The sequence below is a fragment of the Chroicocephalus ridibundus genome, chromosome 3 (assembly GCF_963924245.1).
Source record: "Chroicocephalus ridibundus chromosome 3, bChrRid1.1, whole genome shotgun sequence".
Classification (NCBI taxonomy): domain Eukaryota; kingdom Metazoa; phylum Chordata; class Aves; order Charadriiformes; family Laridae; genus Chroicocephalus; species Chroicocephalus ridibundus.
The window spans coordinates 119,221,783-119,293,871 of NC_086286.1; the positions used below are offsets into that span (position 1 = coordinate 119,221,783).

General features: G+C 39.5%; 1 protein-coding gene across 1 annotated transcript; it reads left to right on the forward strand.

The window, feature by feature from the left end:
• The first annotated feature begins 5,349 nt into the window (after window positions 1-5,349).
• TDRD15 (tudor domain containing 15) lies at window positions 5,350-14,036 on the forward strand. The gene is made up of 2 exons (XM_063330923.1): window positions 5,350-5,423; window positions 7,999-14,036. The coding sequence occupies exons 1-2, from the start codon at window positions 5,396-5,398 to the stop codon at window positions 14,034-14,036; spliced, it is 6,066 nt and encodes a 2,021-aa protein (XP_063186993.1). The 5' UTR covers window positions 5,350-5,395.
• Window positions 14,037-72,089: the final 58,053 nt, after the last annotated feature.

Sequence of the window (72,089 nt, forward strand, 5' to 3'; positions counted from 1 at the left end):
TTTGGTAGGCTCCTATTAACAGAAATTCTACTTTCTGTTTTGTCCCACTTTTTTCACAAGTCTCAATTCATTCTTTCACCTGTAAAGTGGGCATATTTTCTGATGTGATAGGCATATCTTCTCTCTGCTCTGACACTTAGTGGCACTGAAATGTGCAATGTGTATTTGAGGAAGCAACAATAACTATTGTCTACCACTGAAAGCATTTCATAAATGCTGTTTCTACCCTCTGCTTTTTTATATGTAAGCTGCCGAGTTAATGACTAATTTCATATAAGTGATGATATCAACATAATTTAAAAAAATATAGTGGTGTGAAGATTGACATGTGATAGAGTAAAATATTTGAAATTAAATTTTGACTGCATATTGAGTAAATATGTACTGTAAATAGATTGAAAATATTTCAAGAGTTAGTTCAAGTTGCCTGAAAACAAAGTGGTTTCAGATGGTGCAATTAATGCGATGACCCTTGTAGGGAAACTCTACAGCACTTGCACCCTCATATTTCATTACAGGTCAGACTGCATTAATCGCTCCTGTACTCTTTCCTTCTACTTCCAGACACAAGCGCATTGCCAAATATCCAGATAAATTTGTGGTTGTTCCTGCCACCTAGTGGCTATCGCTCAAATTAACAGAAACACAAACTAAGAACACATTGAGGATCAACTTTGAAAGACAAAAATATGAAAAGGCACACAAGGTTTTTTTTTTTTTTTTTTGAGATGACTATTTTGAGTCCCGTTGATTTTCATGTTTTTTGCATATTACAAAAGCCAGCAAACCTTTGGGACTGACTTCAGAGGGGGAAAATAAAAAAAAAAAAATCTCGTAGTGTGAAAGGTTCTAAAGAGACATTACCTTTCAGGAAAACCTAATAGAATGATGTGATTATTTTTACACCCCCTACTTCTAATGTAAACATTATAATTTAAACAATAAATCTGGGCTTACCTATGCTTGAAAAAAAAAATAATCCATTTATTGTGAGATTTATCTTAGGTGGAGATGCTTTTGCTCTTCATTTTTAGAACTTTGAAATGTCCTATATTTCTGCTGTTGCCACTCACTCCTACTTCTGTGTTACATACATCTTCCCTTTCAAAGCTATTTGTTTAAAAGACAAGCACAAATGTTATTACAAGGAATGCTGCAGTGCCTTTTAGAAAAGCAATTTGATTATGTGCAATAAAAAAAGATGTTTCTGGCAATCAAAGACCACTGATGTATTTTCAGGTTTGCACAAGACACAAGCTGGAGAGGGGTGGAACTAAGCCACAGAGTGTAAGTTCCTCTGCCTGTACCCTTTAGCATGTCATGACCTAATCAAATTCCATAGGAGACAATTTCAAAGTACTTTTTTATGACAGACACTATGAAAAAGTGTAACAGTTATCTATTTTAGTAGCAGTTTATGATATTAATATTCAGAAACATTCTTAGCAATACTAAGGACAGATCCCAGAACAGTGGGAATTAAAAGCAAGATATGCATTGTTTAATTCTCCTCACCCCATGTGGAATCAAAGCAGTTAAGATCTCTATGCAATTCTTCAAGAAAGTCAGGTGCTGCAGAATGGGATTCATTCCGGTCAGCATATAGTGCATAGAACCAGCATCATAAGCATTCAGCTATTTAGTTACCCAGGAAGGAAACACTGAGAAGATTAAGCCTGAAAACATTCTCTGTTCCTCCACTGGGGAGTTACTCCCATCCTCTTGTAATCTGTACCTCTTGCTTTCCTTGGAGGTAGGCGATTACCCAATATTTTTCCCCCAAGGAATTCAGTAAGGCTTACTTGTTTTAAATCTCAGAAAAGAAGATGCTGATAATTCCTCTCCTCATTTTATACAGTATCCCACTGATTACAATGTTTCTCTTTTTTTTATTTTTTTTTCCTCACTGCTCAAATCAAAGCAAATACATATTTACTACCTGCCAAGAATATTTTAAGAAGGCTGCAGTGTACTGTTGGTGTTTAGACTGGGAGACCTCTGTCCACATTACCCAAAAGTCATCCTTTGGGTAATATGTTTCAGTATCCCTGCTAATTTTTACAACACAGGATAGCTTTATCTTATGTTTCTTCCCCTCAAAATCAATTTTTCTAAGTGTTGGAAGTTAGCTATAACTGTGATTAGTTATTCATTATCTGATTTCAACACAAGTGCTCACTCACACAGTGCTATGTTCTACTTCCTGGCAAACAGCTGGCAGTAGAGCTTCATTTATGATAGTCTGTTAAACTGTAATAGAAGAATACTTTTCCTTTCTTTATACTACACATGAATCTATAAGGAAAACTAGCATCCATTCCTTCACCTGAAGTCTCACATGGAAGTGCACTGGAAGTAGTCAAAACTCAGAAACAGCTCACCATCCCTTATAGAATAAAATCAGGTATAAACAGCTACTTCATTCCATGAGCACAGAAGGCTTTCTTAGTGAAAAGTTTTAAGTCTTCATTAGTGATTTTTAAGGCGTATAATAGAGTAATAGCAAAATTTTCCTGATGAGAAAACATTCCTGAGTGGACACAGAGAGACATATTTCAGAACACATAAAGTATCACCTTGTTCAGTAGTTGAATGTAGACAAAAAACAACTTGAGGCTCACTTTAGGAGTTTTGTCTTAGTCAAGTTTTTTAAGAGAGTAAAGCCTCACACATCAAAATTATTTTTTAATTGTATTTTATTTCTGTCAATGGAATATAAGTAAACTTAACTATGGTTTGTTAACCTTCCATACTGGAAAAAGCAGCAAAAATGTTTAATGGCTTCCTCACAGTAACAAGAAGGAAGGAAAACATAGCTTTTTGTGGGAATAACAGCAACACAAAATTTGTAAAGATCAATAAAGTGGAAAAGATGAAAACTCAAAGTTGGTTGTACTACTTGTACAGTAAACAAAGCTGGGAAAACCCCTTGAGATTTAGTACTAATCAGTGTGGAATGTGCAGTTTCACCAATATTTTAAAACATTTGCAATTCAAATGTAAACACTGAATAGGTTTTGCAAGTTTGCTAAAGTACACTACAGGGATGTTCTGGGACACCGCAACACTGCTATTTCTGCTTTTGGCTGTTAATGTGCTTCCTGAACACTTACAATGGCCTGTAGTAACTCTTCGTGTCTCAAATATTATTGGAGGAGATCACTTCTGAGATTTACCAGTGCTTTAAGCATACCTGACACTTTCCAATGTAGATATCACGCCTGGGAAAAAAAAAAAAACAACCCAAAACCCAACAAAACCAATATACAACTCTCGAGCAAACCAAAGACCTACCAAAACCCCCACACCATGCCAGAAGAGACATAATTCCTTCCCTGTCTGAAACGATATAAATTGCAAAGAAATTTTGTAACAAAGTCACAAACAGAAAAAAAATCTCTTCTTTCCTGACAGAAAAAGGTAAGAAAGCTTCAGCATCCAATCGGCCCTGACAGATTATCTGGTCATGCCTTTTGTGCCCCCGCCCACACCCCACAGTAGCACAACTTCAAACAAGAGGGACACGCTGTATTCCACCATGCGTAACTGCCCGTGGTTAAGGCACACTGCAGGGAAGTGGTACACATTTTCTAAACTCACTCATACTGCAAGAATCTGACTGCTCTAACCATAAGATTATTATATTACGGCTGCTATCACCGCTGTAATTTCAGTAGGAAAAAATGTAGATCTTGCTGCCTTTAAAAAAGCAGTGGTAGCACCCTGCCTTCAGAAGTGAGTTTTGTATTGTAGTCAGAACAACAACAAAAAAAAGTGTGGCATATACTAAGCTGCTAAACTACTTACCATCCCAGACTTGTTATCTTACAGACTCATTTACTTTTAAGGCTTGAGAAGCTTCCTGAAGTCTGTACCTTCCGTAAGAGGTACTCGGTGAGGGCGAGATGCTTTCTGTGGGAAGGCCTTATGCAGGAGCTGTCTGAAGAGAAGTATGTATGCCTAAGCCCTGAAGCATACTGCTGTTACCTGGGGGGTTGGGGGGGAAAAGCCAAAAAGCTGAGATGGGCATGTTGGCTGGGGGGCAGAAGTCCCAAATGGGAAGACTGGGATACAGAGGGAGTGCACAGGACATTACTGCATTACATTCTGGAAGAAAATAAACAATTTTTCAGTTCATAATGCATACATATTCTTATTTTCTGTTAAAGAAGCAAACAGACCAGGAAAAACCCTGTCTTCCTAAGTAACTGCCAGCAGTGGAATTAATGTTGGCCAACACAAGAATGCAAGAATAAAATAGACATTTTGCCCAGAAATCCAAAGCTAAAGATGTATCAGTGACAGAACTGTACCTTTGATCTGCGTAGCACTTACAAAAAAGCTTAAATGTGACAAACATGACTGATTGCCTACAAAATCAAATTAAGAATTCCTGTAAATTTTAGGGTTAATTCAAATAGCTATGATACCACTTTAAACATGTATTATTCAGACTTCAATCCAATAGCTGTATTTAGAGATCACTATCATGTCCAAGAATTGCAGCTTTTCTCTCTCCCAATTTTGCAAAGGGTAACTACAACACTGCAACCCTGCCCACTGGATAAAAAAGGTAAAAATTGAAGGCAAACTCTTAGAAATTATTATATGCGTATGAACTCATTCCAAACAACAAAATCACTTTAGATATTCCAGCATCTGTTGATATTTGTAGGACTATACCTCATACCAGGTTTCCTTATTGTGACCACCTCATTAAGCTTATGCTCTTGGTAAAAAAAACTCCAACGAAACCAAAACCCACACATCCCCTTCCCCCCCCCCCCCCAAAAAAAAAAACCAAAAACAAAACAATAAAAAAACCGAGACTTGTATACAAAAAACAAGCGGGGCAGCACACTGCACCCCGTTAAGATGTACTCCTCCTAGCCTAGAGAATTTCTTCCTGATGATGAGAGAGAATAAGAGCTCTCAAATCCTCTTTAGATAGCTCCAGAAGATTCAGTGACCCAGAGGCACCTTTTATAAAGCTCAGAGACCACCTCATAAATAACAGACAGCTGCAAAATGCAAACACGAAGGAAAAGAAAAAAAAAAACCAACAACCAACCAAACAAAAATAAACGCAACTCCAAAAGAAAAACGAATTAGACGAGGCCCCCCACACAACACCAGCGCCAATACTTCCCCCTCAGCGCCGGGCGGAGGCGGGACCTCTGCCATTTGGCCGTGCTGATTGGCTGGGCCCTGCTGCCGCGCTCCTGCCAATCAACTCGAAGCCCCTTCCTCCGCCCAAGAAGCGTCTCAGGCCGCGCTGGTGCTGCCGCGTGCGCTCCTTGTCCGGCAGCGTGTGGCAGGCGGGCTGTGCGGCGCCATTTTGTCAGCGTGGGTCGTTGAAATCGGTGTCGGGTAAAGTCATCGCCCTCTGGCGGTTATGGCTCTCACATGTCCCTTTCGCTCTTGTAAGTGGTAAGGAAACTGTTGCTGCTGTAGGGTGGTGGTCTTCGCTTTCGGGTCTCACCTGGCGGTGACAGCCTCTGGCTAGTGGTCTGCACGTTGTGGAGTCGGGCCTGTCTTTGTTCCTCCCAGGCCAGCGCTGCCTGGAGTATCAGACAGCCCCGGTCTGAGGGGCTGCTTTGGAGAGCAGCACAGATACCTTAAGCTGTCACTCGTGTCCTGCATTTGGTTGCATTTAAGAGGCCATTGATTATGCTGTAAACTTGTTTGTGTGGTAGTAGTGCATGATAGAGTATTGATAGTGATGGCTAAACATTGCAAACAAATGTGTGACCACTGTTGCTTAGAAAGTGGGTGGAAGATTATTTGTGTTGTTCTGAGGTATGTTCTTTGAGCTGCAGTGAAGAAAAAATGGTCTTACTGTGGTTTTAGGAAGGTGGATTCAGTTTTGTAATTTTGTCTTGTGAAATCTTAACATTGTAATGAAACTGGGTATGAGGAATTTTTCCAGGGTGTGTTTGTTGGGCAGGAGGAGGATTTAGAGTAGTACAAGAATTTATGTATATTGTTCTAATGATTTTTCTATCATCTTTCCTTGTGGAGAGATGCAGAGTGGTTAATAAGAGGGCTGAGGTTTCTAAAGATGTGTTCTGAGTGAATAAGTCCTAACTGGTGTATAGGTGAGTAAAAAGCAAAAGGTCATTTTGTAAACTGTAGAAATGTGACTGTATTGGTGTAATGCTACTATTTGGGCTGTGCCAATGGGCAAGCCAGTGTTGATGCAAAAAATGTTTTCATTTGCTATGTGTTTCTGCAACCAGAGGTTTGTTTCAATGGAGAGAAAAAAAAAAAAACCAAAACACAACCAAGAGGTGCCCAAAGCATCAGTGGTGCACTTTCAAAAGTTTGATTCTCTCGAATATTCAGGTGTTTCTTCCAGGCAGACGCAATCTTTTCCTGAAGGCTGATTTCTTTTATTGAAAACCCCCTGAATTTAGTTTTCTGTCTTATTACAGGGAAAAGTGGAGAACAGGGGGCTTGTTTAAGAAGGTATTTGTCAGATCTGGATTTGGTACTGCTTTTATGGGAGGCTTTCTTGGGTGGCTAGTGTTTTTTGTGTTTGTGTTTGGCTTTTTTTGAGAAGTCACGTATTGCTCTTCCTCCTGCCCGAGATGTTCTAGTAAGCTTTACAGTAGGAGTGCTCATTTACTTATTAATTTATTTTTTTTTCCTGGAACTAGAATGATAGGGATCAGTATTTACTCTGAAGACAGGTTGTATGATCACTAGCTACTTCACGTATGCTTGTGGTAAATACTACCATGGCAATTCTGTTGCAACTTTTTTGTAGGCTGAGGAAGATCTTGTTCTAATAACATTCACTTTCAGCTTCTCATAAAAATTCATAAATTGAGTATGTGCTTTGTCCAGTCTATCCTTGTGTGTTTATCCATTGTCTTTGACAGATGTTGTCTACCCTTAATTACTTTGTTAGAACAGCAGTTTATTCCACAAAATTGCTTGGTCAAATTATGGACGTGCACAGCCTTTTTAAACAACGTGAAATCACAGATCTGTTCACAAAGTTGAATGGAATCAGAAGTTGATTTTGGGGACGAAATTATAGGTGAAGGTCAGAGAAGTATACGAAAGGTTTGAGGATACTTAAACTGCCAGAAGAGGAGTGTTGAGACAGTACAAAACACACCTGGCACAGTCGTTAGTTGATGGGCAGTTCAAAAATGCTGGACATAGATGAGGTATTCTATATGTCCTTTCAATTATGAAAACTTAAAATAAGCTACAGTTACACCTGATAGTGTATAGACAGCTAGATTAAGTAAATGGTAAAGCACAGAGCTGTAAGATGTCATTGGTTTGAAGGAGTGATTTACACAGAAAAAGCAGGGTGAGTAGGGGAAGCATCCTTTGTTATTCACATATTAAAAAGAAAGAGAGAAACAGACTGGAAATACTTCTGCAGGTGAACTCGTTTTGTAACTGCAGGTCCAGTGCAATGAAACACTTTCCTGGATCTCCTTTGGAGAGATTGACTGGATTTACTAATTAAATTTACTAGATGTAAGTAACATTTGTGAGATGAGCAGAGATTGTCTAAATGACATGAATTGCTTTCCACTCTCTTGTTTTCTTTGAGAAGAAATACAGTTATCTTTGTGGTTGTCTGTCCTGTTTCGCATTCCTGCATGTCCATGTAAGTGTCATGTCCCCCCTCCCCCCCGGTTTTCTGATATAGTCTTTAATTCTCTGTGTTATTTTGGGAACAGCTTTCTGATTTCGAATTATTCTCAAGTGATAAAATTAGTTTATCCACAAGAGCAAGTCCAGAGGTACTTTTTTTTCCCAGATGTTACCTGAAAATGTCTTTACAAAGTGAGTTGTGTCAAGCGTATCCTAATTGCACAAAACATGACACTGTTAAATGTTTAGTATACTTTTTAACTAGAAGTGTGATAATATGCTACTAAAGTGTTTTGAAAACAAATTTCATGAAAGGAATTAGTTGACAAAGAAAAAATATGTGAAATTATGAGGCTGATTTACTCCTTTTCTTTGCAGACAGAATGGAATCTTTGACTCCCTCACCAAACATAGTGGATATGAATCTGAAGATAACTAGTATAGAATGCCATCCAGAATGTTTGGTTGTAGTGTTCCAGGGTCAATACAAGGCAGGATGTGAGCTTGACTATTACATACTACAAAATGAAATACAGCGTGTATTCAAAGTAAAAGGTAATGCTGACGTTGGTGGATCTTGTTTGGTGGAAGATACAGAAGGAAAATGGCATAGAGGAAGAGTTCTGGAAAAGAGGGAGAATATCTGTGAGGCTTTTCTTATAGACACTGGGCAAGTGCTGGTGGTTGAGGAAACGCATCTTGCTTCTGCTTGTGATGAACTGTTTCACCTGCCCCCAAAGGTGGTTTTGGGCGTTTTTGCAAGCATACTTCCTCTGGGAGAAAAATGGGGTCCAAAAGCCATTAACTATTTTTCATCTCTGGTAGGATTACAAGTTACAGGTCATGTGAAAGCTGTTACACCATACCAGCTGTTCATTGTAGAAGTACCGAAGATCATTAATGATGTCCTTGAACTGAAGTTAGGAAAATTTATTGATGGAGATTCATTTTGTCTTATTGTTGAAACATTAAGAGCGTTTCCCCAAGAAATGCTTTGTAAAAGAGTGCCGCAATTGTTGCAACAGAAGTATCCAGTCAAGGAGTTCCTTACTTTCCTTAATTCTGAGAAACCAACAGATTTTTGGCCAGTTCCAGATGATCTCTTTCCCCGTCTACCTGTTGGCAGTAAAGAAAATGTAAAAATAACTGTTGCAGTAAGCCCAAATAAATTTTACTGCCAGATACAGAAATGGCAGAAAGAGCTGGAAGATTTGACAGAAGCTATGCATTTGTACTATGAAGCTGTCACTACAGAAAATAATAAATCTTCTGATAGTTTAGGGCTACTCTGTGCTGCCAAAAGGCAAAATGGACAGTGGCATAGAGGAGTGATAAAACAGCTTCTCTCTGACCGTGTGGAAGTCTGGTTTATGGATTTTGGCAATATTGAAGCTGTGCCATCTAGTTGCGTTCAGAAACTTAGAGTTGAGTTCATGGCATTACCGATGATATCGTTTCCATGTGTGCTCTCTTGTTTTGGTAGTCAGGATGATGCAGTAATAAAAATTCAGCTGAAAGAACTTATATGGGCCTTGATAGGACAAACTTCTGTGTGTGTCCATGTTGATTTATTCAATGACATTAAACACTTATATTACGTTACGCTGCAAAATCAAAATCTTGGTATGAATGCTAAGCATCCAGAAAACCTGAATGAGGCAGATGCATCTTGTGTCTCTCTTTTGCAAAGAAAAGTCACAAGTATTTCTGTAAACTACAAACCATTTGATGAGAAATACAGTTCATTTAAGAATTGTACAGGAAATAAACACACAAAAACCTGCTTACCTGAATGGGATATTTCTTTGTCAAGCCACTACAAAAGAGTAGAAATGCAAATGAATTCTTTCCATACTGGTTTTGTGGTATATGTCATAAATCCATCTAACTTTTGGATTCAAACATGTGAGTACCAGAATGAATTTCAAGTCTTGATGAAAAACATTGCATATGCGTATAACCAATGTGGAGCTGATGAAATGGTCCTTAAAAACCCAGAACCTGGATTGCTCTGCTGTGCCCGGTATAGCGAAGACATGTGTTATTATCGGGGTATTGTCACTGAAGTGCTTCATGAAAATATTAATGTTTATTTTTTGGACTTTGGAAATACAGATACAGTACCCTGTTGCCATGTAAAAACATTGCTTCCTGAGTTTTCTGATTTACCAGCTTTAGCTATGTGTTGTGCACTTGCTTGTACATTTCCTGTTGATGATGTGTGGGTTAAAAAGGAAATTGATTTCTTCAAACACGTTGTGTTTAACAAACTACTCCTGCTTCAAGTCATTGGAAAGCAAAACAACAAGTATATTGTTAATGTGCAGTTTAGGAATGGTTTGCAGCAAGGAAATGTTGCCACGTGTATGGTTCAAGCTGGATATGCTGAATACTGGGAAAAGACACTAGATTCTGTTCTAAATTTAGCAGAAAAAAATCAAGCCCCAAGTCGCCACAAATCTAAAAGAAAAAAAGTAAATGCACAGAGTATCTGCAATATTCATAAAAATAAGGTATCTGGAAATGGAGAGGTATTTCAGAAGGAAAAATCGTTAAGTGTGCCCTCAGTGCTGAGAGAATCTGTTATGCTGTCCTGTTTTGGAAAAGGTGCTATCTCTAAAAGGTGTAAATCAGTGCATGAGAAAAAATTATTTTATAAAGAGTTTGTGTTTAAACCCGGAGCTGTTTTTGAAGTGGTGTGTTCTTACATTGTTTCCCCAGCAGATTTTTCATGTCAATTGCAAAGTAAACTCCCAGAGCTGAATAACTTAATGGAACAAATTCAGACTTACTATAAAGAGCATACCAGTCCTTACAAACCTGGACAGGTTGCCTGTGTTGTTAAACGTCCCAAAGACGGGAAGTGGTACAGAGCAACTGTTTTGGAGCAAGTATCCGCAAATGAAGTTGATGTGGTTTTTGTAGACTATGGTTATCGGGAAAGAGCTTTACTTAAAGATCTTCAAGCTGTTCTTCCAGACTTCCTAGCTCTGGAAAGTCAAGCATTTCGATGTGGACTTAAAAACGTACCCTTACAGGTTGCCTCACTTAATTGGTCTGAAGAAGTGCGTAGACACTTTGAAGACTTCATTTCTGCTTCTAGAGGACCACTGACTTGCATAATTTGTGCTCTTATTCTTGTAAGCCCCAACCGTTTATGCAATGTAGTTGACTTACAGACTCCATTTATTAGTGCAGAGGAATTCCTCAGAGAACGTGGTCTCACCCAGTCTGAAGATATGGGTCTGAGAAACCTTGCATCTTTGGGTTCTCTGTACAGTTTTTGCTACTCATCTTTTAATATAAAAATTGGAAGTGAGGAGGAGGTTTATATAACTCACATACATAGTCCTTCAAAATTCTATTGCCAGCTTAATCGAAACACTGGAACTATAGAGGCATTGATGAAGAAAGTTAGTGTCATAAGTAAAATGTCAAATAATGCAAAATATGATACCAGCAATACACGATTATGTATAGCCAGATATTTTGAAGATGGTCTCTTTTATAGAGCTTTGGCTTTTCCTGTGGAATCGACATCCTATCTATGTGCTGACTTTGTGGATTTTGGAAATAAGAATATAGTAGAAAGAGACCAGTTGATACCTATTCCAGACTCTGCCACTGACCTAATATTCACACCCATGCAAGCTGTTAAATGCTGTTTGTCAGATCTTAGGGAGTCAAAAATTCCAGCAAGAGTTACTAGATGGTTTGAGGAGACGTTCCTTGGTAAACTGCTAAAGGCTGTAATTGTATCCAGAGAAACAGAAGGACAGATTGTTGTGGAGTTATATGATGGACAACTCAAAGTCAGTCAGAAAATTAAAGAAAAAATATTGGAAGAATTGGCACCAAAAAATTATACAGAACAATTTGTTGGAAGTAATAGACAAGTGATATGTCACATGGAAGATGACAAAGGAATTAATAAAGTAACTGTTAAAAGTCCTGAAAATGTTAAGTCGAAAATGAAAATGAAAGTGAAATGCCAAGTATATGATAAGTATTATCAAGGAGATATTGGACAGAATTTTGAAGATGGAGAGCAAACTGCATGTAGCACACAAAAGTTGTGTAGTGTGTCCTTAAAACCGCTAACTTTACAGGACAGTCAAGAACCAGGTTTTAGAAATACTGTCAGTGCTGTTCTGGAGCACAGAAAGGAACCTCTGGCTGGAGACCCTGCTTCTGACTCACTCTCTCATCCTGCTTTAAATTCAAAGGAAATAACTGTAAATGCTCTCTCTGAATCTCATAATGAAAGACTAAATTATACAGGTCAGCAGGAAAGCAGTAACGAAAATATTCCTGAATTAATCAGTCTTCCTAAACGTGATATTCAGGTGAATTCTGAAGTAGCAGGGTATATTTCTCATACAAATAGTACATCAAGTTTCTATTTTCAGCTCGCAGAGGATGTAAACTTAGTAATGCAACTAGCAGAAGAATTAAACGAAAGCATGATGAATACAGGTCATGAAAACTGCTTAGATGAGCTCACGGTAGGGGCTCTCATTGTAGCAGAGCATGTCACAGATTGTTTTTACTATAGAGCAGTTATTAAAACTCTGAAATTGGGAAACTCGTTTGAGGTAGAGTTCATTGACTATGGTAATGCAGCAGTTGTAAGTCCTTCAAAAATCCGCAGGATTCAGAAAAAGTTCTTAACTTTGCCAAGGCTCAGTGTTCATTGTTTCCTTAGCAGAATAAACAGTGTTCCTGATAAAAGCTGGACTAATAAAAGTACTTCCTATTTTGTAAGCAAAATAAGTAACAAGCAAGTCATTTGCAAGTTCTTAAAGCAACATGGAGAGCAGTGGGAAGTAGATGTAATTTGTGATGGAAAGTCTATGTCTAAAGACCTTCTGCAGAAAAAAGACAGGACAACATCGCAAAACACACCAATGCGTAATTGGGAAAATAGGATGAAACAAATTCTTGTTACAAATGGTAATCCTCAAGATAGAAAGTCTAGAAATGGTTTAGGTGGTCAAAGCAAAGCTAAGATGGTTAGGATGCAAAATACTTCCAAAACAGCCATAAATGTCCTTCCTCTAGATCTAAATTCTGGACAGGTAGAAGGAGCAAAAGTAAGCCATGTTTCAGAGAGTGGAGAATTTCATGTACAGTTACTTAGAAATTTGCGAATATTAAATGAGTTAAATGTAATGCTTCTCAAAGAAGCACAAAGAAGTGATTTGCTTAGAGTGGATGACATTGAAGAAGGATTGGAATGCATGACAAAATCTGAAAGGACCTTGAAGTGGTATCGATCAAAAGTCATCAAGAAATTTGTCAGGGAGAAGTTAATGCTAGTTTTTTTCATGGATTATGGTGAGTATGAGATGGTGTCCTTAAATAACGCAAAGATGCTCAGTGACGAGATCAAAAGTATCCCTAAACAAGCTGTGTTTTGTAAATGTGTTTGGTTTAAAAAAATGAATACAATTCAGCTTGTCCATGTAATAAATGCAGTCCTGGATCGTGAAATAAGGATCATGTTTTTGAGATATTTGGAATCCTCTCATATCTGGGAAGTAGATGTTTCAATAGGGGAAATTCTGCTTCAGGAGTATTTGAATGAGCTCTTAAGTCATTGTCGGACTGTTGTTGGACCAGAAAGATCCATTAATACAGACTGTAAGGAGTTTGATAAATCACTCAAGATAAATTCAATCACATGGACGTTGCTGCAAAGTGGCAGGAGGTATCCTGGCTTTGCAACTGCAGTTACTGATCCTTCAAACTTCTGCATCCAGTTTGAAATCTCATTTGATTGCATGAAAAACTTGTCTTTGCTGCTCTCTGACCTTCCTGACAACTTGCCAGCTTTGCCAAAAGAACTTGTGGCTCCTGGTGTTGGCTGCTTGATCAAGTTTGGACTGGAAGCACAGTGGAACAGGGCAGAAGTTAGTGAAGTAACCGCTCAGTCTGTTGTTCTTACATTTATTGATTATGGCTTTCTGAAGATCATCCCTTACTCTGATATCCATAAACTTAAAGTTATTCCAGAAAGTCTGTGTTATTTACCACGTTTGGCACGCTCTTGCTCTTTGCATGATATAGTCCCTGCCAGGGGGGAATACTGGAGTGATGAAGCTAAACTTCTGTTTCAGAAGCTTCTAAGTAAACCAGGGCTGATATTTCATTTTAAACACTATGGCTCTGAAATGAAATTAGAGGTGGATGTTCTGTATGAGGAGAACAATCTAGCTCAGGCCTTAATTGCTGCTGGCCATGCAGTCTACTCTAGAAGTAGATGCTGCCTCATTCCAGTTGGCAGAATTAAATCAGAAAAAACAGATTTGCAGCCTGTGTGTCCAGCTTCTAGCTACTGTGCTTCTCTTTGTGAACTGTATTATAATTACGATGAAGACTCTTATTTTGCTGACAGAAGTAAAGCAAAAAAGTGAAACAAAAAATATCTGAAGCATAGGACTATGTGTCATAAAGTTTCAAATAAGGAAGTCTGTTAAAGTGGGTGCTGGAATACCATTGACAGGATCTGAGTTCATATAACACTAAAGGAAAAGAAAAACTGTAAAAGATGGACAATGCTGTGAAGAATTTGGGTTTCTTCGGTGTTGTGATAAGAAAAGTAAAATTGACTTAATACACTGTAAGTCTGCTACTAGAAGCACTGATTGAGATTTGTGATTCTGATGTTCCACAATCCAGAAGGATGGTGTGAAGATACTATCAAAATAATTATTTGAATGATAAGTAGAATGAAGTTAGGAGAGTACTTCTTCAATGCATTACAAAAAAATACAGATACCAGTCTTGGTATATTTTTTTCCTTCAAGATCTACTGTTATATTTATTTAGACAATCATGGTTTTGGCAAACTTTTCTGTCAGAATGCTTTTACGATTTATATGTATGTATATATATAAAACTTTATTTGCAGTAACATCTGGTTTACAGTGGAGTTGTCTCCTTCTTGTTTTGGATGCTCAGAAAACAGATGCCAAGCATCTTTTCTTTGTTTCTAATTCCAAATTTCCCCTGTGAGTGTCTTTTCTCTTGTTAGGAGAAAGTTTACTAACAATAAACCAAAAGCTTTGATCCCCATTTATGAGAGTTGTTTTCAGTAAGCTCTTAGTGTAAAGATGCCGTTGACCTGTCTCAAGGTTCTCTTGGTATTTTGAGTTGCATCACAATTGGGATTGTTGTCTCTGCTGAGTGCTTGTTCCCCTGATCTCTCCTCCATCCTCCCAAAGAAGTTTTCTCCATATGCTTAGTCTGTTTGTATCTTGAAGGGAAACAGTCAGAGCCTTTTCCTTTTTTCTTCGTTGTAGGAGGAGGAAGAAATTTCAGAACTGAAAAGTGATGATATGCTCTGTACGTCTTAGAACTTTATTTTTCAGTAACTATTCTGAAATTATAAGAAATTGTAACATGTTGCTCTGATTTTTTTTTTATATTTTTATTTTTTTTAAAAAACTTTTTCTTCCACCTACTTCCTCAGTTGTTTGGACAAAGATAAAGTATGATGAGGCTTGAAATGAGAGCGGTTTTCTTTGTATGCCCTGTGACTGTTTGGATTTAAATGAAAAAAGGAATACATCCCCAATGATAGGCGATATATCTAGTGCATCTCTATGTGCAAATAAGATCTAAGAACCTTCCAACCTACATGCCCCCCCCCCCCCCCCAGTGCCCTGGATATCATGACGTATTTAATTCCTGTGAAAACTTGAAAGCTTTATCTGGAAAAGGGAATTTAACTTTTTTTTTAAAGGATAGAGATGTGTCCAGGAAATTCAAACAAATAAGAGATAACTTTGTAAAGATCAGCTAGCATTGTCTTAACTCTGCTGGTGAATTATTCAAAAAGCACGCAAATGTTTTTCAGCATACAAGCGAAGGATGCCCATTAGTAACAAACCAGAAAGCTTGTACAATAAAATTTCTTAAGTAAATGTTAGCTAAAGTATCAGAAGTGTTACATTAATGTAGTGATTAAATAAAGGGGTTTTCTTGTAACCATTTGTGATTGTTAACTGTTTTTATTTTGCACCATTTTATTATATTATTGCAGAATTTGACGTTTTTCCTAGTTAAAAATTATAAGCTTACCTGCCATGTTTTTTGTCGATAGTTTGACATACTGCTTGCTCTTATGATAAAATGCAAAGGTTGTATTGTGCAACATTACTCACGTTGAGTGATAACTGTACATTTACTTCACTGCACTACGTTCATTGTAGTGCCAAGTAATACTTTATTTGCATGTAGAAGCACTGATGCTTAAGGGTTAATTAACTCTGATTCTGACTTCTGGTTATCATTCAGTTGGAACAGCAGGTGTTTGGATGTCTTCTCTTTAAAAAGATCATCTGGATACCCTAAATGCCGGTCCTGTTGGTGTAGTATTAATACACAACTTGCATATTTTAATTTAGACTTTTTTTTTTTATATTGTAAAGTAATGTAATGGAAAGTATATTGTGCTTTAACTTGTGTGTACTTGCAGAACACTGCTTACCTGATGTTGCAAAATGGAGCGTAGAAATGACGGATGATTAAGAAAAAATAACCTCTGTGTGTACTGGTTTTTGTTCTGCAGATTGCAAATGTTAGATTTATTTGCAAGAATGTGTAATTTATTTTGAACTCATAATGAATCTAGGTTGTGGTAGTAATTCCTTTTTTAAAGGTCTGATACCCAAAGTGCTTAACGTTAAAAGTAGATACTTAAAACTATTTTCAGGATTATGCTGCACCTCTTAATATAGAGAATGTCTTTTGTTGCCATTATTGATACGGATTTTCAGAAGTCCATTATAAGGTTATGTTATGATTTTTAGATGAAGTTGCTGGGATGACTGGATATGGATTTTATTCCCAGTCTTCTTTCTTTGGTGCGTACTTCCCCAGTCCCCAAGCTCAGCTGTAACAGCATTCTTCTTGTAATTTGGAGAGGCTGTATTTGTAATCTGGTTGATAGAAAGTGTTGTTTATTTAGGATCTGGAATTTTAGGTGTGTGTTCCTTCTTGTTTAGGGGCAAGCATAATTCTGAGCAAAACCACTACTTTGATTTGGTGAAATTTAATTGGAAACCAGTGTTCATAGTTTGGCTGTATTTCATAAATGAACTTCTATTTTTGTTTGTACTATGTCATTGATTACGTTGATTAATTTTTTTTTTTTTAATTCATGATGGTGATAGACAACCAGTTGCATTTGTTTGGAATGAAAAATGTTCCCATGTATACTGACTTATGTATTCAGTATTCCGCCTTTTTGTCATGAATAATAAAAAGCTTATCTTCTGCGTGTAACTTGCCTAAGTCATTCTTACAGATGTTGGATGTTGTCTGTCTCAATGTGGATGTTGTCTGTCTGGACTTCTGCAAGGCCTTTAACACAATCCTCCGTAACATCCTCTCTTAACTGGAGAGAGATGGATTTGATGGGTGGACTATTTGGTGGATGAGAAATTGGTTGGATGGTCGCATCCAGAGGGTGGCGGTCAACAGCTCAAAGCCCAGATGGAGATCGGTGAAAAGTAGTGTCCCTCAGGTGTCTGTACTGGGACCAGTACTATTTAATATCTTCATCAATGACATAGTGAGATCGAGTGCACCCTCAGCAAGTTAGATGCCACCAGCCTTGTACCCCAAGACCGTCTGATTATGTAGTTCATGCTGCTTACGTTTCATTTACTTTATATGCGTCTTAGAGAAAATTATCTGACTTGGTCTTTAGTCTTCTACCTAAGTCTAAGCACAAGCCGTTTCTTTTGTGCAGTTTCCAATACCTGCAACAGAATAATCTGGTTTGTGCTTACATGGTATCTTCACCCCTGAATACTTTTCACCACTCTCCTAGGCCATCAAAGGCCTTAGCTAATTAAGAGGTTTAGTGCTCTGGCAGGACCTTTTTCTTATACATAGTGATCCGGGTGACATTACTAGCCCTGATGGTGAAGAGAAGAGGCTGGGGGAGGAGCAAATTGGTCCTGTGGGTTAATACCTGGTTATGCAGCTAATGTTATTGACAGAAATTTTGGTTTTATGATAGCAGGACACTTTTTGAGAATTGAGGACTGTTGGGTGGAGACAGGTTCCACTTGACAAAGCGAGGAAAGAGCATCTATGCCAACAAGCTAGCTGATGTCTTGAGGAAAGGTTTGAACCAGGAACAATGAGGATAGGGAGTGTGACTCACAGTTAAGTGAAGAAATGGTGGATGAGGTAGAAAGAAAAGGGTGCGGTGTGATGGGAACAAGAGAGACCTCAGGAATAGTGAAATAGAAAGGAGGCCACGTCAAATATAGGTATACAAATATATGCAGCCTAGGATATAAGCAGGAGGAATTAGAGCTGGAGTTCAGATTTGTGAGGGAGAGGCTGAAGGAATGAGTCAGCAGAAACATGACGAAATGTAACAGGGACAAATGGTCATAAATTGAAATGAGAGGTTTAGACTGGAAAGCAAAACCTTTTCAGAGTGAGGACAGTCAAGCATTGCAGAAGGTTGCCGAGAGAGACTGTGCAGTCTCCATCGTTGGTAGTTTTCAACACCCAACTGGATAAAGTTCTGACTAACCTGGTCTGACTGGATAGCTGACCCTGCTCTGAGCAGGACGTTGACTAGGTGAACTCTAGAGGTTCCTTTTCGCTTGAATTATCCTGTTACTGCTGCAGCTACTTTTCATACCTTACTAGCTTCCAAAGCCTACCTTCTGGAATGAAGCACATGGAAGTCCCTAAACCTTATTTTAACACATGGTTAGCCAGTTTCATTCAAGCCATCTCCACTATCAGTTTAAGTGTAAAAGGCAGATGAGTGAGAACTACATAGGTATTCTGTCTAGCTTTCTCCAGCTGTGATTGTAAAATTCCACTAAGGAAAAACCTATTTGCAAAACAGCTTGTATATATAGAAAAAGAATGTTAGGACAGAAATGCCCCAATAGGGTGAGGTACACAGAAAACCTGTCAGGTGGTTTATGCACCTTTAGATAGATGAGAGGTAGGTTTGGGAGCAGAAGCCTTAACTATCTCCTTTTGTCTCATCTCTTCCATCCCCTCCCCCTCCCTCCTCTCCAAGGTGTTTAAAAGCATCTCCATACATTCCTTTGCTGTAGACTCATCTATAACAGCCTAAATCTGATGGGATAATTATTCTTGAGAATATGTATGCTCATCTACTTACTGTCTCAGACTTGCAGTTGTTCTGTAAGAAATATTTTGAATAGAGGAGTGCAAATATCCCAGTGCAAATAAGCTAATTAGTGAATTTTTAAGACACCTGCTTATATGGCTTTTACAGAAAAGCATACAAATAAGTACGGTGTGGGTCAGTGGTCTTCAATGTTTTGCCACCTAGTGTGATCCATCACCATTTTATCTGATCTCACACTCCACGCCATAGGTATTAAGGGCCTGTGTCAGCCATGTTTTATAATTTGTACATTGATATAAGATATGAGGTTCAGTGGAGACATTGCAGAGCTTATATGCTTCAGCAATACATGGAGGTACGAGGAGAGGGGAGGAAAGACTTCTTCCTCAGAAGTCGAGTTGTTTGTAAGTGGGTGGCAATGCAATCTACCAGGGGTAAAGTATCATGATACCCTTTGAGTACTCTTTGGGGATCAGGAATTCCACAAAAATAACAACTCTGCTATTGTAAAGAGCTTTACTGGCTGATTTAAGAGTGGGAATAGCAGAGACTGGGAAAGCTGCTCCAGTTGCAACTGGGAATGCTTTTTGTCATTCAGCATGTGTGAGACGGGAGGAAACACTTGATGTGGAAGGAGTTTGTGATACTAGTTTAATATCTTAAGCCTTTTAAAAGTGTTTTGGGATGAACTCTGCGCCGTTTGCAGGAGGATGCTGCTTTCCGATGAGTCCTGTGAGCTGCACTGACACCTGGTGGCTCTGCGCACCCAGGCACGGCTCCTGGCAGGATACCTCCCCCTTCCTTAAATCTCCTTTAAGTGATGATCTCTCTGCTTTTGTTCTGAGAAAAGGTGAAACATTAGAATAAGCAGAGTCGGGGGGGCCGGGGGGGAAGGCTGAAGATGCTTTGTTTAAGGGAGGCCTGATAAAGTGTTTGATGGCAAATTCATGATTTCTGTAGCTACAAAGATGCTATATTTACAGACTGGGTATTCAAAAGCACTTAAAAATGCACATTCACATTAATGCCCAGTAAATTTCGATTTCTTAATTATTTAGACACATTTGAAAAATACCATTTTTTATTTCTTTCTCTCCAAGAGTCAGTTCTTTCCATAATAATAAACATTGTGAAAACAAAATAATGAAAGTATTTATTCCTCTCTGAAGTGACTTTAGGGACAGCTATCTTCATTCCTGGAGATTTATTGAGAAAGTTTCTAGGACTACTATGTCTAGATTGCATAATGAAGGAATTAGAATTGTGATTGCAGCATAGCTTTTAGTGAGCAGTAAACACTAGGAATCCAACTGGGTGACCCTGAAATATAACTAGATGTAGTTCTGTGAAATTATTTTGCTGCAAATAAAAAGAAATGGAGTGAAAGTGGGGTTTAATATTCTTTCTTTTTTTTCTACTTTAAAGGAATACCAAGGTGTTAAGAGAGAAAACACTGTTTGACAGACTTTGATTCTGATTAATTCTTTAGTGTTTAATCACCCCAATTTCATAGGAGTTTGAACTTAACACATAATATATGATCAAGCTCTTTAATTATGTTCGTTTTCTTTTAAGCCATGGAGCCATTGATCTCCTCTAATCTGACATTCCATATAATGTGGAATTTCACTTACTTTTGCATTAAGCCAGTATTCCCCCTTCTGCCTCCAAGGGTTCAGACCTTCATCTCTCATTTCCCACCTTCAAGCTATAAGCTTGCTGTTCACCCCCTTGAAGCCATTTTACTGTACAAAAAGTATTAAAGAGCTGTGATATGTCTCTCTCTCTCTCTTTAGCCACAGGAGTCACGTCTAGGAGCTAGACAATTTCTTGGGCAGGGGGAAAACTATGCTCCAATTTCTCCTCAAAGGAATTCTCATGCATTTTTATATGAAACACTCATTGATGAAACTACTCTGGGAGCAGACACTAGGACTTGCATAATCCAGTTACGTTCCCTGCGTTTTGCACCCTTTATTTTCCCTAATTAATCTTGGATCCTTTTCTGCAAAGCAGGACACCTTCCTCAAGAGAGATCAAATGATTTATAGCTCTGGGATTAAAGCACACACCTGAAAGAAATTAAAAGCAAAAATAAGAAAAAAACTAACTTCTTTGGTCTGAAATAGAGAATTAGCTTTGCATTTTCTTCTCTTGGACTGAATGGACCAGCCTGTTTCATGATAGAGTGTACTTTTGTGTTTTAAAGGATAAAGAACATTAGAGTATGAGACAAATTAGATTTCTAACTTTATGAAGAGCTAGAGGGCTGTGAATGAGTGGATGGAAGAACCTACGAGCGGCATAAATTGGCTAAAGATGGGTGGCATCTTGGGTGCCTGTACTCAGTGTTTCTGCTTGGCTGCTTAGGCATTGCTCCCTTTGGAGTCATGAGTCGCTTAGAGCATATCCTGAAACATCTGCCTCTTGCCGTGGTGTGGGCTGTGGAGTCTGCTCTGATAGCCAACTGAGGCTCAGCGTGCCTTATTTTGTCCTTATTGAGAAGTAACACCTTACGAAAAAGTTGATGGCACTATATCCAGCAAAGCACTTGGGCAATGTATAATCTCTGGGTTTCCTGTCCAATCACAGAAACCTTTGGGGAATTCCAAGGCTTCCTATAGATTGTATGGGGAAAAGTCTGGCCTCTACTGTACATGGAAAACCATGAGGATGAGCATGTATTCTAAATTTTACACCTTTCTAGTGTAAGTAGGCACTTCTGTCTGTGCAGTGTCTTTCCCTGAGCTACACGTCTACAAATAGCTCATTCAACACACTGAGCAGTCATTCATACAACACATCCATCATTTAAGAAATAATGCTAGTTTTTCATATGATGCGCACTGTTTACATCACTTGTGCAGCTGTTAGGAGTTCCAAGAACAAGTTCCTACTAAACGCATAGCCACAACCCAGGGAAAGCATCTACAAACTGTATGGCATTTTGCAAAAAAACAGTTTCCCTTATTTCCGAAGCAGTACAGCAAGGCACTTGGGATTCCTTGTGCAAAAGAAAAAAGGATATGATTTTGTAGCCTAGCTGCTAGAGCATACAGAGATAGAGGGATTGAGACAGGCACTCTAAAGCCTTGCTTCTGCGACCAGTTCACTGTTTTGGCCATAGTAGAATAGTTTCAAGGGGAGGGAATGAAGAGGTTCCCTATGCCATTATAGCATGGTGATGGAATGTTTTTGGATACTGTCAAGCTGAAAACATCTCTCATTTTCTAGGTGAATGATTTAACTATTAAGCTGTTCATTAGTAACTGTTTGCTACTGTTGTCTCTGGCAATTCTCTCTCCCAAAAAAAAAAAAAAGGCTAAGGACGCTGCCCCGTGATTTATATGAAGTGGTCTCTCTGAGTAGCCTTTTCATAATCGGGGGCCCCTAAGGGCTCGAAAGTAAGAACATCTGCTTTTTCGATGCTTGGTCCCTAAAGGACGTAGGTTGAAAAAGGTCCATGCTCAGATTCCAGCTGGACGTATGTGGGAGATGAGCACTGAGGTGCTGAGACTGGAATGCTGGGCGTGCTGGGGAGCATGGGTCCCAGTGCCTGGGGAATCAGGAAATCAGGCAGGGGGCAGCTAGTTATTGCAGGTGCCTGCAGATACAGCATCTACTGAACAAGGTGTTTTAAATAGCAAGTTTGAACCTGGACAGTACAATTCTGCTTAATGCTCCCTGTAAAATTTCATTAAATTTAGTCCATGCACCCTAATACTTGCTGTTAGTTTTCTTCAGAAATATTTTAATGTATTTTTCAAATTCAGCTTACTGCTGATGATTTGTTTTGTTTCCAACAAAAATTGACACTTTCTCATCCTCAAATAGGATGGATTAGGAAGATTAATCTAGGGACCACTTTTGAGCAAACTGGACACACACAAGTCCAAGGGGGGGACACCTGGAGCGGAACAACACCATACAACAGTACAAGCTAGGAACTGACTGGTTAGAAGACAGCTCTGCAGAAAAAAAGGGGGTGCATCCAATATCAGATGTTTGTTCTTCTGGTGGACAGCAGGTTGAATCGGAGCGAGCAGTGCGGTGGGAAGTCTGCCCACATACTAAGTTGGATTTAATCACCATCTTCAACTACCTAAACTGAAGGTACAGAGAAGACATAGCCAGACTCTTCTCAGGGGTGCGCAATAGAAGGTTGAAGAGCAATGGACACAAGTTGCAGCAAGGGAAATTCCAGTCAGTTACAAGAGAAAAAACAAATATTATTCTTAGTAAGACTAGCTAAGCACTGGCACAGTTTGCCTGCAGAGGCTGGGGATTTTCCATTCCTTGGAGATACCAAGCCTTGGCTGAACAGCGCCCTGGACAAGCTGCCCTGGCTTTGAAGTTACCCCTACTTTGAGCACAGGTTGCCCCTCACAGGTTACCCCTGCACTTTGAGCAGCGGTCAGACCAAATAGCACTGAGAGGTCCATTCCGACCTTAGTTACTCTTTGATAACTATTATTGTCTTGGATTATGCACAGTGTATTGTAGACATACCTGAACTAGTTTTATATGGTTCAGTTTGGGAATGGATTGCTTCTCTGTGGTTTCATCTGGGCAACTGGATTAGTGCTCAGTGCTAGACTCTGTATCATATTCAGGCTAGCTAGGTTATAGCAACACACATACATACATGGTAGTGTAGTGTAGGTGTAATATCATAGAATCTTCATGGTTGGAAAGGACCTTTGAGATCATCGAGTCCAACCATACACACACCAAAAAAAACCCCAAAAAACAACCAAAAAAACCCCAAAAAACAACCAAAAAAACCCCAAACACAAACCACCACAAACAAACAACCTACAATCTCTGCTGCTAGAGCATGCCCTGAAGTGCCAAATCTAGATGGTTTTTAAATATCTCTACGGATGGTGACTCAACCACCTCCCTGGGCAGGGACACCCTAGACACACCTAATTACCTTTATACCACTCTCCAGGTACAAATACCCTTTACTGGAACTATCAATAATAGGGCACCGTCATTATGTGATTTAACGATGACAGGTAATATACCACAGTACCAAAAAGCTCTTTTTGTAGTTTATTTCCTTCAAACTTATGCATTTTCTGGTGTAATGGCTTTTTCACATTAAGTGCCTTATATGCATATATGTCTTAAGAGTATAAAGCAGTATAAAGCTGGCTGAGCTACACAGGGCTTATTAACAAACAGGGATTTTATTTTGTCAACAGCTGTTTTTTCCATCCAGGCAATAAGAATTTACGCAGAGTTTTTCCCCCTTCCCTCTTACTTTCAGGACATTCTTACACTCCAAATCTTTTTCAATAAGGAGGTTTTCAATTTAAGGGAATAGATGCTCACCTGACGTATTTCCTCGGTACTAATAACCTTAATTTTTGAGTGGGTCACATTTTTAGGATACCTTACAACATTATCATACCTAAGATAGATATATATATATAAAACCAGAGAAATTTTTACTCAGTTTTTACTTCGTAACCTTTCAACAGAATTAAATTCATTTGAAAAAGAAAACGTTGAAATTAGTAAGCTTATTAATGATGCTAAGGGTTACTTTTTTATAAAGAAAAATTACTGTTTACTGTATTTCAAAAAGTTTTACTGTATGTAGTATAATATGATATATATAACTAGAAGTAATGGGAGGAAATTAAAAATAATTTAAACTTCCCGAAAATGAGTTCTATTAGACTGTAGAATAAGTTCCCAGGGGAAGCTGTAGAAGCCTCATTATGTGGCTTATTTAAAACTAGATTAGATGAAGTGCCTGAAGGGAGCAAGCTTGGGCTGTTTCCTGTAAGGCTGAGGAGATGACCTCAGAGGTATTTTTTGCTTCTGAATTATTTTATTCTGTGATGTGGTGCATCTAGGAAAAATCTTGTTCATTCTTATATGTGAGTGTTTTGTAGGTGTTCCTCTTTCTACAATACTTCTGTGTGATTTTTAGAATGAAGTTTGTTTTTTTTCTCATAATAGGAGTTTGTAGGTCTTTGTATTGTTGCATATCACACTAAATGTGAGTGAAAATAATAGCTTTTTTTATACATCATCAGAAGTAAATTGATAAAGTTAGAAGTATCCCCACAAATGCCTTAATTTTTCTTTTTGTTTCAGAATTAAAAATTTACAGTTAAGATGATTGTCTTTACACCCTTGACTCTACGTATCCATGGGTGGCCTGAAGGTTGCTGTGGTCGTGATGCTGTCTTCTGTCCACAGGAATGCCTCTGGAGGGGAGCCCAGCCTACCTATGGAGTGCAGACTTGTGTGTGCTGGAGAGTGACTCTGCTAATAACTGGGGCTGAGCAACAGTTAGGATGGGTACAGGAGGGAGCCTGGAGGTTAATCTTGAAGCTACTCTGTAAAAGTCCAGATATATTTGTTGAGACTTCATTATTCTTTGCCTCAGTGGCTGTATGGGTGTTTAATACAAAGTGGAACAACCTCAAAAGAAAAGGATGTAGGAGAATGGTTACATTGGCATTAGTGACTGCATATCTGAGATGGATGTTCTGTTTTCTCACCTGCTATTCTAGAAAGAGCAGCATTGTACAATTTCACAGACGTTCTCTGTCCCATTCACATAGAAACTCTTCGGCACATTTTTTTTGATCCCTGATTTAAAGTCCATTATAAACTCATAACGCATGTATGATGTGAGCTTTCTTGATTTGTAATGTTTAATTCCATGAGAGGAGACAGTTTCTCTTCTACAGTGGCTTTAGAAAAGATTTTATATTAAACAAAAAACTTTTGCTAGTCTTTATAGCATTCTATTTGACCTTTTTTTGCAAGTATTCAATCAGGGTGCAAATGACTAAAGGACCAATGGCCTATAAATTTACAATTCTGCAATATGAATCCACGGTACCGGCTCCAATAAGTTATGATTTGATAGCTGATGCCAAAGGGAGTGTAGACATTCATTTAATTTTGGATCATTAGATCCAAAGCTGTCCTAGTGATTATGGCATGCTATTATTTTTGTCCCTGTCAAAACCAATGAACAGTTGTACTAGTGATGGGCTTAGCTGACCAGAGATGCTCAAACCAGAAGATTAATGATGAAGAGCTGGAACATGCACAAGAATGTTTCAAGGAAGATTTAGAGAGGAGAAATTAAGTTATTTGAAATATATTTATCTAGTGTTTGCACTAACCTTACAATATAGTTGCAATGCCTTCATCAAGAATAAGACTGTAGTTTATAGTGCATTTAAACAATGACTATAATTTTTAAAATTTTTACTTGGAACAGAATTTTTTTTGGCCAATTATTATGCAACTTCGGTCCTGTAATGCAAAAATATCTTCATTGCCAGATGGTATACGGTCATCCACTGCAACACTGCTAAATGACCATTCAACCATCATGCAAATGGGAGTGCACAAACAGATTTCTTTAAAATTGTGATTAAATTTTGCCACTTCCAATGATACTGCTAGATGAATTTTCTGAGCTTTGTTCTTTGACCAGCTGCTTTCTTCCTCTAATTATATTTTTTGTTTGTTTTTTCCTTTAGCTCAGAGTGTCCCGTTCCTCATCTCCAAATGTGCCATGAAATTTTCAATTTCTGACAGGAGATACGGGTAGAGTTTTTCAGTTTGTATTATGTACTACCCTGTCAAACCCTTCCCCACATTTTTCTCCATCTGCTTGGGTTCCCTGGGGATTGTGTGTATCAAGAATGAATAACAAGACATTGACAAAAATAGTGTGCTAATCTGTGCAAAATTACAAACATGTGAGTTACCTATGAATAGCATTGTATACTTAGTAGATCAGGGATACTTTTTCTGCAACCCATTTTTTCCCCCTCTTTAGTGATAACAAGCGATTTGAAGCAATGGCTTGACTAAGTAGAAGAGAGATTAAAATATTATGTTGACCAGATACCAAAATGTTTCGCTTTCACCAAAATATGACTGGCCACCAGGTGGAGACTTTGCATTAATTTTTCCTAAACTGAAGCTACAAAAGACAAAAGAAGATATCAGCACAAGGAGCCATTTGCACAAAAAATAAAATAATCCCATTTATTTTTCAGTTCTTCTTGTAGATAACTCTTGCAACGAAAAGTTTCCCGAGCTGATCTGAGGAGACTAAGTCTTAATTCTTTGAAAAAAAAGAAGCGTATAGTATAAGATTTAGCAACATAATGCTGAATTGTGTAATGAAATGATGGAATTTGCTGAAGTTAAATACGTTCTATCTGCCTGATTCTTCTTTTCAAGTGGCAGGGAATTGCCCAATCTCAAATTGTTTTCATTAAAAATGACCTACTTATAAAAACTCTTTGGCCTTTAGAATTTGCAGCAGGTTTAAAAAACATTTATCTTTGTGTAGCATAGTTCATAGCAAAGACATAATTGCACGCTTTTCTGTAAGTGGAAGTCCCTAAATGCAAATACTAATAGGCAGTGTCATCTATAACAGTCTGCAAATTTATGGAGGAAATCGGTTTTTCAGGCTAGTTACTTATTAATATGGAGGAGAATAATATTAATTTGGAGCTCCACCATCTTTCTTTCCACTTTTATGCAATGAAGAAGATGCAGAAAGAGGTGAGGACCCATTGCCCTGTAACTAATCTGTCTGCAGAATTTCAGTAATGGGGCAGGAACATAAAGCCGTTCTGTTCCTCTCTGATCAGCAATAATACTGTTTTTCAGCTATGGACTAGTTAGTTGGAAAGGGATGATCATTGAGTAAAGTCAGTAAACATGGGTCCTGAGTTGCAAGGGAATAAAGGGAATGAAAGCCTGAAACTGTGAATCAGATGATTTAGTTTGTGCAGAAGCTTAGCTGAAAGAATGAGGAGGAGGTGATTTTGGATATGTAAAAAATCCATATAGACATGGTTTAAAAGGGTGCATATTGGGTGACAGGGCAATGAAAGCTGCAGGCAGGTGAGGAATGAGGCTGCAGTGGGAGTGGGGAGCAGAGGGGTCTCATAGGGGTTACAGCAGTAGCCTGTTATTCTGCACTTTAGTGTGCTTAGTTTATTCCCTGATTTTCATCCTGGAAAGGTTTGGGCAAAAGAAGGAATGCTAACCCTATTGCTTCTTCTGGAATATCCCATCAGCAGATACTTTTAAAAGCTGTTGATGAAAGAAAGAATAAGTGGAGTTCAGGCTCATGCCAGGGTCAGTGATATCCACTTTGGGCCTGGGGACAAACGTACTATTTGTCTGCAGCAGGAAGAGGGAGCTGTGGAATGGAAGGAGATTCTCTGGTAGAAAAATGGTACTGGCAGTGTTTTGACAGAAGGAATATGAAAGTTAAATAAATAAATACTGGAAAATCAGTTTTAAAGATCCCAAAGGACTTTTATGATCAAATAGTTAGATTTCCAGTGCATGGTAGCCGGCCAGTTAAGGAATTTACTACAGATTTTGGTTTGCTCTAGATTTGGTATGAAACCTGCAGTTACTTATAAAGCTGTGAACAGGTACCCCGTGAGTTGTGCCGGGGTTACTGCTGCATCTAAATACGATACTGGGTCACATTCATCCCTTGTGCGCCATTGAAAAGAGCTGGAGTGGCTTAGGCCAGCTAGGTCTCCATGGGCTTTCAGTTTTTAGTACAGGACTAAGGACTTCTTTCTCTATTATCCACATCAATCTTCTGATTTTTGCTTGAGATACAGAGCAAATTTTGGAAAGGTTTTCCATCTTAATTTGAAGTTATCACATGACATCATTCAGTACGGCTAATTGACCGTTTGTCATTAGAAATGCGTGTCTTTAGTCATATTATGAATTTGCCTTTTTTAACTTCCAGCCATTGGTGGTCCTTGGTGCTTAGACAGTTTGGCTCAGGAATTAGTTATGAATCATTAGAAAAATAACCAAAGACTTCTGAAATAAAAACAGAGCTACGTAGTTACTGATAAAACCGTGTGTATTAGTTCTGTTTGTACGTGAGTGACATGTAACACTCTAAGGTCAGGTTCTCCGTCTTTATCAATACCTTAGAGTGGACCACTTGTGCAGTAAAACATAGTTCAACATGGTTAGAAGGAGGAGAATCTAGGCCTTGGAATAACATCTGAAAATTGCCTGACTTTCACATTTCATTTGGTGCCTGCGTTAGTGTGAAATACTAAGGGGGGAAAAGCTTGTGCTCACATCTGTAGGGTTCGTCTTCCTATCTACGTTAGCTTTAAGAGACCTTCTATGATGATGCAATCCACAGTTCTGAAAGGTGGTGTTACAGAGATTCGACTCTATAATAAAAGGGGACGGTTACATAATCTGCAGGTTTAAATGGGTAACTTACTCTTTCCTTTTTAAATTTACACTATTTTATTCTGTGTATTTCAGAGGAAAAGACTTTCAGCAGATTCTTTAAAGGGCAGTGAGGTTGGTAGTGCTTATTTAATGATTGGACAGTATGCTTAAGCCAAAGAAGAGCATTAATTGCAGCAAAATATTAAACCCCTTTTGAGATTATTTTTTTTAAAATACAGCTTTTGAGATTTGTTGAAATAAATCAGAATAACATAGACTGTCATGGACATTATTTGCATTTGATGAATGCATGTGCTGGCCTAAGCTTCTGAACTATTCAGGCTGAAGGTTTCCACCATTGTCCTTGTTCTGTAGATATCACAGAGGAGAAGATTAAGAGCATTATAACTTTAACATAAAACTCAGAAATAATATAATAGGAAAAGATAGTCTACATACAACAAAAGGCAAATTTGCATAGACTTACTTTTATCCAAACATTTGACCTCCAGCTTAGATGGCTTAAAAAGGAGGAAGAAAAACCTGTACCCATTTGTCTTCGTGCAGTAATCTGAAAGTTAACACATTGGGAAACATTTCTCACCAACTCTGAACCGGATATGCCAATTATTTTTTCTTTTAAATAAAAATATGCATTTCTCATACCACTCCTGTGATGGCCAACTGTTCGTCCTGTTAGCAAGTAATAATGTTTTGCATTTATTCAGCACTCTTAATCCGAAGATCTAGAAATTGCTTTTCTGATGTATCGGTTGTTTCATCATTCAGATCTTCCACTGGCTCTTTCTTTAAGCAACGCTGAGTTTGAACTGTCTTCAGAGCTCTTGACAGCTCTGTCTCTGGTTGTATCTCAGATTCTGTGTTCTGTCAAGTCCCCTTGACCTGGCTCTTTAAACCTTCCAGAGGTTCAAACACTAGTTTTTCTCACAGTAGTTCATGATTTTATCACACCGTCCTTCAGGAGAAGAACACTTTTCTTTATTCACTAGACCACTTGTCTCTCTTTACTCAAAGACCTAGAATTTCAATTTTTGACAATTTTTGACTTATATACTAGAACTGAGTCTATAGCAATAGAAAGTAAACTAAAGAAAAAGGAATTCTTAAATCTGAATCCCCCCTGAAGTCTCAAAGTATAGATGTCTGCCATTTCATGTTGATAGAATTTACCTTTCTCTTGTTGTGATGGATTGCCCAGCACCGCATACAGAATTGGTGGCTGTGGAAATCACTTTCAGCTGTGCAGATCTTGCCACTGGCAGGTTAGAGGCACCTAAGGAGAAAGGAAGGTTGAAGGCATCACTTTTTTCTACATTTATTGTCTTCAGTATTATAAATTTAAAGAAAAGTTTCAGTTGCAAAATGATGGCTCGCGTTTTTATTTAAATTTTTATATTCCAATAATGGTACTTTTTGATTCAAGAAGAATTGCATTAAGTAAGGGATGTTCTGCAGGAGCCTAGCTAAAAGTACTCAGGCAACATCATCCCAGTCATCTTCCCTACCCACAAAATTGGATCTGCAGGGATTTGAATGTGCTCACTGCATTTCAGTCCCTCTTTATTTGAATCCATTATGTATTTTATTTTTCTTATTCTGACAAAACAATCAAACAGAATAGGAATGACATATTTAAGGCTGGTTATAGTGGCGTTTAAGGCAGTATAAAAAAGTGAGATGGTCTGGTTACTAAATCATTCTAATAAAGGACATCATTGCTTAGTTTTATTTTACAGTCTCCTGAACAATAATAACAGCAGCTTCTCCACTTTTTATCATTTTTAGTGAAAGCAAGTGTTCTGGAGAATAAGATGGGGAAAACATCAGAAGTATTGAAATAATTATGCTAATATTTGAAACAATTATTTTGCAAGTCACTGTTATATAAGAAATGCTTCCTTCTGTTTCCGATTTTTTTTTTTAATATGAAACATCTATCAAGTAAACAGGAAAGGAAAACTGTCTTTTTCTGAGTGGTTTCATTTCCAGTGTTTCTTCAGCATCGCCTCAAGGGTCAGACTCAATAAACAGCTGTGCACTATGTGTGAATAAAATCAATGTTGCAGAACCGCATAGCACACCAACAAAAAAGGGTTTTAATTCTTTTCTCTTTGAGTGTAACTGGGACACTTATGAGTTTAACTTTTCCCATTCCAGTATTTACTCTTGGTGCTTGCACCAAGGAAGAATTCAAAATAAGAAACAGCTGGAGCCTTTTCTTTACACTTCACCTGCTATTCACATCAATAACCCTTCAAAACACAAATGTGCTGGCAACTCACACACAATTTTCACTGCACCCACTTTTGTGTAGAGAACAAAAGTAACTTCATCATCTCACTTGGGATAACAAATATTAGAAACCTGCATGACATGATTTTCTGGGAAGGCTCTGACTTCTTACGTTACAGAACAAAACTTGACTCACACATAAAGGATATTCTGATCTTTATTGACAAAGATACACATATATGCTTCATTTGTGTGCCTATTTTTTTTCTTCTTGGGTTGTAAAGAACAAGATACACCTTTATTAGGCATGAGATGTGAACAACAGCATCTATGCATGGAGAGGGTGTTTTGTATGAGAGTTCGTTCTTCTTTAATTGATGCAAGACACTTCTTGACCACCCCAAAGAGCTTGGCTGGAGAGAGGTGCTCGACTGCATCGTACTTGACCGAGCAGACAGCTTCTGGGTGGTGAGAATTGCCCATTTACAATAGTTTTTGATAGAAATGCCTTTGGGTAATGGAGTTGCAGAGAGGGGGATAGTGGTAGATGCTTACATTGTGCATATGTCTGTGTCAGGGGTAGTAACAGCATGTTAAAAAGCTTTCGGTGGTTCCATCTTGTAGCCTCAGAGTTGGCTAGGGGTCTTGCAAGCACCCAGGAGATCTTCATCTGCCTGTTTGGACTTCCTGAATGACCATGAATATATACGTTTATAAGGACGCTGTGGATGTTTTGGGATAGATCTTGTGAGCCTCCAGATTTTGTAGAGCTTGTGATAGCATTCAGTGTAAGCGCATCCCACGTGGTCTGCAGTGAGCAGTCATGGAAAAATGTGAGGATAGGAGGAGGGCTTGGGTCTGTGTAAATTTTTCTTAGCAGAGGTAATAAAAAATACTGTCTATATACACAGTTTATATAGGTCTCTACATGCCTTCTCAAGTAGTTGCCTGAGGAGGCCTTACCGATGGGGGCAAGGACAGAGAGACGGATGGGCAATGGAGGGTTGCAAATCCTCCCAGATTTACTCTGGGAGATTTCAGAGTTTCAGAGCAGATCTCATATTTCATTCTGTGCCAGGCTAGCCTGCAAACATGGTCTGAATGAGTCTTCCTTCATCATCAAATTCATCTTCCAGCTGTTTTAAGTCATCCAAAGAAATGGGAACATTTTTACTCTGATCTTGCTGATGTACTCATAATGGCACAAGCAAAGTCTTCTCTTCTTCCTGTTCCCATAAGGTCTAATGTAACTAGAAGCAAGACTTTTTTTTTAAGTTCCTTGGAAGCCTTTCAGGGGTTTTCTGCAAATCTAACAATATTATTTTCTTTACATGCCTGTCTAAGCAGTCCACATCAAATAAGGCTTTCTCTATTATCTGTCTCAGAAATTAAAACGGGGTAATGGTGGTTTCACGTTTCATGGTTAAGATTTGTAAGTAGAACATTTTCATGTTTTCATATGTGTAATAAGGTATGATATAATATCACTTGTCGTACACATAAATCGTAAAATAGGAAAGGTGAGTAATTCTGTGACATAAGATAGTTTTGAAAACTAAGCTGCAAGACAATGTTCTGACTTCTAGCAGAGATCTTAGTTTGGGTGGGATGGAGGGGAAGAAGGGAAAAGAGCCACAGCATAGCCATTCAAGTGTTGATTTAAACTTGCCTCTGGGATAAAGTCATGTGCTTCACATAAGTAAATACTTACCTTTTGCCTGCTTAAGTTATAAATCTCTTGTGAGTTGTGATCTCAGGAATGTGTGACATACTTTGAGAAATGAAGAACTTCATTGACAACTGAGCAAATCACAGGTTGTTTCTTTTGGTTAATGTTAAAAAAATAGAATAATCAGACACAGATAAATAAATAGACAAATACGGAACACCAGTAATTCCCATAATGGTCCATTCAGTGCAAATAAGTGACATCTTTTTCATAGTACTATAAGTGTATACGCGCTCATATAACTTGACAGGAAATGATTTAAGCAATCTGGTCTAGTGGGAGGTGTACCTGCCCTTGGCAGGGGGTTGGAACTAGATGATGTTTAAGGTCCCTTCCAACCCAAACCATTCTATGACTCTGTGATTCTGTAAGCCAGCTACAATGACTTTCATCTCTCTGAAATGCGCACATTCAAAAGTTATCTGTGTAAGCCTAAGTCAGTGGAGACAAACAGGCACATCTAGGGGAACACTTAATCTCCTGGAACTGGTCTGCTGGAAGGTGATTTAACCATTCTGCTTTTCTGTGTGGACTACAGAGGTGGCCTAGAGACAGAAAACTGACTTTTAGATGCCTAAAGTTATGGTCGCTGTATCCTGTCTCTACCATATAGCCCTACATTAGACAGGACAATTAATTAGTCACTGTTCAGCTCTAGAAGGCTCCACAGTCAGTGTGCAGGCTATGAGGGCTGCTCTTCAGAACTAGCTCTACATTAACAGCCTAAGACGACTAACTCAGATTTTCCAAATCATCACGCTAAATCTAAGCATCTAATTTTTAGATGTTAGTATGCCTTAGGTTGTTCGAGTCTGACCTTCAGTCGCTATCAGTGAAAAAATGATGTCCAATTTTATTCATTTATCTATTTAATCCAAACTGGTAATTAGTTTCCGTGTAGCTTGAGCCTTGGAGGAGGCTCAGTTCACCTTTGTGTGAATTATCAGTGGGTCACGGTAAAGTAGCAGGACTCTCACTGCTAGATCTGTCTGCTCACTAACAGCGTATGCTCAGGGACATTTTCTTCTGCACATTGACGGTTTGACAGGCATGATTTTTTTTTTTTTTCTGATCCTTAGAAGAAATGAAAAGGTTTCTCAAACTTGCTAAAGATGCTGATTCCCGAAGCTCTGTATTGCGAGTTTTTTATTAAAACATTCCAGCGTCACAGCATCCAGACTTGTGCCCTCTCAGTTGATAGTCAAGGGGGATATTTGCAGGACTGACTGCACAGTGACCTCAGGCTTCCAGCAGCAGCAAAAATGCCTCAGGGAGACTCAAGAGATTTATCATAATGCTGTTTGTTTACAGGAAATTTCAGGTACAACAGAGACTGACAGGTACTGTACCACACAGGTTAAACAGTAAAGAGCTTAGCAATAACAATCTAGAAAGACAGACAGTCCAATATTTACATTGTATACAAAATTTCACTCTGCCGGATGATGGTTAGAGTTCCCTAGAGCTGTTTTCCTTGATATGCTGACGTTGCTGGGCCTATAGTTCAACATGCTGTACTGGGTAGCAATTCACGGGGCTTTTTTTTCTCCCTCTGTTATTCCTTAAGGCTGGTGAAACTTTGCAGAAAGTTAAATGTTTTAAGAAGGTTTTGGCTTAGCAGATCCATGCTGTTGTTCAAAGGCATTGCCATGATTGTGTGATACAGAGGTAGAATAAGGTCATGAAAATTTGCTAGCCGCAGTTTGGCTTTTCTGTTTAGCTTGTGTAAAGGAAGGGTAAAGTCCTCACTGGTGAACTGAAGAGCTGGTAGCTGAAAGGCACGTTCCAAGTAAAAATCTCAATTTTCCTTTGATGTAAAGTATCTCTCTTAGATACCTACATGGCCCATTGCTGCAAAATCTGAATAACTCAGAGAAATATATTTCTCCTCCCAAACTTGCTGTGTGCAAGAAAGGGACATATCGATATCCTTGCTGGACAGATGGGGCTCTGAGAGTAACGTCCCAAGTCCACAGTTGTTTGTGCAAAAGTTGAATTTTAGGAGATTGAAATTAAACACGGAATTCTAAGTGCACAGTCATCAAAATCACTATATAATACTGCAGATATACAGATTTTTGCCAGTGAAGTTTCCTTAAATGCCTGTTCAGGTCTTAGGGTGGGATGAATCACTCTTGGCATATTCTCTACTGACTTCCAGATTAAACTAGGCACCTGCCTTGCATGCCTCTAAAGATGCATGAGATGAATTTAGGTATAAACACTTAAGCCCCTAGGAGACATGCTTTCAGGCACAAATTCCACCTTGGTGTTTGCTGTTGGTTATGCAGGTAGCTCTCTGCTCAGCTTGCTGGCTGCTGTGAGTACTCCGACACCCTTCTCAGGGCTACTGATGCTCTCTGGGATGTAGGCCCCTAAAGGCTAGACAAGTAAGTTCATCTGTGAATATAGATCACATACCATAAGACTCCTGAACCCAGGATAGAAAATTACTGGAATATTTTGCCTTCTAGTAATTACCCTAAATGTTTATGGAGCTTGATTCCAAATATTTTGCAATCATTATATAATTTTTGGCACTTTTTACTTTTAACAGTCAAGGCATCTCAAATTTCAACTCAGATTAAGTAAATTCACTTTCACAAATGTCTCCTTCAGGTTCAGTTACTTTTTTAAAATTTTGCTTTATTAACTGCTTTTACCTGTTGAAGCAGTTATCATGTCTGTACCTGGAGGTGATACCACTTTTTCTTTTCTTAACTCTGTGGGTTGAATAATGTTATGCCTATGCGAGTTATTACTGTTCATGAGGAATAAAATACAGTCATACATGAACTGCAGTGCTTCAGAGCTTCTGCTCTCCTAAATAAGGAATGCAAAAGTAAAAATTTTCAGGAATTCTAATTTTTTTATATATATATAAAAGCATATATGTGTATGAAAAAACAATGTATAGTCTTCAGATCAACCACCCTTGAAATAAACCACGAGCAAAAAGGACACAGAAATGACACCTATAACACCTATGTAATAGTCAAAAAACCCCCCAACCATTGGTCTTACAAATTGGTGGTTGCTTGAAGTCTAGACTGCAAACTACATTGGATTGTGCAGCTCTCAAACTACACAAGAATGGAGAGTATTATAGCAGCTGTTACCATGGACGTTGACAGAAATCTGAAAAGTGTAAAGGATAAACAGAACAAAAAAATAAAACCTTTCCAGATGGCTGTACAGCTTCCTAAAAATATATACTGCCACTGAAGCCTGGCTGGATTGAAAAGAAAAGACATGTTGTCTAAAATAAAAAAGCTGTAGAAGCTGCTCTATGTTTTAAAAAAAGTAAATTAGAAGATGTTGGTAAGTGAAATTTTTCTCCTGTCTCTGTAGAACTTAACTGTACAATATAAAGTTGCATATGGGAGGTGTAACTTCGATTGGTGCATAGATAATAATGTAAGCACCATTCTGAAAAGCATGGATGGATGGTTAAATGATAAAAGCTATTTGGCTGCATTTTGATAAAACAAACATAGTGTTGCTAGAGCAAGACAAGCAACTAAACCCAAAGTTGACTAGCAAGTGTGCCTGCTTCTTTTCTATCCAAGTCTCACCACGCATGCCCATGCCCATGTCACCTCAAGATTAGACTAATGTAACTGATTTATAGGGGTCTGGTTTTGCTATGTGGTCCCCAGCAAGCAAAAGAAATGAAGCTGGAACTCATGCATGAGAGCTTGTCAGTGTCTGCAAATTGTAGTTTCCTTGAATAACTGCCTGCTGTTTAAGATGAATGGCAATTCCATATATCATGACACATAGTGAACACCATTAGCAGATATATTTCTGGATGTCAAAGTGCTCCTGATATTACCTTCTACTTTCAGAAACTTTCACCAGTTTGGCTGAAAGTTTCCTGACCCATTTGTCTGCAGGTAAAAAGTAGAAAGGAGATAATCATCACAGCTCTTCCCGTATCAAGATTTGGAGGACACAGGGCTGCATTTCACATGATCTAAAATGAGAAGTCGGTCAGTGTTTTACAGTGTTAGAATTAAGACTACTGCAATTAGAAAGTTAAAATTTAGCAAGGTTTTTGCTCTGACATCTGTCATCAAGAGGCTGTTCTAAAAGGACATATCTTCCAGCCTCCAGTTTCAAATTATTTGTGGCAGATTTATACTATTTTGTTTTCGTACCAACATTATTCGTTAGATTTAAGTAGTTCTTCCTTTCTTCTTGTTGTTATCATCTCTGATATATTTCTAATCAGCTTCCTCTTCCCAATCAAGTTTCATTTGGCTAGACCAAACGAGCCAACCAGCCTTCCTTTGCTCATCTCTCATAAAGTACGTTCCGTTATGATCCTTTTGATCAGCCGTACAGACCTTCCTTGCATTTCTCCCAGTTTGATCATGGGCAGCCACCAGAGGTGTGTATGATATGCCAGTGCTGGTAATGCACTGGGAAACAAAGAAGGGACCAAACCAGAGCCTGACAACTTAAGAATTGTTATTTCTGAGCATTTAACTGTGATGTCTTAACGTTCTCTAAACATTTTTTAGTGCCATAGAGGTACATGGAGAACAGAGAGTGATATTTTTGAAATAACTATCTAAACTTCCACTGCCTGTCAGTATAATTCCACACTCTACTGCTAATTTCAATCTAAATTGCTTCCTTTCAGGCCTAAAACCATGCAATCTAAATAATATATTAAACATGAAGGATCCAAATGAAGCCTGGCAGTCACTCAAGGTGAGATTACAGGCTGTTTAAAATGAGCATGTGCCATTTTAGAGGCAGGTGTCTCAAAGGTAATTGTCATCATCTTCTCCTTTGGATTATTCCAGAAATCATCAGGAAGATTGTGTACTTCCATTAGCCTCGACAGCTGGTTCCGCTGACGCAGGGATGTCATAAAAAGTGTTGTTAGAGTGATGTATTTCTCATGGAGAGTGCATGGGTACATGGAAGAAATGCTGCTCTGAACCAGGTATTCACCTGAATGACTCCTTCCTCCTTTAGGATATAACAATCACATATTATTAAACTTGAAAGAAAAGACACCATCCAAGACACCGTCCAAGCTATTACAAAGTGCCTTGAATGCAACTTCCAGATATGTTTTTTTGCTGTAAAATCCCTTACAGGAAAATGATAGAATGGACATCTCATTTTAGATGATAGACTCTGCTTTCCTAACCACATTTCCTAGCCAATCAAGAGAGTAATAATTTTGTTAAATGATTTAAAACATATATATGACTTCATGAACATATGGACGTTGTATACAGTCTGCACTCTATATCATTCCACAGATAAACTAGGAAGTTACATTCTGGCTCGGTAAAGTATTCGCATAAAGAACAATTATTTGCACTATTTATAGTGGTTGCTTAGGTGTTCCCTAGCTGTTTTGATTAATTAAGCCTCTAGAAAGCCTTCCTCCCCAACACGAGTAGTCCTTGTTTATTAAAACCATTACACTATTTTCTCAGGATCTTCCTCTTGAGCTATAATTTCATTATCTCAGTGACTGGCTCCACTGGGTTGTTTCTGTTTGAATGCAGGACGATTAACATGTTAACCCTTTGTTTTGTATATTGTACGCTCTCTCCGACACAATTATAAATCAGCCATTGTAACTGCACTACATGCAGTAGGTCTAAGCAAAGCAGAAGCAGCAAAACGTTCCTCTAAGAAGCAAAGCTTAGATTGCTCAGCATGACAAAATCCAGATAATCTCCATTCTAGATTACTGAAGGAACTAGTGCAGGAAATAGCAAGTCCAGCAGCAAGGATTTTTAACAAAATTTTTTTATATAGTAGGATTATATGATTAGAGAATACCAAAAACCAGTGACAATCTTTTAAAAATAACTTTCCCTCCTCCCCCACAATCTTCTCCTCCCCTACAATCTTCTGCTCTCTTACTTCTCACCAGACCCAACTCAGGGCTTCTTAACTCTGTGAGCAAAACTGAATTTTGCCACTGCATGAGTGAGCATCAGGGATATTTATTTTGTCCTCACGTTTCAGTTTTGTGATGGAGCAAAGAAGGATTTTGGGAGGACAGAGTAGGCAATAAGCAGCTTGAAGAAATTTTTGAAGTTCTGCTGAAATAGGGACAACTGGAAGAGACTGATCTGAGGTGCTTTCCCCTCTGTCCCTACCCTTACAATCAAATCTCTGGTCTCTCCCAGAGAGGGCCTTCTGAAAGGGCACTGGCCCAGGCTCGGCATGGACCGTGTGTTCAGGACAGAGAGAGCCTTCCTTGCTGGGTGTGTGAGAAGTAAGGGACTATAGCTCCCAGGCTTCTCAGCTCCCCAAAGTCTCTTTTTTCCACAGAGACCATTCATAAAAAATTTATTCCTGTGTTTCTACCCTTTCATGTAACTCTTCCTCTCCCTTTAGCCTGCTACAGGATAAGATTTATTTCCGTAGGGTGCCCTTCTTCTGGCTCAACTCCTCATTCTCCAGTCCATAACAGCACAGGACACAATCTACTCTTCCCCTGAGACGACCTTCGTGTTCTTTCCCTCATGGCAGGAGGAGAATCTCCTCCAGCCTCCACACCAGGCACCCAGCAACCCTCACAGCTTTCACCCTGTTCCCAGTCTTCCCATTCTCCTGTCTTCTTTCCTCTACCTCCACCCCTCAACTGGCAGTGAGAGTAGGAGCCGGTCAGGCGGTGAAGGAAAGGGATGGAGGTGATGCATATTTCTTGCTCTGGAGCCCTCAGCACAAGAAGGTCATGGACCTGTTGGAGTGGGTCCAGGGGAGGGCCACGAAGATGATCAAAGTGCTGGAGCACCTCTCCTATGAAGACAGGGTGAGAGAGTTGGGGTTGTTCAGCCTGGAGAAGAAAAGGCTCCGGGGAGACCTTATAGCGGCCTTCCAGTACCTGAAGGGGGTCGACAAGAAAGCTGGGGAGGGACTGTTTGCAAGGGCATGTAGTGATAGGACGAGGGACAATGGTTATCAACTAGAGCAGGGTAGGGTTAGATTAGACATTAGGAAGAAGTTCTTTACAATGAGCGTGGTGAGACACTGGCCCATGTTGCCCAGAGAGGTGGTGGAGGCCCCATCCCTGGAGACATTCAAGAACAGGCTTGACGAGACTCTGAGCAATCTGATCTAGTTAAAGATGTCTAACCCAACCCATTCTATGATTCTTCTCTGTTCTCCTGGCTCCTGCTCCTGGTGTTGTCAGGGAAGCAGAGACAAGACACAGAGAAAGTGGGGGCAAGGTAAGCAGGCACTAAACCAATGGTTACTCTTGTCACCTGCCTCCCAAATCTACACCTAAAACCAGCCCTGTTAGTAGGCAAAGTATTAGAAGAGATTTTGAAAGAAAATATAAATAAGGAATGAAGGCAAATGGAAAATGGGATAAATTCCTGGAGAGTTTTATTAAAGGTATTTTTTTTTGGCTGGATTAGCCTATTATTTTTATTTTATTTTGTTCTGTTTGATTTTTTTCTTGTGTAAGGTAATGCAGTGGCTTTACCTCTTTAGATTTCAGAAAAGCACTTTCTACAACACTGCATTGGAAATTGGTACTGTAAGTGGAGATGATGGCAATTAATAGAGAATGTGGGGTGGATTAAAGAGCTGTTAAAAGGGAAGGATATGCAGAAGGGGACAGTGGGATGGAGAAAGGCTACTACTAGTATCCTCAAGGGATCAATCTGTGACAGAGCCTGTCTAATGTATTCATTAATGACGCAAATGTAGAGAACTAAATATGTGGTTCTGAAATTCATAACTGGGCATAAAGCTGGACGGTAAGGCTGAAACAGGAGGGAATTGTCCATTAATGTCAGGGAAGATCAGATGACTTGGGCAACTGAAATGAAAAGTATGAGATGAAACTTGAGAGTTTCAAAAACAATACTGGGCACTCAAAAATCAGCAATAAAATTTTTTGCTATAAATAGAGGATTTCTAAATCAGAAGACAAAAAAAGATCATTCCTTAGCTGGAATATGGGTATGAACGGCCAAGGACTTTTCTTGGCTTCAGGTGTTTTCCATTGTAAAAGGCATTGATTAAACCATATTTGACAGATTAAAAGATTTTGCCTTTTTAACCTACACCAACTGCGTGTCAAAGGGGATAATTTTCTGCAAATATTTTTTGAGAACAAATGTCAAAGAGGAAAAAAGTTCTGAAGTTAAAAGATCAAAATTTGTCTTCATCAAGTTTAGAAAAAAAAAAAAGAATGAGTGAATTACTGGAATGGTCTTCCTAATAGCCAACTGGAGACGGAATCAAAATTGGTTTGAGATGATGCTTGGTAAGCTACTGAAAGGGATTGCATATCAAAATAGGGGAATTTAAGGAGACTGGAAATTAAGGTTGTGATATAAGTCCTTGGATGTTTGATGTCTTTGAAACAAGAGTAAGTCACTTGATCACACTGTATATTAGTGACATCTTTCTGGGCTTTTGTTTGTCTGGGGGAGGGTGAGTGGATTTTTCCCTGCTGATCCATAGATGGCTACTGGAGATTGTGTAAGGTGAGTTGCCTTCCCCTGAACTTCATGCAAAAGAAGAAAAATTTGCTCCTAGTTTTCCTGGAGCCATTACATGTTCAAGAGACTACAACACAAATCTACAGCTCAGACTGTCAGGTTCTAGTTTTGACCCACTCTTCCATGTTGTAGCATGTGAGCTGCTTTCTCAATTCATATGGTTCATCTGTTCTTATGCAAGATGAGTTAATACGAAAGTGGATAGACAACAGAGATTGAGCTTGAGTCACAGTAAGTCTTTATTTAATAAATGCTAAATAACAATAGTGCTGTAGGACATTGGTAACACCCTCCGTCTCTTCAGGTTCCCTTCAGAGGAATTCCCTGCACTGTAGTTGTAGCTTTCAGTTTGCCACTGCAGGACATGAGCTTTTAGGCTGTAGGAAAGGAATCGGTGACCCTTTGTGTGGTGACAACTGCAGTGAATGTGCAATGGACCTTTCATCTAGGGCCCCATTGCAGAAGCTACATTCAGTAGCACAGGTGATCCCTTCCACCTGTGTGGAAATTCCTGTTAAAAATTGGTTGAAACATGAAGTCTTTAATCAGGCAAACTTTACTTAGAACTGTACTGACATTTTAGTTCCCTTTAATATTTCCTCTTCCGTGAGGGCTCCCTGCTCTCTCAAACATTTCTTTTCCCTAAATAGCAATCCATTCCCATGAAAAATATCACAGTGTGCCAATACTCTACACAGTCGCTAAAAGCAAGACACATCTCAAATAATGGTAAAGAAACCTAATGATAAAGGACGGCATTAAGAGATAAGACTTAAAAATTTTCCATTCCTTTTATCAAATAGTAATAAACAACTTCTTTCAAAATCTCCACCAAAATTTATTCTGTTAATATATGTGTTTTACTTCATTTCTCACTTGAATGAGAAATGAAAAAGCAGAAATGATAAAAAGGACAGAATGAAATACAACTGTTCAAAATAAAAGAAAACATTTTAGTTCTGTTTAAAAAGCAATATTTTGTAAGAACTGAATATTTACTATTGAAAAATGTTTGTAAAGGAACATATTTTTCGCTGGCATTTTTTTGAACAACCTGTAATTATCTTTATTTAGTATTAAAAAACCCCCAAGTTTTGTTTGATTCAGACACAGACTGGACATGGAAATGGGTAATGAGAACATTCAGCACACCAGTGATTAAAGTGATCTAGAAAATACATTTCAAAGCATAGCCCAAGAAGGATACACTATTTCAAAAGAGAAAGTATATCATGATTGCCACCTTCTGTTTTTTTCTTATATGTTTTTAAAGCTATTCTGTGCTGGTATCTGTTTATTGAACCACACAGACCATTCCCTTCATCTAATTTAGTAACTCTTATGATCATAACTGAGTGTTTTTGAAAGTCCTTCTAAAGTATAGACATAATAAGTTCACCATGGTCTGAGGAACACAGGTGCTTTAAATTGTTTCCTTTTAGACAGCATATTTGGAGTGTGGTGTCACAGTGTGTTGCAAAATTTTCTAAAAAAACCATTGTTTCCAGGCCCTGGTGTAGGGATATGATTCTGAATGTGACCCTCTCTTACTCTACGTGAAGAAAACCAATACCTGCTAACTCTAATGCCCATGATCAGTATTGCTCGTTCAGGTACATTTTGCGTGAATAATCATTTCCCAATATACTTTTCTTTTCATGGAAGCCTGTCATTTTTGAGACCCCTGAAAGCAGAAAAGAGGAGACACCTTTTTCACTTTGAAGAAATAATTTTGGACTCGGATTTATGGTAAGTCTGTCCAAGTGCTTGAACAAATCAAGGTCAAGAGCCCAGATATTGTGAATTGACTGTCTGTACTGTTCTGTGGTTACAGGGTTCTGGGCTCTGACCTGAGCTAACCATGGCTCTTCCAGGCTATTCCTAGGCATGACCCAGGAGTCAACTTGTGCTGGGGGTCATTCCTTGTCAGCAATTTAAATGTGGCCCTTGTGTTGGAGACCAAGGGGGGTTTCTAGAATCATAGAATCTTAGGATCTTCATGGTTGGAAAGGACCTTTGAGATTTTTGAGTCCAACCATACACACACAAGAAAAACCCCCTACAATCTCTGCCACTAGAGCATGCCCTGAAGTGCCACATCTAGACGTTTCTTCAATACCTCTAGGGATGGTGACTCAACCACCTCCCTGGGCAGGCTGTTCCAGTGCCTGACCACTCTTTCAGTAAAGGAATTCTTCCTAACATCTAATCTAAACCTCCCCTGACGCAACTTCAGACCATTTCCTCTGGTCCTGTCATTATTCCCTTGGGAGAAGAGGCCAACACCCACCTCTCTCCAACCTCCTTTCAGGGAGCTGTAGAGGGCAATGAGGTCTCCCCTCAGCCTCCTCTTCTCCAAGCTAAACATGCCCAGCTCCCTCAGCCTCTCCTCATATGCCCTGGTCTCCAGACCCCTCACCAGCCTGGTAGCTCTCCTCTGGACACACTCCAGCACTTCAATGTCCCTCTTGTCCAGAGGGGCCCAGAACTGAACACAGTACTCGAGGTGAGGCCTCACCAGTGCCGAGTACAGAGGCACCATCACTTCCCTGCTCCTGCTGGCCACGCTATTCCTGAGACAAGCCAGAATGCTGTTGGCCTTCTTGGCCACCTGGGCACACTGCTGGCTCATGTTAAGCTGGCCATCCACCACCACCCCCAGGTCCTTTTCTGCCGGGCAGCTTTCCAGCCACTCAGCCCCAAGCCTGTAGCGCTGCTTGGGGTTGTTGTGACCGAAATGCAGGACCCGGCACTTGGTCTTATTAAACCCCATACAGTTGGCCTTGGCCCATTGATCCAGCCTGTCCAGGTCCCTCTGTAGAGCCTCCCTACCCTCAAGCAGATCAACACTCTCACCTAGTTTGGTGTCATCTGCAAACTTACTGAGGATGCACTCAATCCCCTCATCCAGATCATTGATAAAGATATTAAACAAAACTGGCCCCAAAACTGAGCCCTGAGGGACACCAGTGGTGACCGGCCGCCAAGAGGATTTCACCCCATTAATCACAACTCTCTGGGCACGGCCATCCAGCCAGTTTTTAATCCAGCGAAGAGTACACTTGTCTATGCCGTGATTCGCCAGCTTCTCCAGGAGAATGCTGTGGGGGACGGTGTCAAAGGCCTTACCAAAGTCCAGATAGACAACGCCCACAGCCTTCCCCGCATCCAGAAGGCGGATCACATGGTCACAGAAAGAGATCAGGTTGGTTAAGCAGGACCTCCCTTTCCTAAACCCATGCTGGCTGGCCCTGATCCCTTGGCTGCCCTGCACTTGCCGTGAGAGCTCACTCAAGATGATCCTCTCCGTGATCTTTCCTGGTACCAAGGTCAGGCTGACAGGCCTGTAGTTCCCCGGATCCTCCTTCTGACCCTTCTTGTAGATGGGCGTCACATTAGCCACCCTCCAGTCATCTGGTACCTCCCCTGTTGACTAGGATTGTTGATAAATGATGGAGAGAGGCTTGGTGAGCTCTCCCGCCAGTTCCCTGAGTACTCTTGGGTGAATCCCATGCAGCCCCATAGACTTATGTGCATCTAGGTGCAGAAGCAGATCATTGACTACTTCCTCCTGGATTATGGGTGGGTTGTTCTGCTCTCCATCCTTATCTTCCAGCTCAGGAGACTGAGCACCCTGGGGATAGCTGGTCTGACTGTTGAAGATGGAGGCAAAGTAGGCATTCAGTATCTCAGCCTTCTCCTCGTCCTTGGTTGCAGCTTTTCCCCCCACATCCAGTAAGGGATGGAGATTCTCCCTGGCTCTCTTTTTGTTGATGTATTTATAAAAGCTTTTTTTGTTGTCCTTTATGTTAGTGGCCAAGTTGAGCTCCAGCTGGGCTTTTGCCTTCCTAATTTTCTCTCTGTATAACCTAACGAGATCTCTGTACTCCTGAGTTGCCTGTCCCTTCTTCCAAAGGTGGTAAACCTTCCTTTTATTCCAAAGTCCCATCAGAAGTTCCTTATTCATCCAGACTGGCCATTTTCCCCGCCCTTTAGACTTGTGACACTTGGGGACAGCCTGCACCTGGGCCTTTAAGATTTCCTTCTTGAAGAGCGTCCAGCCTTCCTGGACCCCTTTGCCCTTCAGGACTATCTCCCAAGGGACTCTCTCAACCAGTGTTCTGAACAGGCCAAAGCCCGCCCTCCGGAAGTCCAAGGTGGAGGTTTTGCATCCTTACATCGCTACAAATTGAAAACTTGACCATTTCATGATCACTAAACCTAAGACGACCTCCGACCACCACATCTCCCACTAGTCCTTCTCTGTTTGTGAGCAGTAGGTCTAGCAAGGCACCTCCCCTGGTAGGATCACCTACCAGTTGTGTCAGGAAGTTATCTTCCATGCACTCGAGTAACCTCCTAGCCTGCCTGCTCTCTGCTGTGCTATATTTCCAGCAGGTACTTGGCAGGTTGAAGTCCCCAACCAGAACAAGGGCTGGCAATTGCGAGACTTCAGCCAGCCGCTTATAGAATACTTCATCTGTCTCCTCATCCTGGTTGGGTGGTCCATAGCACACTCCCAGCACAAGATCTCCCTTATTTGCCTTCCCCTTCAACCTTACCTATAAACACTCGACTTTATCATCACCGGAATCTAGCTCTATACAATCAAAACATTCCCTAATGTACAGAGCCGCATCCCTACCTCTCCTTCCTTGCCTATCCCTTCTGAAGAGCTTATAGCCATTCATCACAGCATTCCAGTCATGACAGTCATCCCACCACATTTCCATGATGGCGACTACATCATAGCTGTCCTGCTGCACAATGGCTTCCAGCTCATCCTGTTTGTTGCCCATGCTACATGCATTCTTGTAGACGCACTTGAGCTGGGCTACCGATTTCACCCCCATCCTTGGCCCTTTATCCCTAGGTTCATTACTAGTGGGCCTAGTTTTATCCCCTTCCCCCTTCGATTCTAGTTTAAAGCCCTGTCCATGAGCCTTGCTAACTCTTGGGATAGGGTTTTCCCCTTTTGGGACAGGGTTTTCCCATTCTCAGCGAGCAGGCCCGGTGTCCTGTAGATCAAACTATGATCACTGAACCCAAAGCCCTGCTGGTAGCACCGGTTTTGGAGCCAGGTGTTGATCTGTCTGATTTTCTTGTTTACCCATCCCTCAGTCCCCAAAGCTGGAGGGACAGAGGAGAACACAATTTGTGCTCCCGAACCCTTGACAAGCCGTCCCAAGGCCCTGAAATCTTTCTTCATTGCCCTCAGACTTCTACTCTCCAGCACCTCACTGTCTGCCTGTAAGATCAAACGAGGGTAATAATCTGAGGGCCGTACCAGGCCAGGAAGCTTCCTGGCTATATCCCTAACACGGGCCCCAGGGAGGCAGCAGAACTCCCCGTGGGAAGGGTCCAGCCTGCATATGGGACCCACAGTTCCCCTCAGAATGGACCCCCCTATGACTATGGCCCTCCTCCTGCTCTTCACAGAAGCAGTCTTAATGCGTGGAGCTGGCTGCTTTGGCGACTCCCTGGATGGGGCTTTATCAGCATCCTTAGTTCCCTCATCATCTGCCTCCAGAGGCCCATATCTGTTCTGTACGGGCACCTGGGGGGGATGGGGGGGTCTGGAGGGGGCTCTCCTGCTGCCGCGAGCAGGTACCCGCTTCCATTCCCCCCCCGTCCTCTCCCGGTTCCCCTCCTTCTGCCTGGTGACAAGAGGGCAGGGGATCCTCTACCTCTCGTGGAGCCTCCTCCTGCTGCTGTTTCCCTAAGGATGGCAGGGTGTGGCTCCACCAATCAATCTCCCTTTCACACTCCCGAATGCTCCTCAGTCTTTCCACTTCCTCCTTAAGCTCAGCCACCAGCCTGAGCAGATCATTTACCTGGTCACAGCGTGCACAGGCGCTGTCTTTGCTGTCCTCCTGCCAGAGTGACAGACATTCCATGCAGCCCGTCGCCTGGACAGCTGCATGTCTCTCCATCCGGTCCATTTTGGTCGCTTTATTCCTTTTGGCTTTGGCTACAGACCGAGTGGAGGCCATGTTTTCTTTGTAGTCAACCTAACCTGCCTACCTGCTTCCTCTCCTCTTGTTCCTCCCCTCGCAGTCACCCATCGTACTCTGGGGTGCCTGCCCACCGCTGCTGCCGCCTTGCCAACGTAGACCCTCCTCTGGTGCTCCCAGGTGGTTCCACAGGCGACACCCAGGCAACACCCACTCGCTGCTTGTTTCCTTCCTCCCGAAAGGCTTCTTTTATGAGGGGGGAGTGGTCCCACCCCCCCAGAAGTGCCGGGTACCTGGCTTTAAAAAGCCTCAAAAACGAGCCCCTTGACAGCCTTTTTTTGCTGTGATTCCCTTCCCCAGTAGACTTACCTGCACTGGAGCTGGTCTCCTCGGCACTCTTCTAGTGCCGACACGGAGAAGATTGTCATGGGTTAGTTCTTTAATACAGAAAGAGCCACGGTATTCTGTGCTAGAAAGCTAGAAGACAGGGAGTTTGTCTCAGATAAATCATCACGTGCCTACCCATAGAAAAAAGTCAGTGTAAAATGACTGGGTAGCTAAGGGTGATGACCAGGTCAGATAGAAAGATGAGCTCATGTTCACCCAGAATATCACAGTAGGTGTTTCTGTCAAAAGAACAAAATATTTGTGGGGCTACGGGAAGTGTGATTGCAGATATAAGTGCCAACTACGTAAAATTTTGGTTATATTGGAGTAGGGATGATAGACTGATGGATGGAAAGACATCAAGAATTTTACAGAATAGACTTTTTTTTTTTTTCAAAGGCAATAGAATTCCAGAGGAAAAATACAGCAAAGAAAAGCTTCCTTACAATGAGTTTGAATAGACCATGAAATAGTTTTTCAGGGAAAGCGGAAAAATCTATGCCAACTACAGATTGTACAGCTGTACTGATTTTGGCTGGGACTGAGTTAATTTTCTTCATAGTAGCTCGTATGGTGCTATGTTTTCGATTTCTGATGAAAACAGTGCTGAAAACACGGGATGTTTTAGTTATTAGTGAGCAGCACTTTTACAGCGTCAAGGCCTTTTCTGCGTCTCACTGTGCCCCCCCAGCGAGTGGGCTGGGGGCGCACGAGAGGCTGGGAGGGGACATTCCATGCCATATAACGTCATGCTCAGCAATAAAACCAGAGGGGGGTGATTTTGTCAGGGCTGCCATTGCTTGGGAACTGGCTGGGCATCGGTCGGCTGCTGGTGAGTGATTGGAGATTTTGCATCACTTGTTTTCCTTGGTTTTATTTTTCTTTGCTTCTTTTTGCCCCCCCACCCCCCGCCCCTTTTCTTATTACACTGTCTTTATCTCAACCTACGAGTTTTATCACTTTTAGCCTTTTGATTCTCTCCCCATCCCACCGTGGGGGAATGAGGGAGGGGTTGTGTGGGGTGGCCAGGGTTATGCCACAACAACAACTAAACTGCAAAAGGACTAAAACCTATATTGCCTGGAAAATTCTGCCCTTAGAACCTGGTCTAGAACTGCCAGAGACAGTTAGTATGGTACACTCATAAGAATATATAACAAAGGTAAAGATGAATAAGCTGAACCTCAGAAAGTTAAAAAACCTAGAGTAGTAGTACTCCCAAACACGTTGTCTGGATCACCAGAAAAAAAATAAATTCATATAATTAGGTTTATATATAGAGAGATTTGATATTGAGGGATAAATTACTGCAGATTGCACAGAAAGATTAGGAGATGAGAGTGTATTCATCAGTAAGTCGTAGAACATTAAAAGAAAAATGATAGTATGTTATTAGAAGGTAATTATATTCCTTCTGCAGACATTCTCACCTGGTGTAAATCAGTAGATTTCATTTGCAGTGAGAATTCTGGTGATTTATACACAGAGAACTTGGCTCACTGTTTGTGTTCCCATGCTGTCCGTATAACACTGTTTGGACCGGAAACATTCATACTCGCGTTTTCCTGAATGTTACGATACTATGGATTGTGAAATTGTTGGCAGCCTGGGAAGTGCCATCTATCACTCCTGTTAGCTTAATGGGAAAGCTGTTTGACCACACAGAAAACTTTACAAAAACAACAAAATAGAAACCCATTTAAAATTCCAATAAACAGGGAATGATGAGCCCAATCTTGAGAGGTGCAAAACATGAATTGCTTTCACTGGAAGAGAACAGAGCAGATTTTTAACAAAAGAAAGAAACAGTTTCTCTAGGGCTTATTCCTAAAAGGAGCTGAAAATCTCCTAGGAAGTGTTGGGTGCTCCAGATTCCCACTGAATTCTTACAATTCTGTCATTGCTTCTTTTGCATCTTTAAAACAAGTATACAACATTGTGGTGCTAAATCTGGAGGCTGTTTTTTTTTTTTTTGTCGCAATGAAGTATAGTTTTATTTTCATTTCAAAATACTTGCTTTTAAAAACCAAAAAAAAAATGGGGCTTTGCAAGTTATCTGACAAAAAGAAACTAATAATTTTGTTTGCTGCTAGTATCCTCCAAGCAGTAATGTGAACTGAGGTATCAATTATGTAGTACTATGCAACACTAATATGGATATGGTGATTTCTCATTAATACTAACAACTTCAAAACTATTTCTCATTAGCTTGAAATAATTATTTGGCTGCTAAGTGATTAAATTCAAACAGAAGTATATAATGTGTTTACAAAAAAAGAATTGGTTGACGTTATAAAATGTTAATGGCTTTATTCCTTTAAAACTTATTGTTGAATTGGCCCATACATTTAAGGAATGTTCTTAAAACTGTGGACTGCCTTTTTATTTAGTGTAGAAATTGCATCCAATTTGGAAAAGCATTTTGGATCTATCAGCTACAAATTAAGCAACAATCACAAGAATAATAAAACCCAAAACAAATCCTAAAAGAATGTAATTCAGATTTTAATGGAAAAAAACAAAATTATTTGCCCATAATTGTTTGGCTAAGGCTGTTTCTATTTTCCCTTCATATGTATAATTTTGGCATTTAAAGGTTGTAAGTAGAGTAGTAGAAAACAATCTTTTCACGCATGCAGAGTCCAGAAACTCAACAGTAGGAAAGGCTAAGGGTCCTAAAGCAGACATGAGGTTTGTGTGGGACAGTCTCTGGAGCCTGTGTGAAAGCCTGAGGGTTTTTGTTGAGGGAGAAGCCTTCTTTTGTGAATCTTCACTTATCTTTCAGGTTTTAGGACTAGGTGCTCAGCAGTAATGAAGAGCATTGAGAAACAAGTGTGAAAATGGAGTGATGAGAAACGTTCTCTTTGTATTATAGCTTCAGCCCTGGATGATACACAGGGAGCTTAAGTGAGGAGTTCAGGAGCAGATGCATGGATGCTATTAAAGCTTATGTGCCAAAGCATTAAAACTAGAACTGTTCTTCTCCATAAAGGACAGAAAAAAGAGTGCCTTCTAGCCATAAATTCGCCAGTAAAATACATGTGCACTGTATCATTTGGCTCAATAAAAAATGGAGCATGTGGCAAAATTTTAGACAGATAAATGTAATTAACACTGAAAGGCAGATGGCAAGGAAAAGGGACAGGAGAAGAAAAAAATATATAAGGATGGGATGCAGTGAAACTCTCGAACATGATCAAAGGACTGGGAAGCCTGCCATATGAGGAAAGGCTGAGAGAATTGGGTTTGTTCAGCCTTGAGAAAAGAAGGCTTAGGGGAGACCTTATCACCATGATCCAACATTTAAGGGGTGGCTACAAAGAAGATGGAGGCTCCCTTTTTACAGGGAGTCACATGGAAAAGACGAGGGGTAATGGGTACACATTACTCCAGGAGAGATTCCAATTGGACACAAGAGGAAAATTTATCCCAGTGAGAACAATCAGCCATGGAATAACCTCCCCAGGGAAGTGGTGGATTCCCCATCATTGGACACTTTTAAGATTCAGCTGGACAGGGTGCTGGGCCAGCTTGTCTAGACTGTGCTTTTGCCAAGAAAGGTTGGACCAGATGACCGTTGAGGTCCCTTCCAACCTGGCATTCTATGATACTGTGAACATTGTAAGTACATTAAGAATTCCATCCTCATAGAGAACAATATTTAAATGCTTTCTTAATCAGAAGAATATGCTGCAGATTTTTCCTGAATTAGAACCTAAATTTACAAGTGAGGGTCAGTGTGTATTGGTTTATGCATTCACTGTCATACATTGTTGTTATCCAAAGTATAAATTTAAAGCATCCTGGTGTTAAGAAATGTGTTTAAGAGTGGCAGTTATACCATTTCTTAGAGGTATGATAAGAAGTGTCAGTGCCCTGCATAACAAATCATGTTTATGTTACAGTAGAAAGTAAACATTTGCATTTCAAACCCACACAAACTGTGGGTAATATGTTAAGGTTGCTCTAAGTCAGCCTTGCAAAAAGTTCTGGAGTCTGCATTCTGAGCAAGGTGACTGTTTTCGAACAACTCACATGTACTTCATTTCAACCTTAGCAACCTATGGTTAAGAGTGTCAAACAGTGGGGGGTTTTCAGTACTTGGATTTAATGGAGAGATAATGGCAAGGAGCGCATTAGAAAAAGGGAGGAGTGAGGTGGAATTAAACTGGGATTTTAAAAAATGGAAAATCAAAGTATGAGGTTTCAGGCCTGTCAAAATGTTTAATTCTTCTTGTTCAAGCTGCAGATGGTTTGAGTCATCTTGTGCCAGAATTAACTTGGTGACAGAGTAAAATAACCTTTCAGAAATACGTTTCCCATATTTTATTCATTGTTGCACTTTAGCTGAACCTGTTCTTTGCATGAATAAGGTATTTGAGATCAGATGCCCTCTTCATACTTGCTTGGTGGGGATTAGAATGTGACTTGTTACGAGCTAAGCCTAATTATGAAATGAAGGCATGAAATGTTGCTTTTGCTTACAGTGTGTTGTGCGTCTTCATCTGTCTATGCAAAATACTTATGAAGTGTGCTAAAAATGAAACCTTTGTGTCTACATTATGCAAACAATCTGGAATGCCACCTTCTGTTATATAATAAACGCAGGCTCGTCTATAGTGAAGAAAAATAAACCACATGTAAAATTCGCACACTTGAATTGGCGATTTAATTTAAGCCAAAAGGGTCTGTTCTGCCATTCCGATGGCTCGTCACATCCCAAAGCGTTGGTCATCAGTAAAAGTAAAAGTTATGCTGTGACCACTGGAACAATCCCAGAGGTTTAGCAGGTCAAGGTACCGACGAAAAAGCTGGGAGTGAACATGGAAAGTTGCCCGTTTCCGAGGTGGCATGTTTTATTCCTTCTCCCAGGAGTTCTTTTTGCCTTCTACCAGGCAGCCAGTTTATACTGCTGAACTCTGCGCAACATCTGAAAGTTGCCCTGTATGTCTGGGAGACAGGTTTTGAACACGTTTTTGACATGGGTTGAATCAATTCTGTTTAGTGTAATGTTTCCCTTTAAAATGGAATCTAGGCTCCTCATAAGGATGCACCTAAAGAACAGAATCTGCTTTGAACTCCCGAGTATTCCTGGTTCAAATGGCTGTTAATGAAATAATATGTGCATATATGTTTTCACAATGCACACATCTCATTATACAATTAATTAAAAATACAATATTTATCCAATGCAAGCTGCATACATATTCAAGTTGTTTTAGTAAAAAGATTATTCTGAATTTTAAATTAATTTGGGATTTTTTTTTCTATCACAAAAGGATTCTCTATGCTTCAAACGAAGGATTTTATTCAAGCAGATGACATCTTTCAAATCAGAAGCAGCATTTTAAGTTCAAGTGCCACATTTTGGTCTGAGGCAGGTGATTACTTTTATAAATCAGCTGTAAAAGGTAATCCTGAAAGCTCTCCATAAATAATAACCAAGACTGAAAATTTTTGTGTAGTGTGTGTGTATAATGGGAGGAAAATAGAGTTGAGGGAAATGGAGTTGAGGTTAAATGACTTTCTTCGTGTAGCTAAATGGGCGTTTCTGCCATGGAAATCAAATGAGGGGTATACATATGGAAAGAGGGCAAGATCTGGTACCAGCTTTGCAAATGCTTCAAAAAATTATGCTGAGCAGCCCAGTCTGTTACAGCTTTTGAACAAAATCTGGAGGAGTGTTCATAACAAGTATAGCGCAATTTACATATTTTTCAGTTGTCAGACACTGTGTGCCACAAACTAGCAGGGATGACTGGGTAGTGTGGAAATCTGCTGCTGAAAAATTGTCCAAGTAGATTTCAGTTCAGCATGTTCCCCCATTATTGTCTGTGAACATTTGTACAAGTAAAACTTTCTTTGGAGCTGGTGAATTGTAAACCTTCTCAAAAGGTTTATTTAATCAATGCTGTATTTTTGCCAATGCGGAAAGTAGTTTCGCACAATTAGGTCACATATTCAGGAAACAGTAATGCTATTTGTTGCATGTTTTGGATAACTGTTCATGAAGATGTAGTAGCAAAGTCCTCGCTTTTGGGCTGATATAGCCAACAATTGTGAATAGATGCAGCTCAGACATCTTTTGGAAGTAATTTCTCTAAATTTTCAGGTAGATTACTTCTCATATTCTGGAGAATGCTTTCTATTTTTCCTGTATCAAAATGTGAGCAAAATATAAACAAAATAATTCAAATAGTGTTATTAAGGGGTCTCATTCAGCTCTTGTATGGAGTAAGTATGAATAAAGTCATCTGTAATTTTTCTGACCACTTCATAAGTGGCATAACGGCAAAATTAATTGAACTAATAGTTTTTTGAACAAACATTTCAGTTATTGCTTCTTCAACATGAATGAAATGTTTCTCTTTAAAATTTAAAGAGAAATATAAAATGTAGTGTTACCTGTCATGGGTATCTGGATGCAGTGCAGATTACGCGTAAGTGGAATCTTGGCATAGCTCTAAAAGTATAGCATTATAAAGGACAGTCAGCAAATAGTTCCCACAAACCCTGGAGAAACTCTTACCACTATTATATAAAATGGTATTTTCACACCAAACACAGTGGTTTCTCCTTCACTTAATGTCTCAGTATTTCCGGTTTTCCCCTGTTACTGTGTGGACTTATATTAGTAGAAAGAGCCAAAAATCATTGAAAATGCTTGCTTTCATGTTGTAGAGAATAATGGGAAGGAAAAAGTATTTTTTAAGTGACAGGGTGTTTATTTTCAAGACTGATGAGAACATGGAAATTATTTCCCTTGAAAAAATTGTTGAACAAATAATCCTTAATGAAGATGAAAAGGCAAGTTCCCCTAATTTTTGTGGTTAAGAATTGATGGAAAATTCCATTTGAGAAAACTGCAGTGGAATTTTTAGGCTTTCCAGCTATGGCCATGGAAGCCTTTTGTCAGTTGGGAGAAAGGGAAATGAACGGGAACCTTTCAGAGCGGCACCTGGGGAGCCATCATTTTGATTTTTCCTAAAGGAAAAGTGTTAGAAAATTTTTCCAGTGACAAGTTCCGAACCTGCTTTATTTGTTATTCTTGCAGTCACAGCTGTCCACTCTCAGAATTCCTCAGTCACGCTCAAGGATGGGTGCAGGTTTGTTTTCCTAATAGCAATTTGATTTTCCTACTGTATTAAGTTCTTCATTGTGCAAGCCTTCACATTTTCCTTGTGTTCCCTTACTTTTTAACCCTTTAACCATCTGTGTCTATGTTGTTGCTTTTGATCACCACATTTCTGTAGCTCACCCCGTGTAGATATTTCAATTTTTGTGTGTTCCTTTGTTCGTGTTGCAGCTTTTCTTACCTTGCAAGGGTAAGAGCTTCACCACAGCAGTTCAAAATTACTGCAAAAGATCATGAAGAACTGTCACTGTCATGAATCATGAAGAATTTCACAGCATTTAAAATAGTGGCCAATCTTAAAACTGTTTCTCTAACAATATGTTATTAACTCTCTCCCAAAGTGTAAAAATATCCTTCAGTTATATCTATGTCTGACAAAAGTTGGTATTGTTTAGTTAGCAGTTTTTAAAAACTCAGACACAAACTACTTGCAGGTTACAGAATGCTTAAGGTTAAACTCTGCATTAAGAGATATTTAAACGTGAGTTAATAAAGACAAAGTAGCAGAGAGATATCTTAGCAAAATTGCTTTTTAAATTATTTTTCATGTCTGGAAGAACATCTCCAGGTGCATAGTGATCAGAGGACTTACTCTGTTCTCATAACAATGTGATTTTCTTGTTTTAATGTCAGAATTGAAGTTCTAATGTTCTGAATTTATAGTTTCACTGTCAAGTCAATGCCTTGTATGTATCAGATGTCAAAATGATGACTAAAAGTATGGTGTATGCTATAATGCAATTATTTTGACCAGCAGCTTACTCTTGCTCTTTAATAGCAGCCACTGGTCACATATGTAGTAATGAAGGGCCTAAAAGATTGGGTAACTTTCTGAAACATCCATTTAGGAGCCTGATGTTTTTCATGCTTGTCTGTGTCTGAGAAAATAGTATATTTGAGAAGCTGATACAATTGTTGAGATAGATAGATACAATTCCTTCAGCTATTTTTGAGTTATAGGTTTCTGTTGAAAGAACACTGTTTCTATTGTTTAAAAATATATATAACTACATTTTTTTTTATTTTGAACAGAACTGCAGCAAATGTTTCAAGCTTGAAACTCAGATCTTCACACAGATTCTTTTATATAAGGAATCAGTGCTTTTCTTGGTTTGGGGGAAAAATAAAAATAAAGAGTCATACATGATTGAAAAAACATTTTTTACTTGCCTAGCTTAACACAAAGCTCACAGAAAATGTAAATTTACTCACTAACATTCAACTCATTGAATGAAGAACTTCAAAGTCTAGCTGGAGCATTTAAAAATCAACTTACTATGCAAGAGCTCTTCCCCCTCTCCTTTCTTTTTCTTAGCAGAGGAACAAAATACTTGGTAATCTGCTGCTATTAACTTTTGAGTTCCTCACCACTGAAATGTCAAAATGTAATACAAAAGAAAGTTTCTAATAACTGTTCCAAGTTCTGTGGTTTTTTTATTTCTAGTGGAGTATGTAGATTATTACTGCTTTGAGTTGCAAAACGTAGCAAGTAGAGCTGTTTTGGGAATCAAATAAAATTTTGATTAATTTTTTATTGGAAAACAATTTCTTAGGCTCAGAAGGGAGTCTGTCATCAAAAGGAGAGACACTGAATAGCCAATAGCCTGGGTAACTGAAGACAACTTTCAATTCTTCGCTGTGCTTGATTAATGCTGCTGGTGTGGATGGGAGCATGTTCATCTAAGGCAAAGGCCTAATGATTGGTCTTACTCTCTTGCTTGAGTGGGTGTCTGCCAGTCCTTTCTCTCTCCTCTCTCTTCCTCACATAATTTTATCTCGTTCTCATATGGAGTTGGAATATTTAAAAATGTGGAAATATTCTGTGGGACAGGAAAACTGTTTCCAGCCCAGCACTTAAAAGAAAAAATTACAGAATATGCATGGTGTCTGCATTAATATTAATTTTGGCACCTTAACATCATATGAACACCATCTGTTTTTTTCTTTTTTTCAGTCTCCACGGTCATGTAGAATAGAAAAGTTTAAAGCACCTTAGTTTTATAAATTCCATAAATTTTCAATTGAAGTTAGTCGCCGCTGGAAAAATTACTGTTATGGTGTAGAGGGTAGGTTTACATTTAGGAGAAGATGATAATACTTGAGAATACGATTAAAACTGACAAGGTGGACATCTATAGAGCATTGACCCATTTTAGAGATGTGCTTTAATATCAGATGAATTGCTTCCTGTAAGTGTTGTTTAGAATAGAGTAGAATAGAATATTTCAGTTGGAAGGGACCTACAATGATCATCTAGTCCAAATGCCTGACCACTTCACGGCTGATCAAAAGTTAAAGCATGTTATTAAGGGCATTGTCCAAATACCTCTTAAACACTGACAGGCGTGGGGCATTGACCACCTCTCTAGGAAGGCTGTTCCAGTGTTTGACCACCCTCTCAGTAAAGAAATGCTTCCTAAAGTCAAGTCTGAACCTCCCCTGTTGCAGCTTTGAACCATTGCCATGCGTCCTTCACTGGATCCCAGGGAGAAGAGATCAGCACCTCCCTCTCCATGTACCCTCCTCAGGAATCTGTAGACTGCAGTGAGGTTGCCGCTCAGCTTCCTCTTTTCCAAACTAGACTAGTCCTTAGCTGCTCCTCAGAGGACATTCCTTCCAGCCCTTTCACTGGCTTTGTTACCCTCCTCTGGATGCATTTGAGTACCTTCACATCCTTCATAAATTGTGGGGCCCAGAACTGCACACAGTACTCAAGGTGAGGCCACACCAACACGGAATACAGCAGAACAGTCACCTCTTTTGACATGCTGGTTATACTGTGTTAGATGCACCCCAGGATGCGGGTTGCTCTCTTGGCTGCCAGGGCACACTGCTGACTCACATTGACCTTACTAAAATCTAGAAAAACTCCGTCCACCGCCTTCTCTTCCTCCACTAGGTGGGTGACCTTATCATAGAAGGATATCAAATTAGTTAGACGAGACTTTCCCTTTGTGAACACATCACGATCGTGCCTGATCATAGAATCATAGAATCCTAGAATGGTTTGGGTTGGAAGGGACCTTTACAGGTCATCTAGTCCAACCCTTAATGATGATTGCATTATTCTTGCTATAATCTTCTCCATAATTTTTCCAGGAACTGAGAGCATGCTAACAGGTCTGTGGTTTCCTGGGTCTTCCCTCACACCCTTCTTGTAAACTGGATTAACATTGACTAGCTTCCTGTCAGCAAGGACCTCCCCAGACTTGCAAGATGTTTGGTAGATGATCAAGAGGGGCCCTGCCATAACATTGCTAGCTCCTTCAGTACTCTGGGATAAATCCCATCACACCCCATGGACTTGTGAACATGCAGCTGATACAGCTGGTCCCTTACAGTTTCAGTGTCCACAAAATGGAAAGTCACTGTTCCCACACTCATGACCCTCTGGCTCAGGGGACCAGGCAGCCCAAGGTCTATCAGTATTACTAAAGACTGTGGCAAAAATAAGCACTGATGCCTCCACTTTTTCTTCATTTCTATTAGTCAGATGACCATCTTCATCAGTATTGGTCCAATGATTTCTTTAGACCTCCTCTTGCTATTGACGTACTTGAAAAAAGCTCATCTCGTTATCTGACACAACAGTGGCCAGTTTCAACTCTAATTGAGCTTTAGCCTTTCCTGTCTTCTCCCTGCGTATCCAAACCACAGCTCTGTGCCATTTCTTTTCATTGACTGTAAAGAGAACATGAGGTGACTAGCTGAGATGTAGATACCTTCACTGTATACATCTAAAATTAGATGACTTCAGACAGCAGTACTGGGGACTTTACACGTGCATACGTGAATCAGGGATACATGCAAATAACACTTAGGAGCTTAACTCTGGGAGCGTTACCTTGGGAAATTCCCTCTCTAAGGACTGATCAAAGCAACAAAATATGAGTGTATTTATAAAGAATGATAGAAAGATTTTAACTCTTCCGTCAGGTCCTGTTACCCAACTACGATGGTGACATTATGTGATTCCTGCCTTGGCAGTGTTGTGTTTCATAATCTGTACATTGGCAATGCAAACAGCATGGGACTGAGATATAGGAGATGGGGACGAGTGGGGGGTATTGAAATTTTCTTCTGTTGTGGCACAGGGCTGATGCTGTGAGGGGACTGCATGATAATATTCTTAATAGGCATGGTCAATCCTGGGCAGAAGGCCCTCTCTGTCCTTAGACTCATTTATAATATATCCATGAGTCTTGCCTCAAGCATGACGTGGCAAGTAATTCTCCATAGCTATTCATACAAGGAATCTGCTGCCTTTTGTGCCAGTAGCCCAAAGATATACACACATGAGGCGTGAGGCACATAGCCTTTGCTTAGACTGTACATGCATATTGTTATGAGGATAGATACCCCCTGGAAAATAATGAGAAAACAATTAATCTATTGCACTAGGGGCTTAGGGCAGGAGCCAGCCAACTGTTGCATATCCACAGAATCACCCAGCCCTGAGAAAGTATGTCTTAATGATTTAATTACTTTTCTCATCTGAGTGGATATTGTAATTCTGATTACAGAAGCTGAGGATGAACACGCTTAAAACTAATAAATACAAAGTGCATTCATCTGAAATGAGCATCATCAGCGCTCACAATGAAATTTCATTTATGGGCATTGTTTCATTAAATGTAACCTCTAGCTTATTACAGACACATTATTTTTCATTTTTTATGCATGATGTCATTCCTTTATTTAAACAGGCCATGGTGAATATTTTATGAAACCATTAAAGGAACAAATAATAAATTTCTGCATTAAAAGTGGATCTGTGAAAGTGTCTGGCAACTAAAATACAAACAAACAAATAAACAAAAAGGGTGGAATTATGTTGCAATCTGTCAGAAATTCTCCTGGAGTTTTATCTGTGATTTGCCCACTGTTACTCTATTTCTCATTCAGTTGGCCTATTAATATGAGATGTGTAAAATGGTAGAAATATGTGAGCTACCTTGGGGCAGAATATGATGATCTTGTTCTACCTTAGACTTTTAGAGGATGCTAATTGTATGCTGGGCTTTTTGTTTCCCTCAAAGCCCTGTTTCATGTATTTAATTAGAGATTTTTAACTTTAAAAGCATTTGCTGTGCACAGTGGCAAGTATTTTTAAGAACCATGTCCTATGTACTGAGGCAATTGTGCAGATTAGCTAAAAGAGTCATTAAGCATATCTGCTTGCACAAGACTGTCATAATCCAGTCTCCTAGCATAATTTTATGGCTGCTGCAAAAGGCAGGATACAGATGGGGTGTTGAACTTGCAGCTTAGCACCTCCTGTGAATCCCATTGTTTTCAGCAAGAGCTGAGAGAATTCTTCAATTTGCAAAATCTGGCCCCTCAAAAGATAACAATTAATCTAATGGCAAACCCTACAGTCTTTATGCAGAGGAAGCTCACAGTGAATTTATTGGTAGCTCGGTACAGTTCTACTGAAATCGAGAGAAAGAATCCCATTGACTTCATAGAGAGCTGGATCAAGTAACTAATTACTAAAATGTGATCCCGCAGAAAGCTGGACCAATGCTTCTTCATCTCCCAAAGGGGATGGTTGTGGTGATGGTGGGAAAAATTCATTGTACTCAGCATCTTCCAGCAGTGCTCTGTACCTGAGAGGTTTCAATCTTAAATGAATGAAATTCAAGAGACATTTTCTTCTCACTCCAGAAAAAAAGGGAAATAAAAAACAATGACAGAAATCTGAATACACAGATTTGAGTTTCAGTGCTAATGTGTCATTGCCAGGTATTGCTTTTCAGTTTTCTCCTTGCAGAAGGGAGTAACTTTGTCAAGGTCATGCCAGAAATAAATAATTTCTCTGTTTCAGCAAGGTCTTGGAAAGCAACAGTAATCAGGACCTTCTGTAAATTAGGGTTTCTTTCTAAGGAAGGGATTCTTATTTCAAATGACCTCTTGCCTCTTTTTCTTCTTCTGTTTTTAACATCTAAGTGATTTGCAAACTTCTCGCATTTCAAGGACATAATTAAGAATGCTGATTACATTGACATAATTCTCCACACTGAAGAATGTGAACAGGAGTGCACTCACTGCTTTTTAAATACTTTTGTCCCAACCTCTATAAATAAACATAATTAACAGAACTTGAGAAGTAAAACAGGGCATGGTCTTTCCTTAGAAGGTGCCAGGTTGAGAGTGTAGATCTTCATGCATCAAGAAGAGCGTGTAGCTGGTAATATGTTGTCTTCAAAAGAGAATAACCTGTGTTTATGACAAGGCTTGGGCTTGATGAGAGTAAATGGATGCTGCTCTGATACCATTATTTCTTCAAAGTACACATTAATATCTTTTAAATGCAAGTCATAGCTCTCATTAATGCCATTATTATGAATTACTAAGAACTCCATCCATTAGTTTGGTCACAATGTTCTTAATTAATAGGTGACCTATCTTTAACCAGCTATTGTATTTTACATAGATTGTCTGCTGATAACCCAAGACAAATACCAATGCATAATTAATTTTATTTTTTAATTAATTCTCAATATAGGATGCTGTATGGATTCAAAAGCAGAAAGGTACTAATTAGAATTTTGTTTTAATTAGCCTTGCGTATGCTAAGTGCATTCTGTAGTGCTCAGTGCAACGGAACTGGTGATCAGGAGGATGGTTTAAAACTCCTGATGGGGTTAGAAATATGGCTCAGTAGTAACGTAAGTGGTATTGGTGCTGCTCAAGAAGGAAAACTGCGGAGCCATTTTTCCATAGGCCTTTTTCTGATTGTGCAGTGTCCTGTCTTCCAGCTGTGATCCTAGAACAGTTTCAAATTAGCAATGAGGTTAAGGGGTGGAGATGTTACTGTAGTGGTCTGTAACTGCCAAGGAAAGCAAGTACCTTTTCATTCAGCCATAACTTAATCTATCACTTGCAAGACATCACTAGAACTTCTGTACGCCCCTTTCTGTGACTTTTCAACCAGTAGATAATGAAATTCTCTATAAGGTAATTTTGCATCAGCTGAATGCCCCAAGCTCCTTTAAAAACACCTGGATTATGGTCCTGCATGTAACAGCAGTTAGAAGATTTTTTTTCCAGAAGTTGCCAACAGCCAGCCTGTGGCACATGACTTAGCACTAAGCACGCATCCGAGTAACACATCAGAGGGCCTTCTTCATATCTCCCAGGGTTTTGCTTTTTCTCTTTGTCTCTTGATTTTTATTTTTTTTTCATTTTCAAATTCTGATAGGAGCCTGAATCATTTAGATGGATTGAAAAATGTCACCTTTCTGTGCTGTGACAACCCTGAGCTGTTTCCTTCCTTCTGCTATCTTCACAGAACTCCACAGAGCAAAGGTTTTCCATGCAGTTTTCCCTACTGTTTGACAGAGCCACCATTATGGTCTTGAAGGCTATCAATAAAAGCTAGATGTTGGCCTGTCCTTTCTCCCTCTTGCACCCTCTTACCAACTGGCTGTGCCTCCAAGCCCAGGGGTGCTCTGTAGCCTGGGCCTCCAGCAGTTTTCCATGTCCCAGAGACCAGCCCTGTTCACTCCTTGTGGAGAGGAATGTACTGAAAACTATGAAACTTGGATGTTGATAACGAAAGCTGCATAAGTAGTGATCTTTCCAAGGACTTTTGAAAAAGTTATGAATGTTCAGCTTATTAAGAGACTGCATAGGGGAACATCTGTTCGTGCAGCATCATTCCAAAAATCTGGAGTATGGAAACAATGGCTAACATAAGAACTTGCTGGGAGATTTTCAGATGTTTTACATTTCTTTAATTCTTTTTTTTCCTCCCATAGATCTTCTTCAAGGACTTGAAGTCTTTGTAATTATTCCAGGCAAGTGCTCCTAGCATTGGGTTAGATGTCCTCAGTAGAAAACAAGAAAATGCCATACTAGCAAAGTGACAATTGCAAAGAGCTACCTACCTGGAATTAAAGTAACACACTGTGGCATTCCAATTGAAGATTTTCATTCAGTGCTAAAGTACGCTTATATTATGGATGGGAAAAGCAATTTTTGTACAATTACTCAAATGGCAGTATTCTTGTAAGCTTTTGTGTTTCCTTTCAGAAGGAAAATACGTATCTTTTAATTTTCTAAGGAAAAGTTTGGTAATGACTGAGAGTTGGAATATGAAATTTTACTTTGGGTGACAGTGTAAATTGTTCAAGCTAAAAATTTTATTTTTATCAGTCTATCAGGCTATGCTTTAGAATGCATATTTAAGAAAAATCATGATTTTCCTGTTTACTGTCAAAAAGATTCACCTGTTTTTCTGTTAGGTGGTATTGCAGATACTGAGGTTGGCATAATCTAAGTCTTTCTGTGTACGTTAAAATTGTATCAGATCAGAGCCAAAGGAGGAAAGAAAGATTATGTTTGTTATAATAGCTTTTTGAAAAAAATACCCTACACTACGGTCAGATCCAATACATGTGTATTCATTTTTAAAATAATCTTACAGTATCTGACCTTAAAAGAATTCAATGTAATGAAATACCATAGACCACAGCGATACTAAATATCCTATTTATTTGTGGATTGGAAGTATCATTTCTCAACGTCTGGCACCATTTTTGTACAATAGCAACTTCCAAGGAAAGCAGAATATTAATTCTGATACAGAAGGGCATTTCTGCCCTTCATAATTGTGGTACAGGACAATCACGCGATCAGGTCTAGTCATCATGGGTTCATGAAAGGCAGGTCCTGCCTGACAAACCTGATCTCCTTCTATGACAAAGTGACCAGCTTGGTGGATGAGGGAAAGCCTGTGGATGTTGTTTACCTGGACTTTAGTAAGGCCTTTTATACAGTTTCCCACAGAATCCTCCCGGGGAAACTGTCTGCCCATGGCTTGGATGGGAACGCTCTTCGCTGGGTTAAAAAATGGCTGGAGGGCTGGGCCCAGAGAGTGGTTGTGAATGGAGTTAAATCCATTTGGCAGCTGGTCATGAGTGGTGTTCCCCAGGGATCTTTGATATCTTTATCAACAACCTAGACAAGGGGTTTGAGTGTACCCTCAGTCAGTTTGCAGACGACACCAAGTTGGGTGGGAGTGTTGACCTGTTTGAGGGTAGAAAGGCTCTACAGATGGACTTGGACAGGCTGGATCGATGGGCCGAGGCCAGTGGTTGGGGGTTCAACAAGGCCAAGTGCCAGGTCCTGCACTTGGGTCACAACAACCCCATGCAGCGCTACAGGCTTGGGGAAGAGTGGCTGGAGAGCTGCCCAGCAGAAAAGGACCTTGGAGTGTTGGTTGACAGATGGCCGAATATGAGCCAGCAGTGTGCCCAGGTGGCCAAGAAGGCCAACAACATCCTGGCCTGTATCAGGAACAGTGTGGCCAGCAGGACTAGGGCAGTGATCGTCCCCCTGTACTCGGCACTGGTGAGACTCCACCTCCAGTGCTGTGTCCAGTTTGGGGCCCCTCACCACAAAAAAGACATTGAGGTGCTGGAGCATGTCCAGAGAAGGGCAATGGAACTGGTGAGGTGTCTGGAGAACAAGTCTTGTGAGGAGCGGCTGAGGGAGCTGGGGGTGTTCAGCATGGAGAAAAGGAGGCTGAGGGGAGACCTTCTCGCTCTCGACAACTGCCTGAAAGGACCTTGTAGCGAGGTGGGGGTGGGTCTCTTCTCCCAAGTAGCCAGCGACAGGAGAAGAGGAGATGGTCTCAAGTTGCACCAGGAGAGGTTTAGACTGGTTATTTGAAAAAATTTTTACTCTTGAAAGGCTTATTAAGCACTGGAACAGGCTGCCCAGGGAAGTGGTTGAGGCACCATCCCTGGGGGTATTTAAAAGACGGGTAGACATAGTGCTTAGAGATATGGTTTAGTGATGGTTTTTGTCAGAGTTAGGCTGATGGTTGGACTAGATGGTCTGAAAGGTCCCTTCCAACCTAGGCAATTCTGTCATTCTATAATTCTCTGCTCTCGTTGATGTCACAGAAACCCCCATGAAATCAGTAGGCTTGAACTGCATTAGGTGGTAGGAAAGTATGTCTCTGCAATCATGTTGCTGCTTATTGTGACGTATCTTCCATATGTAGTTCATCTATTATCTAGACAGAATAAGAGAAGATTGCCTCTTGCCTGTCTATTTGATGTTCTGCACCGAACTCCAACCTTTGGTCCAGCATAACTTGAAGGGCTTGTTTCTTCACTATTGTCCATGGTGGCTGCAGTATAAAGCCCTGAAGATTTCCTCCCCTACTGTTTCAAAAACGTACGTTTCCTCACCATACATCTTCTTGCCAGCCCTTGAAGGGGGCAGCCACCTCTGTGGGCAGGCCAGAGGATGATGAAATCTTTGACCTTGCGGGTTCTTTTGCTTCTCTCTACTCTACTCTGTTTGTATATTTGTAGGAAGGGAGAAAAGGCAATTTTGTCTCACCTGTGGCTTTTTAGAGGATAATATATGGCAATGTAACTCATAAGATTGCCATGCACAAAGTAATGGCCAACTGATGCCAAAAACATGTTGGGAAGTTAGATGTAGTAGACCAGATCTGTTCTCAGTTACATTGCTACGAATGTAAGGATACGTAACTTTTTAGAGCTATAGAGGAGACCAGAATCCAGCACCTTATAGGTAACAAACCTCATGCAGATTAACAGCTTAACTTTTGAATTATTAGACAGAATTGTCCTAGGTACAATGATATAATGATGCAGTAAAGTCCAAACTATTTTTGTTCATCATGCCAATAAGAGCTCACTGTTAGCCATCCATTATAGGTAGAAGTAATAGAAAAAAATTACAATTATGAATGATTCACTACCAGGAAATAAAATTCAAAGACGAGGGTTAGTTTTGGCTATTTGTTAAGCAGAAGAAACTGTCTTGTAGTATGAAATAGCTGTCCTGTTCAGGTGTCACAATAAATTTATCACCTCCAGTAAAATGCAGAAAGTATTGTTTTTCTAATACTAGTGAAAGATGATGTCCATTTAAATTAGATTTTTCATTCATTTCTAATTGGCTTAAAATCCGGTTTAGCTACAGCTCTTTCACTCATAACTTGTTTAAAGGATTCTAATTCTCATAGATAAATAGGCATCCTGACGTTTTTCATTTTCATCCATCATTAAGTTTCTTATGGCTGAGGTTGCCGGTTGCGCATTGCCTTTCCATTATGCTATCAACTTCTGAAGTAACTGGGTTCAGATTGGATCCATTTATTTCATTCAATGCCTTATCTGCCTCTTTCCCCCACTTTTTTAAGCACTGCCGAGGGTCATATCGAAAAACTATCTCCAATTCCAACTGAAATCAACCAGGAAATGGCTTTATTTTACTTTTAACTGTGATTGAAATCAAACAGGACTGCATCATTTTATAAAATGGTCATTTACAATACAGTGGCTTGTGTGCTATGTTGAAAGCACCCTAAATTTCCTGTATATGCCTGTTTTTCATTTCATTAATTTAGAATTGTTTCAGAAATAGAAAATATTGTGAAGAGTAGGGTTTCATTAAAAAAATGCATATTTTTTGGAAACAAGAGACATTTCTGTATACTGGAAAGAAGGAACACATGTACTTTAGATGGATAAGAGTAATAGGCTCTGAAGGGCAAAATAAATCAAAACACCGTTCCTTTCCAGTAGCACTGAGAGACTGAAAGAGAATGTCAGGCTGCAGAGGCAGTTTGTGTGTTTTGATGCACTATTTTCAATAAAGGGGAAAACTGAATGGGAGATTCAGAATTAGAAATTCCTTGTACTTTGCTTTTATTTACAAATGCACTTCTTCAAGGACTGCTATCCAAGGCAATCTGTAATATGTTTTTGTCCTGCTTTAATCCTTATCCCTGTTTGCAGTGATCCAGGACAGTCATCAGGGTGGCTGTTAAAGCCTGGGACTGGGTTTTGAAGAAAAAGGGCTCATTCTAGATTTGTAGATATGTAACAATGATATCTCTTACAACTGAGAAGAGAACGGAGAGATGACCGCAGGTTAGATTTTCCTGACACTGTGGGACTATTGGAGGTTGGGATTTTTTATTCTATCCTTCACCTGATTCTTATACTCTTTTTTTTTTTTTGGAACTTCCCATGGTGGGTATTGATAAGGACAGCCTGTAAGATGTGTGTGGGGAAACTGCTGTTATTCTTGAAATTCCTGATTTATAAAAGTGGGCTATCCTTCAGCAATGCATTTCTGTTTTATTTGAAATGAGATCGGAATTAGACATAGACATATTAGACACATTAGATCAGCCTACTAAAGAGACTATAAATCAATCAGTTATATTTTATAGCAGTTTCTATATCTTCCTCTGTACCCCTATCTTTATCTTCACTTTTTAATGGAAATAATTTAGTTAAAAGGAGATATTAGGAAATTACCTCAATTATCTCGCGTGAGACATTCAATAATGTGGATGCTAAAGCAAAAAGTCTTATATGTAGAAATAATAAATCGATAGAAGAAGTTTTAATATCTGTGGTACAGATCAGACTCCTTTTATGAAATTTAGGAAGCGAATAATTATTTTAGTCTTGTCTCAGGCTGTTTTCTTGTTAACATTCCACTGAGGAATACGGCATTTCCCATCTGCTCATGAAATAGTCACCAGGTCTACCTCAGAAATGTCAGCCGGCTCACTGTGCTCTGTTAAACCTGTGTCCTGGATACAAACCGGCTGGCTCGGGGCTCTCCAATGTTTTCACTGTTGGCTTGTTGAAAGGTTTTGCATCCTATACTTGGTCTGTTCCTTATACACTTTCACCAAGTATCCGGGGCTGTAAGAACAGAAAGAATATTGACCTGAATCACTACTGCAGTTCATGTCAGCTCCAGATTTTTGGACACTTTCTGTATATGCCAGCAGGACACAAGCATTGGTTCAGTGACAGGGTGTCTTGGGCAAAGGCTACTCTCAGCATCCTTGTAGCCCCTTCTTTAGGGTCTTCAATGTGCAGAGCAAACCTAGCAGAGAGCATGCAGTTGATGCCGTCATATCAAATACCCTCGGGGAGAGAACGGAGGACCTCCAGGGCTGAATGCAGGAGGTGCGACAGCATGTGTTATATCTCAAATAATTGCAAGATGCTCATATTGGCTCCCATCTCTCTGTGTGAAATGTGTTTAACTGTGTGTCGGTGACGATAAAGGAGAGGAGGTTGGGGGAGGGTAATATATTTGTCTTTTGTGCATGATTTTCTTTCACTCATCCAATCCTGCCCTTCATAAGCCATGAATTCGCAGACATCTGGCATAAGATCCTTGACTTCTGGCAAGGGGGTAGCACAGGAAAAGGAAAGATGAACGGAACAAAGCTTGATATTTCGTAAGCGGTTTACAGAACATTAAGGGGAATATTTTGTTCCAGTAGATTTTAGAATTCCTTGCAAATAAAGCTGAACACAGAAGCGGTGCATTTTAGGTTTTGGAGACTTTGATCCCTTAACTCTTTTCTACTGATTTATTTGAGTGAATTTCAGATTTTAAATTGCACCTCCTATAATGATTGAATGCACTTTCTGTGTACCCAGTATTTATGGTGCAGCTGTTGGCAATGTTAATGTGAAAAGCACATCTCCTGAACATTGTCAAGCTCTTATTGTCACCTTTAGTTCCCTGGGAGATGGGGACAGAATTTTATTTCAGATTAAAAGGAAGAAAACTGTTACCTTTCAGGGAAAACATATATTTATGTTTCTGGATGTCTCTAAAGTGACTCAGACAAGGAGACACATATTTGAGTTATTGTTGCTAGATTTTATTATGCTTGGTGCCTGGGTGGCTATACTATATTTTATGCTGCAAGGTTTAGAGTTGTTTTGGAAGGGAAGAGAAGGGAAACATTTTTTGGATCTTGATGAGGATGATAAAATGCAAATTCTAAGGGCAAAATTCAGAGATGATGCCATTGGGAATGTAAGTTCGATTTTTCATACATGACAGTCATTTAAATTCAGGCCTCATCTTATCTCTTCTCTCTTTTCCACCTATTTATACCTGTTTTTTCAATAAGTAAATATGTCAAAATTGGTGAAATGTATATGCTGGTAGCCTACAGGGAATATGAATTAAGATATGATGAAAACAAAGCTAGGCTCAAGTCTACCACTCATGGGCATCTGACTTGCTAATATGCTTTATGTCCCTTACCAGTAAGTAAATATCTAAATTACCTGTGCGGTCAGTAGTCAGAGCAGGTGCTTCTAAAGGACTCCAGAGGGAGAATCTGCCAGTTTCATGTTAGGTACCGAATTACGTAGATGACTTCTCTCCCTGGAAAGCCTTTACGATCACCTACCTCTCCTTGTTAATATTATGAAACTTATTTTTGAAGGTCTGCCTTATTAGGCCTCTGAAGTTTAGGAGGGAGTTTGGTGCAAGAAAGATGAACTTGATCCTACCCTAATTGCGTCTCCCAGGGAGTCGTAGGGAGTACAAGGAGAACATGTAACTGCGAGCCAAGGGTTCCTAAAGAACTGTTTCTCCTACCTTAGGCTGTGACACTGCAAATAGGGTCACCAGCCCAACAGAAATTCAATTGCTAATCAGGCTCCCAGCTGAAAGCAGGGTCAAAAGCCCAAATATGAAACCTAATTAGACATTGAGTATATGCAAAATAGAGCTCCTCCTTCCTTTCCTACCTAACATAATGTTATATACACATTTAATGTCACAGTAGTACTATGTATTAATGCAGCACTTGTATTTATAATTGATAATTTTCCATGGCAAAATGTGACCTTATTTCAATGTAATAATTTGATACCATTGCAAGTAATAATAAGAAAAAGTCTTAAGAAAGTTAACTTGCACCTCTTAACTGGTGCATATATGACGATTGATAATCAAATCCCTCTTTTGCTGGAGGAAAGCAAAGGCAAACAATATAGAACTTTATATGAGAAAATTTAGATGACTTGTTTTGACTATGGGTTTGCTCTGCAAGTCAATACAAACATAACCATGCACACATATATGCACACGCACACACACACACATCTCAACAGCTTCTAGCTTGAAAGGGAGAGAAGTTGACCATCAAAAAAAGGTTGCCTGTTAGTAAATTTGATCATTATCTCTTAATTAACTGAAATTATTTAGGAATGATAGTATCATAAAAAGGAAGAAGTAACCCGTGGATTGCTAGATATATGTGATAAAGGTCCTCAACTAGGATAATACGTACACTGTGGAAAAAAAAAGCCTACATATGTGGATAGTTGTGAGACACCATGGTACTGGTGCTCCTCAGTGGGTTCCTGGGTCAGAATCCATGCCCAGGGAGTCTGCATTTGTGCAAGGTTTTTGTGGGTTAGCACAGTCTCCAGTTGGTATGGGCTTGTAGACGATCAAGGAAATCTTGACCCTTGTGTTGACACATACTTGGTTTTCTTTGTGGCTTCGAGTGTTCCTAGCGTTTTCTCCCCTTCTGAACAGTCTTTTTAAAAAGTGCTTGTGCACCAGCATGTTTTTAGTATTAGTATTATTATGAAAAAACTAGAAATGTTCATGTGGGTGTGGTTGAAGTCAACTTCTCATTCAGCAGCAACACAGGTATTTTTTCTTGGTGGAGACGCTTTAATCCATTAACTTAAGAGTTAGAGTATTTTTTCGTGTTACGGTACAGTGCTTTGTGGTGATACACAAGCTCTGAATTATCTGTGTAATTACCTGCAGACCAGGGTGTATTAAGAAAAAGAACCCTTTTTAGTGAATCTGTGTGGTTTCTGGCTCCCAAGCTGACTTTCTCAGGCCTTGCTGAGTACTACTTTGTAACACTGCTATGGTATGCATCTAGTATTTGGAATTAGGTTATCCTTTGTGTGGAGAGACATGCCTGAATCTAAAACAAATTAATTATGAACATTTTTTTCTTGTAGAAATGAAAAAAATAAAACACCTGCGGTAACCTTGGGGCTCAAGTACACTCTTTGAAGAAACAGGTCTGTCCTAGCGAAACTGAGGTGCGCACAGTGGAATCTAACTAGTTATGTAGGCTCCCTCATAATCCATACAGAGGATGATTCATTCTGTGATAAATCTCAAAGGTAGATGTGCCGTTACTTCATATGAAAATTAATTCTCACTTGCTATGAACATAGCTAGAAATCCTCAAATAATTACAGAATATGGACTGTGAAGGAAAAACAGTGGAACAATATGAGCTGGTTTTGGAAATTTACATTTGAGAAGACCTGTGATCACATTTTGAATTGACTAAACTGAACATCATCATGAAGAAGCTATCTAGACTTTTGAAAGCCTTCTTTTTTTTCCCTGGTGGGTTTAAACTCACTTGTATCCAAACCAAGATATTTAATTTAGATAAACTTCAAACTAGTACAAGTGAATTGAACTTTGTATGGAATAGCTAGGGAATTCATTTGAAATATCTAGAAACAAAAAAGAAATAATGTAATACAGTATAGATTTTCCCCCTTATAACAAAATTCCAAACTGCCAAAACTGGCAAGAGCTTCCTTTCATTATTATTTATTTTTTTTTTATTTTTTTTTTATTTTTCCTTTCTTCTGTTATTGAAGTTCTTAGTTTTCTACAAAAACACCCAAAAGAATGTACATGCCCTGGGTTTTCATTTATTTCATAATTTCAGGTTATCTCAAGTTTCAGTTTGGATGAGAAATAATGAAAATAGCATATGTCAGTTATTTCCTGTAGCTCTCAGAGGAGATTATATATTGCCCAGCTGCGTTTATGATGCAGAAAAAAAAAAAAAAAGATTAAAATGTCATACAATAAGCCAAAAGCTAAGTTTCATCCAGGGTCAGAAATTATTTATGAACTTAACATTTAGGACTTGAAAGTGTCCTTCAGCAGCCATCGTCCAAGGTGGTATTTTATTTCCTTGGGCTAGATGGCGCTGCAGTATATAAAATTAGCTTCGCTGCCAGCCCGCACAAGGGCTGCGCTTCAGCCCTCTGGAGTTGCAGGCAGGCTTCCCTCCCGCTTGGGAAAGAAACAAGCCTTTCCTACATGCAGACATTTAGGTCTTTGTTTTTCTATCGACAAACAAAACGATAAGTCTTCTTGTTTTATTTTTAAGGTTATTATAAGTTCCTCTATCACTTGGTAGATATTCTCTTTTAGAGAAGTGTTTTACACATGGAGTATTATGTATACGCCACAAATTGAACACGTGCATAAAACCCACATACATTCTCTGTGAATATTAGGCTGTTTT

Excerpts from the sequence above, each read along its gene's own strand:
- TDRD15 (XM_063330923.1), top strand. The coding sequence starts at position 5,396 with ATGGCTCTCACATGTCCCTTTCGCTCTT. Across the intron at positions 5,424-7,998 it reads CACATGTCCCTTTCGCTCTT|ACAGAATGGAATCTTTGACT; the intron begins GTAAGTGGTAAG and ends TTTTCTTTGCAG.